We start from the raw sequence: 54,550 nt of genomic DNA, 5'->3' as shown, positions 1-54,550 counted from the left end.
AATCTGACTTTGGTAATGCATAAATTGTCCGTTTCACTTTCAATTACTGACGGAGAAGCAAAATTTAGAGTTCAGGCAGCCAGAAACCAAACTGTGTTAATGCTAAACTGTTGAGGTAACTCAGTAGCTACAGGAATGAGTGGCTGAAGAATCAAAGACACGCCTGTACATGTACATGGATATGATAAACAAAGTACCATGTAAACCTGGCAATATGAGCAAACAACCCTACAACTAGGGCAAGTTCAATCTGAAAACGGTGTGCACCGTTTTGCTACAGTTTCCGAAATGTTTCCTTGAAACGGTGTGAAACGGCATGCAACAGGTGGGTGTGTCAGATGTGTTAACCAATCAGCAGTGACGTGCTGTATTTGAAAAGTGCGCAAACACTGGCCTTCTCAGCTGCCATAGTTGCAACGCTTGCGTAATACAACAGGGCGTTCAACACGCCACCATTTCCGTTTTCTACGTTTTGTTGGGGTTGAACGGGCCCTGATTCAAGTACTGCTAAAACCTGATTGGTGTCCAGAAGTACATCACATGACCTTTTCCAACTTCAGACAAGCAAGAAGTCTATCGGTGTATTTGCAGGATCTTGTTTATGAAATATTTAATTATTATTCGACAATTCAGCCCAACTGATCAGATGATCAATATGTTCACACACAGCCACTACACTGTTCACACATCATGATAAACTTAGACAATTCCGTCCAAATTAGCCTGGTTAGGTGTTCCAGGTGGAACGAGGCATCCAAGCCCCTTGGCTATGTTGCGGATCCAGACCCAGTCACCCCCCAACTTCCTACTGACGGGGAAGTCGGGTGCATCACTGCCCCAAGTAGTGCATCTAGAATCAGAGATGCCCAGCCAACGCAGGTGGAGGCACAGTCAGCTACTCATCGACCACTTTACGCATAACATTAACATTTCATCAAGTACTAACTCCCTGGTCTACAAACGTGCCAGAAATGGACCTCAGAAACTGCAGACCTGCAAGTTGGTGTCACCGTGATGGTCGTGGACCTGCTGCTACTACGCAAACTGTGGCCAGCTGGAAAGGTCTCCCAGATCACACCTGAGCCAGACAACAGCAATGCTTATAAAGGTTAGGCTAAATTGTATCCGGTCTGATTGGTTGAATAATTTAATACTGGGAAAGGTCGAATACTAGAAGTTTTACTGATTGAACTCAACATCCTGTTTTACACTTTGACATGCAGATTCACAATTCAAGATTTCAGATGTTTCTGTGCAATAAAAGTGAGAGAATGCCGGCATTATGTTCTTCTGTGTATGTTGAATTACAGTCATTTCAGCTGTCACATAAAAATAACACATTATTCCTCAGCTTTCAAATCCCAGTACATGCTGTGATCTAAAAAGCCTTCACAGTTTGTCTTTCATGATCGTCCTCCTCTGTATTCTACTGGAGAAAATCCAAAATGATGGGTGAGGGGGGCTGAATGAAGAGAAGCACATAACTTCTCAGCTTAGACAAGATTGGCTTTTTAAATATGTAGTGTTTGTTTACAGCTGTTCCCCTGAGTGGCAAAAATGTTCTGTCTGAGTGGATTAACAGATGTTTGGGTACAAAATATTAAATCTCTGAAACACTCCATTTCCATTTTAACTTAGCACCATGACCTTGATAAAGGCACACGCTGAATTAACAGCAGAAAATAAGTAATGTAGCAGTTTACCACAGAAAAACAACATCTACATGCTTTTCAATATCAAAATATAATCTTTTGATTTCAAGTGCAATTTAAACTGATCATTTGGAACCAAGAGCTATAAGCCAGATGGTCTGCTAATGAACTCTGAAGTGATTCAAGCAATCAGACAGGTGTTTCCATTATCTTTTTTTTTTTTTCAACTGGAATTAAAGAAGCAATTTACAGAAGCAAAACGAGGCATGCTAGTTGCTTGAGTTCACAACACAAATACCTTCAGTGATAGCCTGCAAGGCCGTCCAGAAGGGATCCACCACACTGCTGATCATAGAGAAATCAGCTCCTTAAACTCTCCCATTATAACTCTTTACATTCGCCCACGAGGAGATCACCGCCATCTGCAGAGGTTGAACTTGCCGGAGTGAACCGAGTGGAGTCTGTGTACAACTTTTGCACTCACGCATGCTCACACTACCATAATGAGAATGGACTACAATTCATTGTGATTGTCACATGTGGTCTGCAAATCGATGTGGTGCACTCACGCTGTGGCCTGGTTGAGAGAATGGGAAGCGGAGGGGTTTCATCGCTCAATACTTTATTGAGTGTCCTTAAGCCGTGTGTATCACACAAGTAGCCTACTTTGGTTGCGCATGTATGTCGGTGCTCATAGATTTCTATGACATATTAGAGAAGAAATGTCTGAGCAATGTAGCGTGGCAAAAATAACAACCAGTCGATAGCCCAACATTTACATGCACACACACACACTTGCACAAACAAACACAAAGGTTATTGAGCACCGAGGGGTTTGCAGACAATGAAGTGAATAAATGACCGTTGTGAGTTAGTTGATAATCTGCTCTACACCGTCCTTGCATCCGCACAAAGAGACCAGGATGAGGGGATAGAAGAAAATAAAGAGCAATGAAAAAGAGGAGGAAATAGGCTTATAGAATGGGTGGAGAGCCGGTGGGGAAAAAAAAAGAAGATAAAAGTTAATGCTCCACAGAAGCTGAGAGGTAACCAGAGAGAGAGAAAACAGCGCAGGGGAGAGAGAAGGGAAATGTGCCAATGAATTTGAGGCTGAGATAGACTGGGAGAGAATGAAAATTGCAGACAGGGAGTTAGTTTGTAGATTCGTAAGCAGCATGAATGATTAGAAACAGCAACTCAGCGGCGGCGGCAGTGGTGGTGGTGCTACTTCTTCTGTCAGCCAAGTGAAATATAACTCAGAGCTTTGAAGTTTTGAAAGTTTGTTGTGCTCCCGTGTGATGTGATCCAGGAGGCTGCCTCTAATCTTTCCCGGAGGGGAGGGAAAGGAGAAAGGAGAAGATGCAAAGGTTGTGGCAGGGGGCCACACAGAGAGGCTTAGGCAATACCACTGAGACAGGCCAGTGGAGAATTGCAGCACAGCCACCGGCTGAGACATAAAATAACTCTATTTCCTCTACGCCTTATTTCAACAAGCAACAGAAGATGTGAACCCCCGAAACTCCACGTCCTTTTAAAGTTTGAAAAAGATGCGACAAAACCAAGATTTCCTCTGCAGCTGCAGCAGCAGGTGTCTTCGGTGGGAGAGCGAAAGGTATGTGTGCACAATACAGTCAGACACGTTTGGTACAAGCCCTTCAGGAGCTTCCTTGTTTTCAGTCTAACTGCGAGACAAATTAGCTCACACCTGGGGGCACTCGCCCATTCTCCCTGCCTCTGTATCCTTTCCCTGCAGTCTCACCTGCCTCTGTGGGTCTCTGCAGCATGCTGTGCTGATTGGGGGTCTGTCTCTCCCAGCCTAATTGCCATGTTATCAGCTCTACTCCTGCACTGCCACTTCGCCCAGGCCTTTCAGTCAGATGGACATGCCAATTACCCCTCCTCTGCACACACACATACACGCTTGTTCTCCCACATGGTTTCCTGAGGCCTCGCTGTCAGGTAACATAGCAGACAGCAGCTGGTACAAAGCAGGCAGTTTGGGGATGAAACAGGGAAGAGAATCAAAGCTCTTTGTAGCTCTTATGCACACATGCAGACAATACACACATCAATACACATAAAGTCCCAGCAGGAGCTTCTTGTCCAGGCCAAAAGACCCCAAGGGAACCTTTCCACTCCCCTTTCGCTCTTAATCCTTTACTCTCACACAATCCTAACACACTCACACTGTCTTTAATTCATTTCCTCATGGTTTTCTTTCCTTTCCTTTTCCTTTAAGCCACGGTTCAACATTTTGTGAAATACACTTATTCCCTTTCTATCTTTTCCGAGGGTTATGAGAAAATTGACACCATCACTAAATATCCAGCAGGTGATTAGCTTAGTTTATGGTTGTGTGTTAATTAGTGAGCTTTAGAGGTGCTTGTAGGTGGATTTTTCCTTTTTTACCTTTGGATAGGCGCAGGCTACCTCTTTCTCCCTGTTTCAAGTCTCAATGCTAAGCTAAGATAACCGTCCCCTGGCTGTAACTTCACAGTTTTCGTACAGACATGACAGTCTCCTGCAATCACTTCATTCACCTCACCTGCACCTCATTCCCTCATCAGTCCCTCAGTACTTATACCTTATTCCAGTTTCACTCACTCTCTAGCAGGTTGTCTAGTGTGTTTCGCCTATAGCTTTCCAGCAACTTGTTGCCTTGTATTCCTGCCCGCCTGTTTCTGATCACCCTGCCTTCCTGCCCCTTATCGGATTTGTTTGCCTTACGGTCTGACCTTCTGGTATTGACCCCTGCTTGCCATTGTTTGTACCTCGTAGTAAATGAAGTGTTGCCTGCATTCTGCGTCATGCTTCTGGGTTCTAGTCTGTCTTCAGTCAATCAATAATAGAAATAATTCATTATTCAATTCAAAACACATCAGAAGCACACAGACATAACATTCATATCGTATTTTATATAGAGTCAGCATTGAATGTTTCTGTGCCTGTTTATCTATGAATTTGATCGACTAACAAGCTGACTTATTAGTGTGACTGAACTGTCTACCATCCACAGCTACAATAGTAAATACAATTGTCAATGTAATTAGGTGATTTACAAAGCTACTTCCTTTACCCATTTGCTGAGGCAAACACATTATCATCAGGTGTTCAAGCACCTTCAGTTCTCTATTGATAACTCCCCTAATGTTGACTTCTAATGACGCCAGATGTTTCATAGACAGCACAGAGAAGTCGAGACTGCTCTGGGCTCCTCTCTTAGAGACCCACCAATTAATCAACCTTGGCGTGTGTGCGTCCATGTCAACGTGTGTGTGTGTGTGTGTGTGTGTGTGTGTGTGCACTTGCTTGTTAACGCTGCTGACTCTGCCACTTCTCATGGTGTGTGTCACAGCGATTTCAGCCACTCTGCTCCAACATAGCAGTGCCAAACCAGCTCTCATTCCTGCTCTCTCTTCAACTCCACTGAACCATTTCCTCATCACCCGGCTACTCAGACGTCACAGGCAAACGCATACACATACGGACGCACACACAAACTTTAACACACTCTAATTATCCCACAGACACATCATGTTAACAATGGGGCATTAATAGCACATGCATGAGCAACCCCGTTTACTCGCTTTTTCTCTATGTCACCCACATACACGCACACATACACACCACCATATCTGTGCCATCCTACTCATATTAATGCAGTGGCTGATTGTGGGCCATTTTCACTTTAGATGAGAGACGACTGGAGGGAAGAGCTTTATTATCCAACCCTTAATTATTTCACTTTCAGTCAAATTAGGTGCACCTCACGCCCATCCCTTCCGATATCCCTCAGCACAGTAACTGCACTTTCCCCTGCTGGCCTCTAAACCAGTTAAAAAAGTTTCCAAAGATCTCTCTGATCTCTGGTGATCCATTTTGAAAAGCTTTTATTCCATCTATTGACGACACAGAGATTCTTGCAAACTTAATACGTGACTTGTGTCAGTTTTTATTCCCAGCTGAAAGTCATTATAGGGAGCTGGAGTTATATGTGTAGAAGTGTGCGTGTGTGTGTGTGTGTGTGTGTGTGTGTGTGTGTGTGTGTGTATTCGCTGCTGCCAAGACCCAGAGCCTGCAGAGCACCAGTGACCTGATATGTAGGGCAAGACCGAAACACTGGGATGACAGCTTAGAGCCCGCCCCCACTAACTCTGACTGACAGCCCTGTAACCTCAGCTGCCTCCCGCGACAATAGTTTGGTCTTGCTTCCGCTTTAACGTCTGTCATTCCAAGCTCAATATAACAACTATTTCTGGGGCAAGGTTCTATAAAAACAACGTAACAGGACTGGAGGACAAGACAAAACCACATGAAGTGGAATGAGAAGAAATTACTGCTTTTAGGGCGATGTATTGAGACGCTGACAAACTGACGGCAGTGAATTCCTCAAAGCGACTGTCAAGACCTACAAAAGTCTTACATTGCCCAGGGTGCAAGTACAGAGTCAAAATATACATGGCTGTACATGTATCACTACAAGCTTTTTCTGTCCTTCAGTCCTACAGCCTCTGTGGCCAATGTAGCACTTAGGCAAATCACATCCCGCTGCCTTTATCATTTTACGGGACAAATCCCTCCTAATCTACAGATAAGGAACAACAGCCACATGTCTCAGTGTCTCAGACACTCAAAACAGCATTATTGTACACAAAGAGTGCACGGAGTCGCAGCCAGTTCTCCCACCACTTGATGCAAAGGAAACAAAAGACCAAAGTAAAGGATCAAAACAACCACAAATCCAAAGAAAACTGGGGTAAAAAGAAAAACAACGACATCAAGAAAGATGGAATCTAAGAAGAATTTTAGCTTTAGCTGGGATTCCAAATCAAGAAACAGATTTAAATTAAAATATTATTTCCTTTTGTATAATATGATCAGTAGATGTTGTATAAGAGACTGACTCTGGCATCGTAGCCCCAATCTCTTTCTGAGAATGAATCATTTAATAGGAAGTCAGAAGGGGGCACATGAGGTAGTGGGTTACATTTAGGCTGAAAGGGATCTCTTCTCTTCAGCCTGCAGGACATTTTCTGGGCTGTGACATTAAGGAAATCAGAGGCAGAGTCAGTTCTTATTTGCGGCGGAAAGGCAGGAAATCAGATTATATATACACGCAAACAGAAACCTGCATGTCACATTAAACCCCTCACAAAAATCCACGCAGCATGAGCATGTTATAAATCTCTGCAACATGTATTCGCTGTGGCGTGAGGCATTTCCTGATAGCACCATATGGCTTTTATATATCTCAGCCAGAGCTTCCCTGGGGCTCAGCGAGTTTGGGAGGGAAAAAGGGAAAAGTTTGTGAAGTGAAAATCTCACATTATTAATTAAAATGCAAAGGATTGAGGGATTGACATGACTGGGGAGGGGCTTTTTTTTAATGTAACTCCAGACAGATACCCTAGGGGGATGACAAGAAAGAGCAGAGATCTGAAAGAGAGGAATGTTGCAGTAAAATAAGAGGATGAGACAGATAGATAGGTGAGAAAAAAATGCAGTTGAGAGGAAACATAACAGACAGACAACAAATGCAGCAAATGTGTGAGAAAAAGCAGTAATGTAAAAGCAGTATTGTCTGGAGAATGTCAGCCTATATTCCCAGTAATACATTTTCATATTAAAGCCAGAACTTTTGCTACATTTACGCCTAAAATGGAGACTTTTGAAAAGCGCTGCTGACCCCATTTTAGTTTGACAACTCTGGGATTGCATTTCAATGTGGACGGATGGAAACAGACTTTTGAAAACGATGACGCAAACACTCGCGCTCACTTCCTGATTGGGCCTTGTCAGTCGCGACACGTCCTTCATGCCCCTATCATATGACCCTTTTCCGGAAGACAACAAATGCGCCTTGAATACCAACGGTTAATTCAACATGGATAACGAATTACAGCCATTGCTGACCTTGTTGTCTATGCAGTTGCGCAGTTAAATTCTGCATTTTATAATGCTAATACTGCCTACATGCACAGGAGGCAAGCTATTATTGGAGTGATTTGTGAAAATTCCCGTGTCCAGCGGCGTTATCAGCCCTACGTGGAGCGCCGGTTTTGGGTAAGGCCAGGAAGAACCAGTGCCTAGTGGGATCATTTTATCAATGAAGTTGTGGTTCCTGAGGCAAGACAACTTTTGAATGTCCAGATCAGCAGTGATCAACCTCAATGTGTTTTCAGGCGTGTAGTATGGAAGAAGATTATTTCTGAAACAGTGCTAAAACTCGTTTTTGTTTTAAACACTGTTTTAAAGTGAAAACGTATTAGTGTGGACGTAGCCTTATTTTCAGAGAGGTTAAAGAGAGTCACAGGGAGTTGAGCTGCATTTAAACAACTCTCTCCATCTCAGCTGTGGAACTGACACACTGACACTTGGCTGCCTATTGACATGGTAAATTGAGGGCTCATTCAAGCAGCACTGTGACAGCCAGAGAAGCCATATAGACCCTGTCAGAGCTGTATATTCACAGGACACTATTACGACACACATCAGGCGACACAGCAGGAGAGGAGAGAGAGAGAGAGAGAGGCTGTGCATTCAGAAGTATGCAACAGAAGGTGAGCAGTATGGAGGTAGGTACCATTTTTAAAAAAGTGTGAAATATAAGCTGCAGCAGCAAGAGGAGGAGCAGAGAGAAAGGGAACAGCTAAAAGGCAGATAAGATGGGAAGACAGAAAGCAAAATTGATTTCTATTTTTGGAAGAGGGATGACCGATGGGTGGAATGAGTCAAAATCATGTTCAATTTCAAAGTCACACACACATGCGCTAGGACAGTTTTGTATATGCATATAAACTATAGCCACAGATCATGCTACTAGATTGCGATTGGCAATGTAATTGCTTTTGCAGTGGATGGACGTGACTTGTGCTCCTGAGTGCGCAAGGATGTCTGCCTTGTTATGGCGTAGACGGAGCCATTAGCCATTTGGTTTAATGGGCAATCTGCACCACAGGCTCCACTGACCCCCGGCACTTGGTAGGAGGAGCAGGCCAACCTATTAACCAAGAGAGTGAAAAGCTCCGAGCTTACCCTATCACACAAGGCCACACTTAATTAGGCTGTTTGTTTAGCAGACTCTAATGGGAAGGGTATAGCGAGTGGGGGGAAAGGTTGACTGCTCTCCTTGAAACTGCGGGCTGAAAGACATCTGGCCAAGGATGAGATGGAGATTGCAAGGATGTTACTGGAACGTGGCCTCATCACGTTTGGCACCATCTCGTTCTCTCAGGACTGATGGTAATGATGAGGAGCAACAATGAACAGTCATAAATGGTAAACTGAGTCATTACAATTCCACTAACAAAATTACGGCCTAAAACAAAAGCATGCAAATGCTTTATATGAAAGGTCCAAACACATTGATGAAGTTGATTTAAGCATATTGATTGAGTTTACGTGTAGTGAGTCAGTAAGTAACAACAGTGTGGTACATGAGGGATACAACCCCTGTATGAAATTATACGTAATTAGTGCCTTCAGAAAAATTACTTCTCTCTTTTTCATCTGTCTCCTGCACCCTTACAACCCCTCTCGCTTGATCCCTCTCCCTGTGCAGAAGGCTAATTAAAGGAGAGAAATTGGATATGGGCCTGTGCGCACTCTAATTCAGGGAGAGGAAGGAGGAAGGAGGGTGGAGGAGGGCGAGGAGTCGGACCCGGGACAAGGGCACCGGATCAGAACGGTGAAGCCTTGTCATTTTTGGAAGTATTAAAGGGATGGCAGGGTTGAGCGGTGAGGGAAGACTGGATGAGACAGTCGAAGTGTGACGCCTCCAGAACAGAATCCAAAATCACGTTAATCCACTGCTGATTAATGCTGAAGCAGACTCTCCTCTTTTACCACTTCATCAATCTCTGGAGGGCCTGTCAGACCAAGAGCGTAAATGTTTATATACTGAATCACCCTCCGTCCATCACTGGGTCAGAGGTCAAAACGGTTGGCGAACGGTCTGAGAGGACCGCTTGACAAATCCATTAGATCAATAACTCATTGAAAATGTTCTCCATCAAAACCAACTTTCGAAAGGATGAGTTTAAATGGAATTGATTATAGCATTACTATTATAGTGAGCAGTCTTATGTGCCCTAATCCAGTATTACGCATGAGATAATTCCTGTTTATTGCTTATTTCCATGGTTTTGGCAACAATAATAACAACCTTGTACTCACCTGTTTAACTGATGAGACCTGGCAACATTGATATAAACAAGTCAGAAAGGGCAAGAAACTTAAAAGGGGAACTCTCATTTGAACCCGTTTTACACACCAAAGTCTGTTTACAGGTCTTGGGGAGTACTTGGGAGGCATGGTGGCGCAGTGGTTAGCACTGTCGCACGGGAGGTAGAGCCGAGTATGTCAAAGTGTCCATGAGCAAGACACTGAACCCTAAGTTGCTCCCGATGGAGACCAGGGCCTTGCGTGGCAGCTCGGTCGCTATCGGTGTGTGAATGGGTGAATGTGACTCAACTGTAAAGCGCTTTGAGATGAAGATGATGAAGCCTTTTGTGGCTTTTTGTTTTAGTGGTTTAGATAATCTGGCTGTTGGCTTGTTTCGAACCTGTCTGATCATCTGACCACTTGTGGTTCTTGTAGCACTGTTACTGTTCTCAGCAAATTACTGTGACAAGCACAATGTTATTGAAACCAGTTAAAAAACGATGTCCCAAACTGCAAAAATAAGAGCCAAGTTATAATAAAAATCGCATATCCTTTAAGATGTCACTCAACTGAGGGAACGATTTATGAGCACTTTTCCAGTCAAGGCTCTTGTCAAGACATTTAGAGAATTTCAGACACTGTCCCATTTTATACAAACACACCCCTCCCTCTCTCCACTTTGTCTTTTATTCTTCTCTCTGCGAGTCTAAAATCCATGAGCTCAGGCCAGGTGCAGCTGCAGAGCTGCGGTGGATCAAGAGAGTTGATGATGGATGACAGGAGAGTGTGTGTGTATGTGTGTGTTCAAGAGGATTGTCCATGCATTATATTTATTGAGTGACACACTCCCTGCTGTGAGGAGGTAGGGGATGATGATGGACAGGGGAAAGACACTCACACACACACACACACACACACACACACACACACACACGCATAAAATCTCTATAACCCCCTGATCCCCTGTAACCGAGAGGGTTAACACACTATTACCATATTATTTTACTACAGAGGCCAGAAACACATTTGGCTCCGACACCAATTGCGCCAAATGGACGCTGTCTCCAGCAGACGACGTAATGCATGCCAGAAAAACAACAAAGGGGGTATTTGTCTGTGTAAAACTAACAATCCACACCCCCACCTCCCCCACCGTCCCACCCACTGAGGTGTTGGCTTCCCTTCTGCTTCATCTGCATGTTCACACACACACAAACATAAACACTCACATGGACCAAAACACACACTCACATGCACACGTACAGACTGGAATCCTGTGGCATGGCAGCAGCACCCCACTGGAAACGGGAAAGGGTGTGTTTGTCTGCTCTGGGGATTTTGAGGAAAGGGTTAACAACAGTCTAGAGAGCTGACAGTTTCTAGAGTTGACAGTTCCCAAAAAAGATCAATGATAGAGACTGTCGATGTAATTATTTCTAAATAAGAAAACAATTGTACATTTTTTGTTAAAATTACAGTTTCTAAGACGACTATAAGTAAGAAATCCATCATATACTCTCCTCTAATGCCAATAATACTTTTCTTAGAAGAGGCATCAGTGTTTTTCATTTTTGTGTGATTTCAGCATCCTTTAATAAAGAAAATCCTATTAAATCTTTTTTTATTGGGAGACATCTGTGGAATACACATCTGTTAGCCCCCTTCCTACTCACACGTCCATCATGTAGGCAGCCAATAGACACCATCGACCCTCCTACAGCGGACTATCCACCCACATGCTCAGAGAAACACGAGGGGTTGAGATTAATAAATAGGTTGTTTTTGGATTTGGATCCCAGCTTGTGTGCTTGTCCACATGTGGGCCTGTCAGGTTGATGGTGAGCACATATGTCTAGCAGTATACGGATGGATGGAAGCCACCCTGGCATTCTCTGCACCGGCCAAAATCTTTGGATATCCTGCATGCTGAGCTTAGCCAGGCCTGCCTCTTGGAGTGGACACACACACACACACACACACACACACACACACACTGGGTTGCCCCCATGCCTATTTTTGATGTGAATAGGGGATGCACCATGCTGCTCTCTCTCTCTCTCTCTCTCTCTCTCTCGCTTCCTCCTGCTCCTGGATGTTGTGCACTGGACAATACAGTGGCCCAGTAGCATCATTTGTATGGCTGCCTATCTCAGATATGACAATAGAGCCAGATGTCCTGGGTGATTTTAAGCAAACGTCTGATGAATTTCATCCACTCTGAATAGCCAAACATGGAGGGGGACATAATTATATAGCATGACTCGCTGTGCAGCAGGCAGTGAGAAAGAAAGTGTAATTCTCTCAGCAATTTACATGAAGATGAGACAAAAAATGTCTATCATACCATTCAAAGCGCAGATCGCCCCTTGTAATTGATAGTGTCACAATGTAACCGCAACCTCCTAACGAATGGAAATCAATGTGAATATTATCAATCAACTCAGCTACTATACTTTACATGTACCCACCTAAAAGATTCACTGTTTAGTAGTTTGAGTTGGCCATTAACCTGTTATCCCGTTCTGTATCAAATAGCATAAAACATTTTGAAAAGTTCAAAATCTCAGAAAAAAATCTTCTCAAATATGGTCACTAACATACAAGAGGAGTGTTAGTGAACCTTAGGGGTTCCTGGTCCTGGATCAAGCCCTGTGTATGTCTTCAAACAGAGCTGCAGTCTTTATGGACCAACAGTCTTTAAAGTTTAAGTGGCACAGCACATTGTCAGGGTGGCATCAACGCCCAGGGCACGGAGTAAATTAATGATGCTTAAGTAAACTATGGATTAATTATAGATAGCCCAATGTGTCACTGTGCATATATGCATGTCTGACTGAGTGTCCTACCTGCAGCCATGCTAATGAAGAGCTGACCTGCATCAGCAGACAGAGGACAGATGGAAAACACACTTGGCACTACACTGATGCTCTCACATGCATTATTGCCCTTGAGCAGAGTGAGGCTCTGATTAGGCTTCACTTAAGTTAGTTAGCCTGGAGCAAACACCAGCCAGCCCAGCACAGGAGAGGGACAGGGGCAGGACAACAACAACATCAAGAACAATAGTACAAACTATACAAAAAACAACAACTTGCTTTTACTGGCTAATCAGCTTTGTATCTCAAAGGCCTGAAAACAGACATTTGTTTTAAGATGAGGCTGCATGAATGTGACTTATATTAGTTAAGACGTTTGATCATTTAATCAATTAATCAATCGACAGAATCAGCAACTATTTTGATCATCTAAATTCACCGAATTTGGTTCCTCACGCAAAGCTACCAAACGTTTTATCTGTCTTTAGCTTCTCAAATGTGATGATTTGCTGCTTTTTTCCTGTTTTATATTATAATGAATTCAAAAATATTGAAGAGTTTGGGACTGTTGGTCAGATTTGAAGATGTCGCGATGTAGAAATTTTGATGGGCATTTATTCACTATTAAAATACAATAATTGGCAAATTAATCTAAAATGAAAATAGTCATTAGCTGCAGCCCTAATCCAAGCACATAAAAGAGAAAAATACAGTACAGTGATGGCCCCCCCTTTTTTTATTGTGAATTTCTATTTACATAAGACTAGTTCAATGTTTTAAAGACATTGGTTTGGATGGTTAGGAGGTAAGTTTCGCTTAAAAAACTTAAAAAAGGCTCCTTGGTCAAGTCCCGGGGCTCCGCTCCTTTGAATTCATAAATATCAGAAGAACATGATATTTATTTTTGCATGAAACAGCACGTTCACAGCATCTGTTCACAGCATTTTGTCAAACAAAAGAAAGGAGAACAAAGAACGCTGCCTCATTGTTGTATTCCTGAGCTGCATACTGGCTGCAATTTATCCAGGTGAGGCAGGTGCTGGCTCACAAATATAGACTGTACAAATAGACCATGAAAAAAAATGAACTTCCAGAATAGTTCTCTTTCCAGTACACCAAAGAATATGTGGGCAACTTAACTGCACTGAATATTAAAGTATTCATAAACATTGCATTAGTGTAACTGGATGCTATTCATCCCCTCTTTGTGACAGCATTGGGTCATTCATAAGTTTCACAGTGAATTATGTCAAATTGACAGAAAATGGTCACACTTTGTCTTGACAGCATCTGAAATCCTGTCAGAAACAAACTTTGATGGTTTATTTTGGTCAGGACAATGAAGTTCCAGTAGGTTATTCCAAAAGAAATGGGAATCACAAATATAGTATATATAGCTAAATTTACTGCAGCTTACAGTAACGCTTTTCATTAACCATAACTCCCTCTTGTAATGCCTTATTTCTTTTTTCGTTTTTTTTTTTTACAGTTTTAGTGTCCCTGTGTAAATATTGTATAAATATCCTGCTGGGATCTAATGTGAGATAAAATATCTCAAAGTACTGTAAGGTCCGTGTGAACTCATTATTGAGTGCCTGTATGAAGTCCCTGTATGAACACTGGTTGGCTTGTTATAGTGAAAGGAACAGTCAGCGCTCTTACCGTCCACAGCCATAGTCGGTCTCAGCGTATATCTCTCCGTGGTGTCAACAGGACTCTCCCATCACTCTGCCAGATGGATAAAACGTACTGAGTGTGAGGATGAAGAGCGCTTCTTGCCCTCTCTAACCTACTATGTGAGCATGGAGGCAGCTCTCACTGTGGTCGCACTGAGAGAAGAAGAAGAAGAAAAAAAGAAACCGGGGATCACACTCTCCCTCTCTGTCGGTTCACGGCCATTTGTTGTCCGGGACGCCGGGACCAGTCCGATTTGTAGCGGCTCCTTCTGAATCTCCGCCCCCCTCTCCGTACCTGACCGCCGGGAGACAAAAGGTCATTACGCCCCGACACCAGCTGTTACTGGATACAGACTAGATACTGCTCTCTCTCTCTCTCTCTCTCTCTCTCTCTCTCTCTCTCTCTCTCTCCTCTCTCTCTCTCTCTCTCTCTCACGCACAAACAGGCACACACTCACACGCCCCATTTTATCATTATGGCAACCCTAAGCTGCAATAGTAGGACTACAATAGGACTATTACTTGGGATCTTTTTTGTTTTTAATAAATATAGTCCAGAAAAGTGTAATATTTTGATTAACCCCCAATATGATTCTTATTAGGTGACACAAAGCTGGCAAAACAACCATAATGTCACTGGCTGTCTACACTTTGCTCCATGAAACCAGGATGAACACTGTGGTGTGGAGTGAGCTGGTGATATTTACTGTTACGGTTACTTTCAGCTGAAACTATGGCCAGTGACAAGACTGAGCCACACAAAGAAGGTGAAGTCAGTTTCACATTGACAGTGGTGGAATGTAACTAAGTACATTTACTCAAGTACAATTTTGAGGTACTTGTACTTCCATTTTATGCTACTTTGTACTTCCACTCCACTACGTTTTGGAAGCCAATACTGTACTTTGCTCTCCACTACATTTATTTAACAACATTGGTTACTCGTTTCTTTGCAGATTCAGATTATTAATAGAAAATATAAATCACGTGATGGTTGCACATTAATATGTCACTAATTATAATCCAGTCATATTATTCTAAAATGGGCCATTCTGCATAATAAAGTAGAAGTAAGTAACTTAACACTTAAAGTATATTTTGATGCTAATATTTATGTACTGTGTAAGATTTTGAATGTAGCACTTTAACTCGTAACACAGTATTTTTACACTGTGGTATTGCTACTTTTACTTTAGTAAAAAGTATTAGTTCCACCACTGGGTATCGGTATATCAATAATTGTGTCTGCCTGGGTGTAATCCTCATGTTTTTGTGCTCTGTGTTTATTGGCTGTGATCAAATTGTACACAACACCTCGGTTGCAGAGATTTTGGGAAATGCAGGCTGTGGTAAGAACAACGTTGATCAGGGCAAGGAGCACAAGCCTCCTCCTACTTTTCCAGAAAACTTCAATTTAACAGAGATCTTCTGAAATACTTTGAGTCTCGCTGAAAGTAAACTCAGGAAGTAGTCCCCTGGGAATCTCTCCCTTTATTGTATAGTGGCAGCAATGAAAACTGCACGGTGTGTACCGGTTGTCTTTTTATTCTTTCAGGTTGCAAACGTGCAGACACGAACCATTGTCTTGCATTCACCACTACTACTCTATGCAAACAAGCTAAATCAAAAGTGAGCCCCCATCTCAGACTAACATAAACAAACCTGCACACTTTCATGAATACAGTAAGTGACAGTAAGTCAGCCGGCAAGTTGACAATGTGGATCAGCTATGCTGTGCAGCTCTTTGTGTTTACTTTCAGTCAGACGCAGAGACAAATGCTCAGAAGATTTCTGTTTATTTTATTTTATTCCATTCCATTTTTTTTTTCAAAAATATGAAAATAAGGTCCAGGTTGTCACATTACACCGCCATACATTTTTAAAATGGTCAATATCTTGTCCCTAGCAGAGTCAAGCTTCAAAAACACTGGATCCTACAATATGAAACTGTCCTCAAGAAGAACAACAGCATCAGTCATTTCAGAAAGTCGGCCAAAATGACATAGGTTTAACCTCAAGTGACAAAGCCTAGTAATTATGACGCGAGCAAAGGAAGAAGTCAGGTGGAGATCCATGATCACCAAACCATGATCTTTCCCTAAACCTAACCAAGTCATTTTTATGCCTAAACCTAACCAAACCTTAACCTGTCACGTCATAAAACTTTGTAGGCACAGACAAATGACAATGTCCTGCTCATGGGGGCTTCAGGTCAGAAAATGCTTCTATGTGTCGTTCTAGAGGGCGTAGAGGCTTTCTCCACCTTTTCGGTATGTAACGCTGAGTCTCAAGCCCAAACTGAGAAAACCCTTATGATGCCATTTTCTCAGACTTTAGAGGGCTCTCTCTAGAACAACAGAAGACATTATACAGCTGTTTTTTTATGCTGAATAGTACTATCTATGATGAATAAACGGTGTCCCTTTTTAAGGTGGTGAGATTCATTGAAACCGTAGAAAAGTCAAGAGCATGTGTGGGCTACCATCTATGCAAACACACAGTCTTTGCACAAACCAAGAAACAGACATGAGGAGGAGATCCACCGGATGCTCGCAGAAAAGCCTAAAAACAGCCGTCCCCCGGTAGACACCCACGTCAGCCGCTATTTGCCCGTCAAACAGCCGAGCTTCACTTCAAAGCAGAGAATTTGGGAACGAGTTGTGAGCACGTCTTTGTCAATGTAATCTCACAACATACCCAGCTAATTGATTCTGCCAGCATGCAGACTGCTCAGCGCTTGTGCTTGAGTGGAGAGAGATATGTCCCTGAAAGACTTCAAGACAGTCCATCAGCCTGCGTTCGAAGATGAGGGCCCTCCCCAAAGCCCAGGCGCCGGATCATCAAAGGGTGAACAACGAGGAACAAAGGACTAGCTGGTCCATCGTGGCGCTCCACCAGAACACAAGCTGACTGGGAGTGAAAACATTACACACCTGATGTTCCTGTCTTTCTCTTTCTCACACCCATGGACACACATTTGTACACGCTCACTCACACTCTCGGAGACAGAGCTTAATTTAGAAGTGTGCTACCGTGTGCCTGTAAGGACATTTTGTCCCGTAAAAAATTGAGCAGTCAAAGCTTTTATCTTTAATTCAGAGGATGGTCAGTGCGGTGAATAATGAATAGACTGGGACCTGCAGAGATCAAGGGGTAAGACTTGCTGAGCACCGGCCCGTTGGGTGTCAGGTGGCGGCAGCTAACGCATAAGCAACTCCTGTGGATAGAAATGTTTGTGCAGTGTTGTGTAGCACAGTCAGATAAACATGAACGAATAGGAGCTCAAGGGAATGGAAAAATGTTGTTGTTTATATTCAGTCTTTACTCTGTAGATATTCATTCTTTGCTCTGCAGTCAGAGTCGGTTAAAGCATCTTTTTGTGGTGATAAGCAGTTGTGAAAGGGAAGAGTGATGGGATCCCTTACATCCTGTTACTAACAGATGATGCCATTAAACTTTTATTGTCAGTGTTATACCATCGCATATGGCCTGTCCTCCTCATGCCAAGAGATCTCTGTCATTTTGCTGTGACAGTGCAACACACACATGCAAAGATAAAACGAATGCACACACATATACATACACACACACACACACACACACCACATAAACTGTTTTACATTTTGGAAAACAGCTGTAACACAAAAGCACAGTATGTTTGTGCCAGATTGTGGCTGATTACATGATGAAAAAGGAGTGTCTTGAGCTTATGCTAGAGCTCTCTCTCTCTCTCTCCCTCTTCCTCAAGACACATAGAGAGGCTATTGATGCTGGAGTGTGGCATCAGCCTTGCCAAAGCTGGTATCATGGTGAATGGCTGTCCCTGAGTTGGCAGTGAGAAATAATGGTGCCAAATAGGACAGAAAAAAAAATGGAAAGAAAAGAGCAGTTGAGGAAAGACCGGACCAACCTTGGGTGCATCTAAATGCGTAAAAAACAAAAGATTCAAAGAGGTTGGATTTCAATGGAACATAAGCGTTCTCCTCTGCCTGTGCTTAATCTGATCTGAAAGGGAGGGCTCTTTCAGGTGGAAGTGAAAGCAATCTAATGAATTCCTACAGGAAGCTATTTACTCCACAGAGATGAGTGCAGATGATAGAGTGGAATCAGCTTTATAGTGTTAAGTTGTGGCCCTGAGCTGTTTTCATAATCAGAGACCTCAGGAAGTTTTCTATAATTCTGTGCGCATATTGTAGAGAGGTCTCCTTTGAAGGAGCTGTGTTCCCTCTCTGGATACATTCAGGATGTGGAGCAAAAGATGACAGAACCTATTTGAGAGATATATTCCCTTTGCCACTGCCTGATCATCACCTCTCTCCTCCTCCTCTGCAACCTGTGTGTGTGTGTGTGTGTGTGTGTGTGTGTGTGTGTGTGTGTGTGTGTATGTATGCACATATGTGCAGGGAGGGAGGGATGGGACAGAAAGGCGATTGTCATTCCACTCACTCTCTGATGGTGACCTCACTGTTATGCAAATGACCACAGCGCAACAGACAGTGTCTGAAGCTGAGCTGCAAACAAAAACTGTGTGTGTCTCTCTCTCTCTCACACACACACACACACACACACACACACACACACACACACACACACACACACACTATGCAGGTTGGTTCAAGCACATCTATCTATCTGGTATATATATTCTTTTTTTCCTGCCCTGTAAAACAAAGTCTTAAGCGAACAAGGAAGAATGTCATCCTGAGCCTGTGGCTGAATGTCATTGATTCCTTTAATGCTGTGGCAATAAACCAAATGCTCTGTATGTGTTTATGTGTGCATGCGTGACAGAAAGACAGTAAGAGAGACGGAGACGGGGAAGATCGCAAGTTAATCCAATCGTGGTCTGTGCCATGCACAAACATGCTCAGCACGCCCAGTTGATTTTGATTTTAGATGATTTTAGTGACAAGGTGAGTGCACATTTGAGAGTTCAGTGCTGCAAAAACCGTAGGCACTGGTGTACAAATATGTGGGAGGAAAAAAGTGCATTTGTGGTGAAGAATGGTACAGGCCTGAATGTTTGACCCCACAGTGAGGGGGTCATGGGGGGTCTGTTATGCAATTGGGGGCATTTTTCTTGACATGGTTTGGGTCCACTTGGCTCCTCACAGGGAAAGGTTGCTGCAAATCAATACAAATATATTCTGAGTCTTCTGATCTTTTTTTTAAAATGATGAAACATTTCTATCCTGATGAGAGTGATCTCTTTCAGGATTACAATGCCCTCATCCACAGGGCACGAGGGGTCACCGCAATGGTTTGATGAGAATGTTAATTATGGCGAATCATGTGCTATGGGCTCAACGCACTTGAACAGCTATTGGAGATTTAGGACTATTGCTCTCCATCACCATCAACAACATGCAGCAAAGGGCCTGAGCTGGAGCCGAACCCAGGCTGATTTGTAGAATCTATGTCAAGGAGTACTGTAGATGAACAATTTATGTTGGTTGTTCCTTTAGCTTACTGTAATGTTTATCCATCTCTATCCCTGTCAGTTTGGATGTAGTTGGAAGCTGGACTGGATGAACAGTTCAGGCATTAAAATCATACAGTAACAACTTCTTCCCAGACGGACTGAGAAAAACATGATCACAGTTGCACAGCTGGTAAAGTGGTGACACTCATTTTTGTGTTTATCTGCACCTTTGGCGAAGCACTTATTGCATGCTGGGGGTAAGAGCTGGTCTGACCTGAAAAATAAAGATACCCTGTAAAAACCACACAGAGTGAAAATAGCAAACCCTGCGAGTCAAAAAGTAAAAAAGAGAGGCAAGATTTGCGCCATCACTCATCGTCCCTTCTCATCTTGAGTGTCATCTTTGAAAGTCATTGCCACTCACCCACTCGGTCACACTGGTCTTTCTCTCCAGATGGTTCTTTTTGTGCATTTTGGCGTTACTAGGAGTGATTCGTCTTTCTTTTTCCAAGTATTTTAACTTGACAAAGTTTGAGGTTCTATAGATGGCACTTTTTTCCTGGTCACTCACACTGTAGCTATAATAGTTTTTTTCTTTTAGTGTAAGAATTTCGAATTAACTGCTTTTGATGCCTTTTCAAATAGAAAACATCAAAATAATAAAAACACGTGAATAATAGATCCACTGTTTTGTTTGCCAAAGGCACCCCAAAATACACAAGCTGTATCATTTCAATACATTACAGCATGTCTTATTAGCACAACATTAATACAGTAAGTACAACAGAGATAGCCTCCATTTATGTAACACAGCTAGTTCTACTGCTTCTCAATACATACAAGAAAATATACCTGAATATACTTTATAAAACTGGAACAAAACTTTTTGTTTTAATCGTCTCTGCTGTTATCCACAGCCGCTGATGGGGGCTGATTTCAGAGCAGTACATTGAAATAATCAACTCTCAGTCTCAGCTCATTGTACTATCTTCCTCACAATGTCTGTTATTATCTTCACAAGGGAACGAGCATCTGAATTCAGAGCACCGAAAATGTGAACAAAAATATACATTGTGACTTGGTTGAATTAAGACAATACAAAGACAGGTTTTTCTGGCATGAAATGGCAGACCAGAAGGCAGTGCTACATTCATTTCATCTTTATATATATATATATATATATATATATATATATATAAAAGCCTCTTTGTGTCGGGAATGATTCTGATTGGAGAGACTCCAGGATTTAGTCAAGCTTCATACTCGTAAAGGAAGGATGCTCAGTCTCTCTCTCTCTCTCTCTCTCTCTCTGTCAGCCCCTCCTTACTTCATTTTAAATCCCACTCATCTCTTCTCTCTCTTTCTGTCTCTTTCACTCTATGAGTCTGTGTTTTGCTGTCCATACCTGTCCAATCTCAGACAGCGTAAGAGTCTGCTCACTCCGCTCCGCTCCTCTCCCCTCCTATCCTACTCAGGAAAGACAGGGTCAGAGAAAACAGGCAATGCATCATGGTCTGATCCACTGTGTCTAAATAACCCAGCAAAATACCAGTCTCATTCAAACAAGACGTCGGGAGAACACCTTCAGTCAATAATCTAATTTATCTGCTCAGCCATCAGGGAAACAAATCAGCTCTACTTTGGATCATGTTAGCTGTCAGACTTTTAATTTGAAAAATATGAAAGCCCCTCGCTAAAACCAGTGTGAGTGTCATTCACTTGCTCTCCTTTCTTCTCCCACTCTGTGTAAAACTGAATGCTTATAAGGGGAAATGTAACATGGCAGCAGGGGAGATGCTGCGACATCAAGTAAAAAGTGCAGCACATGCTGTGGAGCTAGAGAATACATCAACCATTCCCCATCGCGTTGCTGCATGTGCGTCTGTACATCTCTGCCGTACAAGTCTTCTCCCTCAGACTCAAGGTCAGCCTATTAATGCTGAAGTATGAGTGGAAGGGGTCCTTTTTACTTTACGTGGTAATTAGCCTAATGAATCCTTTCCAATACGATTGACCCACAAATGCACGTATGTCACGTTTGTCAATGCATTAGTATTCACACCACAAAATCGACCATCCTTTTCTCCTTTGTACAGTGTCTCAGATCCTGCCCCATACTAATTATCGGACTGTCCTCATTCAAAGCTTTGTTGTCGCACTAAGCTCAGCGGATCAATGAAATTCCATTTGAGCATCTGTTGCCCACAACGACCACTCCTAAAGGAAAGGCCCCAATACCAATTTACTGATGTCCTCTCACAAGGACACTACTCTTTGTTTCAGAATAATACGCAGTCAGTAATCAGCGCAAAATAAACCATTAATCCTCTCAAGACTTTCTTCTATGTACCAAGTCAGGCTGTGTGCACGTAGACTGCGTTCAACTAAGAGACGGTAATTGAGTTCAGCATGTGTGTGTAATAGTGAAAAATGATGATGTCCGTGTCCTATTTTGCGATTTTTCTTCTTCGCCCACATTGTATTGTATAATATAATTAGCTAAAATCAACTCAGAATGCAGCTCAGGCAGTATGAATGATGTGCCTGTGTTTCTTTGTGTGTGTAGGTGTGTATTTGTAGGTGATGAATAAAAGTATATCAATAAACCTGTCATCTCAACACATCTCCTCCTGTGCTTCTTTCTTGCAAACAGCAGCTTTCTCTCAATCAGCGGACCATAAATGGGACATGATGTTATTCGCTGGGATATTTCTTGTTTGAATTCTCGATACGCTGCTTCTGCTGCACCCATGCAGCTCCACCTACATTCTGCATCTATTTATTATCATACTATGGACATCTGCTGTGACAGATAGGACAGATAGTCCAGCGATCCTCCCCTCTATCTCGTGTCATATGCACTGAATAAACAGATTAAATGGAGCCATGCATCCATGCAAACTGGCACGCACATGAATGGATAAACATGCAGGAACATGCAGATTACTCTACGTTTGCAAGGAAATACACACACTATCATATACACAGTAACCCAGCTATAATTAGCCTTGTTTATAGCGCATTTCAATTCACCATTTTATCCCAATATCACAAATTAAAGTATTATTCACAAAATGAGGGATATTATTTTCTGAATCTCCTTCATCCAAAATGCAATTCTGTCCAAATGAAGTGATTAGTCTTTGTTAAAAAAGAAATAGGCTTAGCCATTAAATGATTGTCTTTCAGCTTTGCTCACATAGACAAACTACACTAATGACTTACTCTAACACGAAGAAGTTATTATTGTTCGCCTTCGCATAATAAAAATCCACAAATGGACTGTCAATCATAAACCCAATTCCTTGTCTTTATTTTGAAAAAATATATAAAAACTGCAATTTCTGTGCAAAACAAATGTAACTCATGATTATAGTACGATCTCTGGCGAGACCAGAGTTACTCAGTCAGCCTTCACGACCCCTAAGCAGATATCAGCTATCTTCTGCTGCCATTGCTTCCACAATTGTAGATTTTAATGTCTGTGTGGTGGAGTACTGCTGAATGTTTCTACGGAAACACACTTTTGCTACCGAAATACAAGTTGTCAGTTCAGGTGGTACTTCTATTTTAGCCTTTTGGGTGTGACATTGTGGTTGCTACTCATGCATCATCCACAACAGAGATAAATGAACCCATTCTTGTGCAGATTAAGCAAGGGACTACATGTGTGCTTGGACCAGGCTCTGAAGGATTTTCACATTGTTAATGTTGACCAATATTACTATGATTTATTTATCACTAATGAGACTGACCTGGATTACATATCCACAGGTTTTGTTTACTGTCTACCCCTTATTGTGAATGTGAATTGCGTAATATGAATTCAAGCTGCACATTATGCCGGTTTCTGAATGTGATTATAAAAATTCTTCAACTAAAATGAAATGAGCATTGAAATAATCAGGGGAAAGTAAAAGAGGCTGTGTGTTAGAGATGAAATCAAGGCTTGAGTTGCGCTTCATGTTGAAATTGGTCCTCGGCTGTGTGAGCTATATATCTTCTAATGTGTCTGGCAGTCCATTTTCATCATAACAGTCTTCTCCCAGGAGTGAAATAATGTCTGCCCTCCAGGCGATGTAAATGAAGAAAAATGTAAAGGCCTGGGCTCAGACTGTGGCTGAAGTTAAACCTGATTGAAACTAATTGATGTATGGCCTCACTTCATCTCAAGGGAAGAAACCCAGAAATGTCACGTCAGAATGTAATTACATTCATTGCAGGATCCTGTCTCATGTTTGAATATAGACTCTGCAGCGTGGATATTTTTCACTGATAATGCAAAATGAGTTGTAAGTAGTGTAGTTAAAATGTATGGCTCAATCAGCTCTACGCATCTGAATATCCTCTTTGAGAAAATGTCCTGAATTCTACTTCGATATTTTATGAACTACTCTTACTGAGCACCAGAGTGTGCTTCAGCTAGGGTCCAATAAAATTTTTTTTTACTGTGGAGTACATACTGATCCTTTTAAATGCAGGAGCCCTGTTAAAGCCCTGAGATCATGAAGAATTGGAATATTCATTTGAATTGGTAATATGCAACCTTCAGGGCCTGATTGTTTGTTTGTTTTAACAAATGTCAGCTGTGTCATATATGCCATGATTGGGGTCACAGGTTCATTTGTGGCACTTTGCCAAGGGTGGAAATTAAATAGTCTCATAAAATGCACAAAGACCACATTATGCTGATTACTAAAGCCAATTTGATTACCAGGCCTATTGTATATGCCTTTGAAGCATTAATGCCATTAAGAAAATGAATTATGACAATATTATAGTGAAGTAGAATAACACACAAACATCACAGGAACAAATCACAACTTTCTGGTGGTATCCTATGCAAAAACATGATGTTAGTTCAGCCAATACACTTCAGTAAAATGAAGAATGACATTAGACCCATTAGGAATCCTAATCTTTAAAGCCTACAGGCCTACTTTCAATGTGATTGATGGCAATATTTCAATAGGCCTATTATTTTTCAGGTTGTGGCGCCCTCCTGTGGCTTCTGTGGAAAACTGATATTAGTATGAAACATGATAAATATTCAAAATAAATAATTTCAATAACACAGTCATTCAGCCACATGTGGAAAAAATAGCGCGCTGCATAATTTCAAATCAATAAATTGTAACTAATTTAATATTACAAGATACGTGTAAATGAACAGAAACCTTCCTGTCCTGTTGGGGGCGCTGTTACAAACACCAACGAACATTTCGAGAAGGACAGAATGGCTGTTTGCAGGAAACGGAAGTGCGCAACTGTTGTTTATCCGGCAGTGAGCCTCCTCGTCGGTGGAGCAACGATGGCCAGCGCTGCAGCTAAACAAGGTCCTAAAATTGTCAACAAAAATTCTGCGGGAGGCACCGGGGCGGCGGGGGCTGGCGGCGGGCCCCCGATAATGCCCCTCGCCTCTCCGCTCATGGGGAAAAAGAAGAAGCCGTTTCTGGGGATGCCCGCTCCGCTGGGCTACGTCCCCGGTCTGGGCAGAGGGTAAGCTAACTTGCTAGCTACCAATAGCTCTCTAGCTAGTAAGCTAGGTTATGTCTGTTAGCTGAAGTCGGTGGTGTAGCTAACTATCGTGCGCTGGAATACACTAATGCTGACAACTAATGCTGAGTTGAAGTGGAAAGACACTGTAACAAACCATACCAACGCATTAGACATATTAAAGTACACATCCGTACAAAGATATTAGTTCGGCATTATCTTTGGTTTTAATAATGTGATATCATCCTTTTCGTAATGTCAAATTAACTAAATAAAACAAACGGCAGGCACTCCGTTTAGAACTTTACATCTAATTATTTCCGACCTCTCATACTGACTTATGATGGGGAAGTTGAGCTTGTCGAATAACTACTGGTATCTTAACTGCTGGCAATCTGTGTGCCTGTCAAGGCAGCACGAGCTAACTTTAATTAGTTAACCGTCAAAATGATCAAAACATGGCTTAAAAGCACAGATAAGCTTATCAAGTGATCATCATCAGCTGGTTATGCATTAAGTTGAACATCCCAGTACTTGCTTATCACAAGTCGACCTATGTTTGTCTGTGCAACACATAAATTAATTGCTCCTCTTTAGTGCAACTGGTTTCACCACCCGATCTGATATCGGTCCTGCTCGTGATGCCAACGATCCAGTGGATGACCGACATGCACCCCCAGGGAAGAGGACAGTTGGAGACCAAATGAAAAAGAACCAGGAGGAGGATGAAGAAGATCTGAATGACACAAACTATGACGAGGTGCCTATGATTGGACTTCCTCTGGCTATTATTTGATGTTATTTGTTGTAGGGCTGTTTTTTTTCAAGCATTTAATTCATCCACTCAAGATTTAATGTTGACCAATCTATATGATTATTACATGATCTCTTTGTTATTCTAATCACACTATGGTGCCTTTTTTTCATGTAGTTTAATGGATATGCAGGTAGTTTGTTCTCCAGTGGCCCCTATGAGAAGGATGATGAAGAAGCAGATGCTATATATGCAGCACTGGACAAGAGGATGGATGAAAGACGCAAAGAAAGAAGGTTACTAAAAACAATGTCTATTTTCCCATTTGAATTTTAATGAACAAGCATACACCTCCCAAGTTTTACACATTGTATTCATGTCTGACAGCCTGTGCACTTGATACTGCATGTGAATGTAATTTTCAATGCTGATCTGTGTATTTTCAGGGAGCTGAGGGAAAAGGAAGAAATCGAGAAATACCGTATGGAGCGCCCCAAAATCCAGCAGCAGTTCTCAGATCTAAAGGTACAAATTTGCACATGATATGCCAAACTATTGCCTTTCTTTTCCACCTGTGATCACATTGAATTTTCCTCTACTGCCCTCTTCTGGCACCTGTCTCTAAACATTTAACGAAAAAACATATCTTCTCACCCTATGAAAATCACTGTAATTCGATTTTAGAGGTCTTCAGAAGACAACAGCAGTATTCTGCCAAAAATCTGTTACAAAGAGAGCATGTATCTTCTTGCTGAAAAAAAAAGGCAGGGGAAAGCTTTCAGCACATCCAGCCGTCTTAGCACTTAAGATGAGCCTGCGCTCTTGTATGATCAGAGAGAAATTTTAACAGCTTTGCTGACATTCCAAGTTAATCAACATCTGTCTTTCATGCTTCTTCATTCTTTCCTTTCCATTTCTTCACAGAGGAAGTTGGCAGAGGTTTCAGAGGAGGAGTGGCTGAGCATCCCTGAGGTGGGAGATGCCAGGAATAAGCGCCAAAGAAATCCCCGCTATGAGAAACTCACCCCTGTCCCTGACAGCTTCTTCTCCAAACACCTGCAGACCGGAGAGAACCACACCACTGTTGACCCTCTGCAAGGGGTCAGTATACACAGAAACACACATTCACATACTGTCGACATCCACATAAAAACACACATCACTGAAAGCACATGATGTAGTTTCAGCCTGCACCAGCAGGAGTCAGGATATCTCACACAAAATTCTCACAGAGAGTATAATGCTCCTCTCAATTATCATTGTTTATTCTCTCCACTAGCTGGGAGGTCTGAACACACCATACCCAGGAAGCATGACCCCTGGCTTGATGACACCAGGGACAGGAGAGCTGGACATGAGGAAAATCGGTCAGGCCAGGAACACCCTCATGGATATGAGGCTCAGCCAGGTAACTAATGATCATCCTTTACCCTGTTCCATCATTCATACTCAGCTGTCATTATCCTGAGCCACAGAATTTATTGTTTTCTCTTGTCTGCGTCTGCCTTTTATCTATCTTCAGGTGTCTGACTCAGTGAGCGGACAGACAGTGGTGGATCCTAAGGGTTACCTGACAGATCTCAACTCCATGATCCCCACACATGGAGGAGACATCAGGTAGAGACACACTGGTGACACAATAAGGTCCTACGGTGTATTTGTGTTAAATAAGTTGTTGTGTGTTTCTGATGGCTTGTCTTTGACTCCGCATGACCAGTGACATCAAGAAGGCTCGTCTGCTTCTGAAATCAGTGAGGGAGACCAATCCTCATCACCCCCCTGCCTGGATTGCCTCCGCCAGGCTGGAGGAGGTGACTGGCAAACTGCAGGTGGCCAGGAACCTGATCATGAAAGGCACAGAGATGTGTGTTAAGGTATGATGGAAGGGCCTAAGCGTATGTATGTGTCATTAGCTCATTCAGACCACAGGCTGTCAATCAAGTTTCATGATTTGTTCGTTACTGATTGATGTTATTCATTCTATGTTTCGAGGGAGAAGCAAATTAAATGTATAACATCAATGATAAACAACAGACCTTTCAATCTGCTTTGCCTGCTGTTAAGCTAGATGACATGTTACTGTCCAGCTATCCTTGCCCTCCTGTTGATCTCCGCATTTCTCGCTGCCCATCAGAGTGAGGATGTGTGGCTGGAGGCAGCCAGGCTCCAGCCTGGTGACACAGCCAAAGCTGTGGTAGCCCAGGCTGTCCGCCACTTGCCACAGTCCGTCCGCATCTACATTAGAGCTGCAGAGCTGGAGACAGACGTCAGGGCCAAGAAACGAGTCCTCAGGAAGGGTAAGGCTCCCAGATATTATCAACTGTTACAATAAATGAAAAAATAAGTACAGCTTTGTCTCGAAGTAATGCTTTTAACTTTTCGCATTTGTGTATGTATATCGTCAGATTGTGAGAAAGTTTGATGCTTTGACAAAACATGTTGCTGCTACGTTTTTATGAGGAGAGTATTGTGTGCCTTTTCAGTGATGCATATGTGAATGAATACATCACAATTTCCCTGCCAAAAGGAAGACCCTAATTTCTTCTGGGCAAAAATTCTAAACCAGTCTCCATCTGTCCATTGTCTCATAAAAGCACACACACAGAACTACACACATAAGATTGCATAAGGGTTACATTTGGCAGCTGTGGTTCTGGCTTCTGGTCAAGGCCAGGCACCCTGTTTGAACCATCATGTCAATGCCCTAACACACACAAGCATGCACGCACACACCAGTATTTCCCAGCAGCATACCTCACTGACAGAGATGGATGGGGAGCTTCCTCTGTGTAAGAGCTCTCTTCGCCTCTACATGTTCAGTTGCCTGTGCTCTACTTTTCTCCTTTACATACACAACACTCTGCCCTCCCACTTAACACTTTTGAACTTTACAACTATTGCAGGATATGCTGTTTGGTAATTGTTTTCATTGCTTGTGTGTTCACTGAAGTCTGTAATGTCACCATTTCCTTTTTTGCCACTGTATATGATGTATTGCCAGTGTAAACATAGTCAGGTCTGTGTCATTTCAGTATTAACAATGTTGCCGTTATTGCGCCAGAATCGCCAATTGGTTTAACACAGAGCCTGTAACAGTTACTTTGTCAATGAAAAGGCTTACCGTTGTGTAATTCTTACCCATGTAGCCCTGGAGAATGTGTCCAAGTCCGTTCGACTGTGGAAGACCGCTGTTGAGCTGGAGGAGCCAGAGGACGCCAGGATCATGCTGAGCAGAGCTGTGGAGTGTTGCCCTACTAGTGTTGAGGTACGCTTAGCACATGCTGTCATTTCATTTTGTTTCCCCCACAACATGAAACATTGCATATAGGACTAACACGACACCACACACTGCAATGCAACATACCTACCTCTATATCAAACGATTTCTGTCTGCCTCTCTCCAGCTGTGGCTGGCACTGGCCAGGTTAGAGACGTATGAGAATGCCCGTCGTGTCCTGAACAAAGCTCGAGAGAACATCCCCACCGATCGCCACATCTGGATCACTGCTGCCAAGTTAGAGGAGGCCAATGGCAACACTCAGATGGTGGACAAGATCATTGACAGAGCCATCACTTCCCTACGTGCCAACGGTGTGGAGATCAACAGAGAGCAGTGGATACAGGTGTGTTCCTGTGGCTTTTGGTGGTTGTGGTTTGTAAACACAAGTTGGTCCCTCCTCCCCGGCTCAATGAGAGAGAGAGAGAGAGCGCAGCGGTGAATAAAGACAGGAACTGGTGTTAGCGAGAACAAAGCAGTGAGTCAGAGAAACAGAACGTTACTTTCTGATTGTTTCACGGCAGTTACATTCTGAAGCACAAATAAGCATGCCCACGCCTCCGCACTACCCAGCTTGAAGGTGCCACATTGCCGGATTTTGTGTAAATGCAATTGAAGTGCATGCTTTATCCTGTCCAATGTGGCCTCTCCACTCTGCGTGTGTGTATGCACTGTAGACCTGCAGCTCTTTATACATCCATGACACAGACAGAGAGCAGAGGAGAAAGACGGAGACAGCGATGTAATCTGGTCGCTACGTTTTTATAGTCCCGACTTCAGACCCTGTGTGCTGTTATTGGCTGAGAGCTACACACCACTGCCCAAAGGTTGACGCCCAGAAACGTCCCAAACACAACTAAATGATAAGAAAATACAGGCAGAGAGCAGGATCTCTGCAGATACATACACAGCCACACAGGGATTATATTTCTATACATTGTTTTTTAGGAAATTTCTGCATATGCATGCCCTTTTAAACATACAGTTCTCGATCCAAATCTTCACAGTCAAGATCTTTTGACAAGCCGGTTTATGCTGAACAATAAGTAATTAAAGGTTATTGGTATTTTTTTATGCTGAAACTAAAGCATCAGAAATGCTTTATGAACATTGGAGTAAATCCAACATATATGATCATCTGAGGAAACAACATTGGGATTTTTTATGAAGATAATTAACACTCGGAGTATATATCTGAATAATCCTGTAAATTATAAGGCCAAAAAAAAGAATGATTGTGCCTTTTAAACCTTGGTGTTGCGTGAGTAGAGACGGCGTCATCTGTTTGTCAGGTTTGATAGCATGCCAACATACTTTGGCAAAGCTGCCCTCTGCTATTTCATCTGGGTGCAACAGAATACACAGTTCACAGTTGTTTTGCAATCAGAAGCCTTTGCTGCAATCTCTTTTCACATTTTTTTTCTTTTTCTTGAATAACCTTTTCTCTCTCTGTCAAAGCATGTGGTTATTGCGGTAGGTTTGTCAAGGCCATTTGGCAATACACTCATCGTAATACCAACAACAGATAAACTTTAAAATGATGGAGGATTTGACGGCACTTAAAGTAATCTTTTTGTGTAAACTGGGACCCTGGGTTAGTCCTTTATTCTGCCCACAAATCTATAATCTTTAAGTCATCTACATAGATATCTATCAGTAATCTAGGTTCATTTAGGGATTTCTGGTACTATCTGGAGGGGTGTGTCTGTACTTCATGCCTTAACACTCTTACATTCTTCTTCTGTAGACCACCCACATTTGTTTCCTCCTAAATGTTTCATCTTGTCCTGCAGGATGCAGAGGAGTGTGACAAAGCAGGCAGTGTGGCTACCTGCCAGGCCGTGATAAGGGCCGTCATAGGGATTGGCATTGAGGAGGAGGACCGCAAACACACCTGGATGGAGGATGCAGATAGCGTGAGTATCGATAGATATATTTTATTTATTTATTTTATACTGGCCATGTTCTGACCCCGTCACCTAAAGGGGTCAGTCATTCACTAATTTGCTGTCCGGGTTTAACTTAATTGACTTGTTATGTTTCAGTGTGTGGCCCATGGAGCGCTGGAGTGTGCCAGGGCCATCTATGCCCATGCTCTGCAGGTGTTCCCCAGTAAAAAAAGTGTCTGGCTTAGAGCGGCCTACTTTGAGAAAAATAACGGCACCAGGTGACCAGATTTGGTTTCTAAACGTAGCAAACAGTAGTAATCACGTTTGTTTGTTTTAATCAATCACTGCCTTTAACATCCTGTTTTTCTCTCCTTTACCTCCCAATGCGCTTAATCAACATACACTGTGCTCCTCCCCTCTGTTACTCTAACATGTCTCATTGCATCTCTCAGGGAGTCTTTGGAGGCCCTGCTCCAGAGGGCCGTGGCTCACTGTCCCAAGGCAGAGGTCCTGTGGCTGATGGGGGCCAAATCCAAGTGGCTGGCTGAGGATGTGCCTGCAGCCAGAAGTATCCTCGCTCTGGCCTTCCAGGTGACCATGAGCTTATGGAAAAGTTGACTCATTCCTGTAGTATCCATGCGAACCTGTGTCTAACTCTGTTTTCCCCTTTCCTGTTTCTCCTTCTCTTTCACACTCTTTCTCTGTTCCTTTTCTGTATACTTTACCCTCTAGGCTAACCCAAACAGTGAAGAGATCTGGCTGGCTGCTGTCAAACTGGAGTCTGAGAATAATGAGTATGAAAGAGCTCGTAGATTGCTGGCCAAGGCCCGCAGCAGTGCCCCAACAGCCAGGGTAAGTGCGTGTGTGACTGAGAAAATGGAAAAGAGACAGAGAAATTGCCCTATTTCAAATTCTCATGAGCATCCAGTACTAAAAGAAGAGTAGAAATCAGCACAAATCTACTCATCTAAGAGATAAAAGTTGAAAAATGGTGTCCCCATTTAGGTTTTAATATAGTGTTTTGTCAATCAAAATCTTCTTCAGGGTGTCTTCATCTGGTATTTGTTGGTTTGTAATGCAGACGAGAAAAGAGTACTTTCCTTAGAGGATTGATGGAATAAACACACATTTCCCTAACCTTTTTGGCTGTACAGGGGAAGATTGCTTGTGTATTTAACCTGTCCTGTCCTTTTACAGTCCTTCTGTGACCCTGTGTACCAGAACAGACAGTTTGTTTTTCATTATGTAATGTTGGTATGAATAGAGCTCTGACCCATGTTTAGGGGTGGCTTAATTATCAGATTTTATTCCTCTCTGCTTTAAAGCCAGCGATTAAAAGTAAGTTAATAGTGCATTGTACTTGAGGTATCTTCTACCAACTTGCTGTCTTTCTCAGGTTCAGGCTTGCCAGGTTTCTACACCTCAAAACAGTCAGCACTACTCGGGTTGACAGATGCTATCAGCAGTGCTCTTAAACTATCACTCTCTCTATCAGATGACCTGGCTACACAGTTTTGTATTGTATTTGCTGACAGATAAGACTAAGAGGGCCTGCTGTAATGTTAGGTTTACTGATTGTCCTGTCAGCTAAGACAACTGCATGGTGCTAATGAAGCTGTGTAGCAGTTAGGCTATGCATTTGATACATTTGAAAGCTGGTTATGTATTTGTGTGTAAGTTTGGGCTAAAATACGACTATTTCAAATTATTTTTCATTTGGTTACATTAATATATGCTAAGTATATGACAAGCCCAGGGGGATTTGAAAGGGTCCTGTTTATACATGTGTCATGACTAAAAAGCATGTTTGTGTGATTGTGATCTCTACAGGTATTTATGAAGTCAGTGAAGTTGGAGTGGGTGTTGGGGAACATAGAAGCTGCCCAGGAGTTGTGCACAGAGGCCCTGAAACACTACGAGGACTTCCCCAAGCTCTGGATGATGAGAGGCCAGATAGAAGAGCAGTGTGAAAACATGGATAAGGCCAGGGAGGCCTACAATCAAGGGGTGAGGTGGGGGAAGTGTTTGGGAACCAAGGGAGTTGGACTTTAGAGTTTGTGTCCATATAGTGTTTTTCTCTGTCAGAAAAGCGCTGGCAAGATGCTTGGATGGTGCTTGTTTCTATGACAACAATATCTTAATGTTAGGTTAACAGAGGGTTGAATACACAGCTAACAACAAGCTTACAATGCATAGGGCAAAACTGGAAAAAGACGCTAGCGCTCAGAAAAAAATGCTATATGCACAAGCCCTTAAAGTGCATGTTTGGTCATATGTGTTTTTGATGAAAATGCGTGTTTCCTTAATAACTCTAAAAAGTGGTCAATAACTTGTTTGTTGCTGTAGTTGAAAAAGTGTCCCCACTCGGGGGCCCTGTGGTTGCTGTTGTCTCGCCTTGAAGAGAGAGTGGGACAGCTGACCAGAGCCAGAGCCATCCTGGAGAAGGCACGACTCAAGAACCCCCAGTGCCCTGAGCTATGGTGAGTAAATGCACAACAGAGAAAATGTGGTAATCCACTTGAATGCGAAAGCAGGAGGCTGCCTGAGGAAGAGCTTTAAATTATAATGTGTCACCTTTTGTAGAGATTACATTAAGCAAATGTGCTTGAAACTTTGTGCTCTATGCAAGGAGGAGAAAATACAGGCACCTTTCCAGACACTCACAGATTGTTTTCTTTATTTCTGTAGTAGTGGACAATTAAAAATGTATATGTTAGAGAACATGTACATTTGAAAATATTACACGTATTTAATTAATATGCTTTCCAAAACTAGGCAACACCACATGTATTTAAAAAAACAAACATTTTCTTTAAGTACAGCACAGAAACCAAACTGGGGTTGATGTCAATTTTAAAGCCCAAATTAGCTACCACTCGAACTTAAAAAGCGATCCATGTGTAAATCTGTGCTTGATGTGTATGTCATCATATTAACCAGGCTGGAGTCGGTCAGGCTGGAGTTCAGGGCTGGACTGAAGAACATCTCCAACACACTGATGGCCAAAGCCCTGCAGGAGTGCCCCAATTCAGGTGAGGATGTATTCCTGCTGTTGGGGAAAGTCCTTTTTCAAAGTTTTTACTTTGATGACGATGGGTTTTGAAAGGGCCTAATAGGGATTTTCTCAACCTATAGAGTAGACTTGATGTCTGCAGGTCCCTTTTTTAAAAGTCTAAAAATGTAAGAATTATGTTAATTAAGTCAATGTGTCAGGCCTTAAAGGTCATCCAATTGCTTTAACATTTTATTTATGTGGTCTTCATTTCAGTATTAATCTTGTTTTTCTCTGAATTAACTGATTTCTTTTAAAGGCAGATGTTTTTCTAGCCAAAGCCAAGTTATTGTTTCCCTCCTATGTCATGGGTCACTAACAGGCGGACCGCGGTCCGAGTCCGGACCCAGACGCCGTCCTATACGGACCCGGACCTATAATCAATAAATTATTAAGGGATTTTAAATTTTGACGGGGCGCTTCCATTTTAACTGGCGCAGCTTTTCTAGTCTTTGCGGCACTGGTTAAGCGGCTCAAGAAACTCACAAACCAATTGCATACGTGTTACGCCAGCCCACGTGACGCTACTCAGCCAATCAAATCTGTGCATTCCAGGCGATAAATATTGCGACTCTGAATACAGACAGACGAGAGAGGTGAGAGGCGAGTGACAGATGATAAGACGAGTGAACGACACAGGGAGAGAAGGCGGAGAGACAAGTGAGCGGGAGGGAGAGAAGACACATTAGTTATTGTGAAATTGGTTGAGACTCTTAAGTCAAGATGTGAAACAGTTAATAAAGAAAAAGGGAAACTCAAGCTGCTGCTACACTTTATTTTGTTTTTCTAAAATTAAGCACTTTATTTTAAGATGCACAATTTTTCAAAAGCTACTTTATTTATTTTCTCTATTCTATTTTTAAATGCAGCCCTTCTTTTACTTAATGAGAGAAGAACATTATACATATCTACAGTATTATATATCTGTATAGTTCAATGTTAAGTGACAATAAATATGGTCAAAATGTTTTTGAATTGTACTTTCTTTATCTGATTTGACAGTCAGTTGTTGATGACATGCAGACGTTGATACAACTACTAGGCTACTTCAATATATATCACACTAAATCACAACGCAAGTTAGACATTGTGATGTTCCAGACCTTTGCTTGAGGAAATTTTCTCTAACTGGACCTCTTCGAACTCTAGTTGAAAACCCCTGCTCTATGTGGACCTCAATATACTTTCCTTTTATTATACCTGCTACAACAACCTAATGGGAAAAAGCCTGACTGCCATTTATTTACCTGGCATACTCACCTGTAAAGAGAAATCAAAACAAATTGTGCGTGATCTTTCAGTTACAGTAAAAAGAGTTGCAAAGCAAGTTCACAAGACAACAGATACAGTACCAATGTATTACCAAAAAATCCCCCAAACAAAATCATGTGTTTAGATGGGAATGTTTGTATTGTCAACAGTATTCGTATTTTCCAGGTTGCAGATTGGACTTTTATACAAAATATTTTTTGTACAATTACTTCATGAATGTGTCCATAATCTCAAACTCTCTGTTTCATCCCATTCCTGTTTCCGTCCTACAAGGTATCCTGTGGGCTGAGGCTGTGTTTTTGGAGGCCCGGCCCCAGAGGAAGACTAAGAGCGTGGATGCTTTGAAGAAGTGTGAACACGATCCCCATGTCTTGCTTGCTGTAGCCAAGTATGACTTCATCTTTTCACTGTTTTCCACTCTTCTTCTCAGTAATAAGCTCTGCTCTTAATGCAAATCTTGATCATATAATATTTTCTCTTTTATTTTGGGTATTTAGCAAACCTTTAGGCATGATACGTAAATTTGTATTCATTTCCAATGCAATCTTGTGCACACATTTAGGTTGTTCTGGAGTGAGCGTAAGATCACCAAAGCCAGAGAGTGGTTCCTAAGGACAGTAAAGATTGAGCCAGACCTGGGAGATGCTTGGGCTCTCTTCTACAAGTTTGAGCTGCAGCATGGCACAGAGGTAAGGAGCTCATTACAAGGTGGCTGCGGGCCCTTAAAAAGTATAGTCAATTCTGTTTCTGAAGGTCTTAAAATTTTACAATTGAATGCTGTAAGCATGGTCTAAAATTCACAAAATGCCTGTACATTTCTTTCATGTACTTTCAGGACAGAAATTGGTATTCTACCTTTTATATAGCCTCATTTCAGACTCTGGCTGTAAGTGATTAATATCATGAATGATAAATAGATTTTTTTCACACTAATAAACATTTGGACAAATGTTCTTTATCTCAACCAGTTACTGTCATTTTGACTTACTTATAATTTTGAATTGACAATATATGTATTTACTCAGAAGAGTAAACCTATATTTACACATTTGATGTTTATTTTTATTACAAAACTGGCCTTATATGGCTGGTGTAAAACTTGTCAGTGGTCACGTTTACACTGGAATGAGTCCAATGTCAAGTTTACATGGTTCACTTTTGGTGGAGAATGTCAAGTGCATCCTGCTGTCAGATGCAAGTTCAGTTAATGTAGCTCTGGTTTATCACGGGACAGCTCATGTTCTCATTGTATCATTTACCTCTAAAAAAGGGGGCATCATGAAGAGCTGTTGTGCACAAAAGACAAAACTACTGAGAAGTATTTAGGCAGAGGAGTACATCCAGAAATAAGCCTTAAGCAACAAACTTTCTATCCAGTCTGTTTGTTGTGTTCAGTTGTAGTTTGTAAAAAGGAAGATTCATTGACGCCTCCAGTCACTAAGCAGCCATAGTATATTGAAGCATAAACATTACTATGGTTTCCTACATTCTGTATGTGGGAGTGAAGATGTACTGATTAATTCTTGGTGTTGTCACTCTAATCTTTTTTGAACCACACATAATTGCTTTTACTCATTCATAAAGTTGGTAGTCACTCCCAAAAAACTGTGTGTGGGGTGTTGTGGTTATCTGACCTCACTGTTGTGCGTCCTTCAGGAACAGCAGGAAGAGGTGCGAAAGCGCTGTGAGAATGCGGAGCCCCGTCATGGAGAGCTGTGGTGTGCCGAGTCCAAACACGTCCTGAACTGGCAGAAGAAGACAGGAGAGATATTAGCGGAGGTAGCAAGCAAGATCAAGAACACATTCTGAGACTGGAAATTTGAACTGAAAACACCTGGAGGACTCTGGCAGTCACCAGCAGGAAACAGCGTTGGATTGCTCAACTGTTCTCTACCAGGACTTGCCCATCTGCGGTAGATACAAAGTATTCACACAATACCCCCTTACCTTTTTCACGTTTTATTGTTCTACCAAATTGAAGCACAGTTTGTGTACTCATCAATAGAAAATGATGATTTAATGTCAAAGTGAAAACACATTTTAAATGAAGTACCAACATAAAACTCAAAATCACTGATTGCTTTCCTGAAGTGAATAAGTAGTTGCAACACTTGTAGGTTTTTGTGGGTCGGTCTGTGGTCTTTCCGGTTGCATGGGGACTGTCAGTGAACTGCAGTCCTCAGATGGATTGAGGTCTGGACTTTGACTTGGCCACTCCAGGACATTAATATTATTGTACAAGTCATTCCTGCGTAGCTTTGACTTTATGTTTGAGGGATTCGTCTTGCTGGGAAGAAAACCTCCCAAGTCTGCTTACAGACTGCTGCAGGTTGTCCTCTGAGATTTCATTGTATTTTGCTCCAATCATTTTACCCTCAGCCCTCTTCCAGAGCCTACTACAGAGAAGATTAGTTTGCTCACCCCAAAAATAAAGATTAGTATGATGGTCAAAAGGTTTCATTTTGGTCTCATTAGACCATAGAATCTTCTTCCACTTTGTGTTCAGTCTCCTACATGCCTTCTGGCAAGCACCAGCTCAGATGATACATAAGCTGCACCTGAATCACCCAGGCAACAGTTGTTGTTTGAAGAGAAACACACCCATTCAAGTGAAGTGCTGGCTTAATTCATGAATCTGTAAATCAGCTTTAATTTCATCTTCTGATAACAAGTGGTGGCAGAGACTGTGCTGTTCTTTTGTTATTTGGACCCAGCCATGACATGTTAAATACGTGTTTACAGTCTCTATTGTTTGGCCATGCTGTCGATCCACATGGAATTTTTTTTTAACTTCTACACAAGCCGTCGATTCAGGTAGATTTAAGCGGCGTGTGCTGAATTGAAAGAGTGACGACAATGCTGAACTGGCACTGTACTGGCCAGGTTTTGGAGAGCATCCACTTGTCACTCCTTGATTACACACAATTGATCTCCAAGCAACATAATGATATGTTATAATAATAATAATGTGAATTCTCACAATAATTGGTTGCATTAGTAACGATGTAGGTGTGTCATGGGGGGGTTAAAACTTCGAGGCAATGAGTTTTTTTGTTTCAATATTTGTACTAAATTAGTTTGTTTTTACATTGACACAAGTATATTTTTTTCTGCTGATTAGTGTCAAAATTCTGATTTCAGTCAATGTGGTTGTTGCGAAAATTGTAGAACAAATATGAAAAAGCAGAAATTAAAATGAATACTTGTGAGAGAAATACACAAAATACACTGGTTGATTCTGTCTTCACAGTATGTTTGAACTGAGCTCTTTAGGTATCAAGTCATCCGTTGTTATCGTCAAAATGTGTTTGTTAAAAGAATAAAAGAGGACATTTATTTTTCTTGTCTTGTCCACATGAACATGAAAGAGGTCTAGATTTGGCTATGTCTGTTTAGCAGTGTATATAAACTCATTGTCAGGGATTATTACATGATTTCTCATGTTGTAGTAATGGAATGCTTTTTTTTATGGAGCTTGCTGGAAATGTGTTTGAATACTTTGCAGGCATCCAATAAACAAATGACAAACGTTTGTTGCACCATTTCCTGTTTCTCACAAACAAGACTTATTATAGTGGTTTGCTGTGATTTGAATACCAGATCTCATTGTGATTACACAGTTAGTTTCTTTGTGAGATGTTCTTTCCCAGACATTTCAAGCCAAGAGTTGTACCCGCACTAACCCTCCTCCCATGCGGTTCCCATGCATGGTCAGCACTTTGGTTGTTGTGATTTCATAACTTTGTACCTTTTTGGTTTGGCCGAAATCACTGTATTGTGCGACATGATAGCCATTAAGCACCATTTCATTATTCCACTGGTTTTCTTTAGCTCACACTTTAGTTGAGGGGTTCCATCCTCATTTGAACCACCCACTGTGAAAATGTACCCACGAACTGCAGATTACAGCCGCTCTTCACACCACTCCTCCTCCTCGGTATCACGTATTTCCAACGAAACCGAAAGGATGAAGGCAAGTGATTTATTGCAGAAGTTTTCCTCGACTTGATCGGACTGGAGTTTGGTGAAATCCTAAACTCAGCGTCAGCAGTCCATGACGGGGAAAGAAATTGGAGCAGCAGTGATTTCGGTGATGTTGGAAACCACGGAGCACCACATAGGAAGTCTACCCGTCACCGCGTTAACCTTTCCACCTGAGGAAGCGTGAAACACTGGAAAACGAAAGGGGTTTGACAAAATGAACAGGTCCGGATGAGGAGTGAATCCTTGGATCTCCCTGCTACAGGTAGAGATGGCTTTGCTCGCCTGAGGATTCTGCATCAGAACATGATAAATGGTACGTGTGGCTTCAACATCTGGTGCGTATTTACTTTATTACTGAAAGCTGCTCCGCTGACGACGAAGTCTGTGTACGCCGCTGTACTTCATATAGGATTGCATTAGTAACGTGGTGGAAACGCCTGCAAAGCTCCATTTTTTTTCATTGTTAATCTAAAGCGGTTTTTTTATTTACATAATATCTGTTATAATAACGCATCTCTATTTCACAGTTTCTGACCGGAACTCTACTCCGTAGTGTCCTGGTGGTTCTCTTGTTGGCCAACTCTTGTGGTAAACGTAGATGTAACTATAAAGAAATCCTGGGCTCCTACAGACAGGTCGTCTTCGTTGAGCTGCAGAATCTGGTATTGTTGCTAACATATGTCTTTGCGATCATGTGCGCTTCTTATGTGACTTTGATAGAGACATATTTCATTTCATTTCATTAATATTCATGTTTTGGCATGGTCTAAATGTCTACTGGAGTCAGTTGCAGCTGTGATGTGTGAGTTATGCTGAAACGTCCTGTGATCTCTTTTTTTTATCTTTTGAACGACAGGCAATTTCAGTTTCTTTTAATACGTCCATATTTGGTTGTTCTTTTGCAGAATTTGACTGGCTCATTTAATACCTACAGAGAGAGAGACCCCTGTCCCTCAGGAAAGGTAAATGGCACTACAGTGTGTGCACTTCACTTTCAGCACCATGGACAGGGTAATAATGACTCACACTGGTCTAATTTGACCTGATACTGTTATGCTGCAGGTTTCACAAGAATCTGTCATATAATCTGCCTGTGTGGCTGCCTCACATTGAAGTAAAGTAAATGCATTCCCCCAGGGAAATTATGAAGTGTAATTTAAATTTGTTTAAGAGCAGCAGATGAGCTAGATGGGCTGTTTTAAACCCTGTTTAATTTTCGGCACTTTTTGGGCAACTGTCCCATGGCAGGCACGTCGCATCCTGGTTTCCATCTATGGTATGACACAGCAGATGCGGTGTCAGAGGAGTGGCAAGCAGCTGTCTGACCTGGAAAAGCCACTGGAGGGCATGGAGCAGCTCATTATTCACAACTGCAGCCCTGATTATCTGGTGAGGAGATGGGCCGTAGTGAGCTGAATTCTTCCATTTTTGTTGAATGAATATATATATATAAATTTTCAATATTTCAGCAATAATTAGAAACACAGTAACATTTTGCTGAATGACAATACTTCCTCTGGCTGTATGCTTTCAGGGAAAGAAAGCACCTTGTTCCACTGTCCAGAAAATACGAGGAAAGAAGAGAAAGAGGATCAGGTTAATCAAAGTTATCAAGGTGCTGATCACTTGTTGGCAGAAACTTCAGAGTGTCTATATGCTCTCAAAGTAGGAAAATGTTGTGCCTTCCTGTATGCTTGCGCTACTTTCTCATGAAGATATCAGGTGAATTTCCAGAAAGTTAACTGCATCAAGCAGTGAATATGACATGACCTACTGTATTTAGATAGCTGTTCTTCAAATGCAATGTCATGAATGTTTACTGTTGTCAAGTTCTCAGTGTTTTGTGTATTAAAACTATACCAGACTCGGCATGTCAGAATTGCTCCTTGTTTCATGGAATAGTTTTATAGTAACCACAGATAAGCTAAAAAAATATACCCACAATGCATTCAAATACTTTCAAAATATGCACATTTCCCAAGGTCTCTCTTGTAACAACCGTTTTTGTCTGTGTAAGCCGTATCTCATCATACCCATGAAATATTCTTCTGTCTTTTACGTTTGGAGGACATGCACTATAATAAAACAAACTTTTAAATGTCTGATTTCATCTCAACAGGTCTTGGAACTGTGATTATTATTGTGGTTGTTGATGTTGTTGTTGTTATTAATGATGTATGATGTATAAGTGAAGTACCACAATTTGTTTTTATTAACATAATCAATGTGAAAGCAATTCAGACAGCTCACAAGGTACAAAAAAGAATAAAGTTGAAGAAAAGTAATAATAATAAACAATAATGAACTGATTAAAAATAAACAGAACACGACTTTATGTCACATTTTTTATTTACATTTCAAGGAATCCTTGTAATGAGATAATAAAAAAAAGGTATTATCCAATATTATTATCAAGTTAATCATAACTTTTGGAGTGAGATGACGGCTGCACTCAGTGTAAACAACAATAGCTTTGTGCTTAAAGTGGACCTCATCGGTAAAGCCCTTGTTGTTACCAAAGATACCGGAACACATCTAATACAGCACAGTTTCCGTCCGGAGCAGAAGACGTGTTGCACAGCCTCCACTAAACGATTTCTCAACGATGCCAAACATCAACTACTAGCTACACAAGGTACCGTTGCTGTAAATACGCACCACTACTAACACCTATACACAACGTTTAAAACCGGCGTATTTAAAAGTTTTATTTCCGTTTTATTTTCCCGCTTACGTTGTTCAGAGACAAATAAACTGCATCCATCCAGTAACGTTACAAAAACAGCCGCATCACTCTGTGTTAACTGTCGGACGTACACATTTTGAGGAAATTCTACTGAATGCTCTGAACATGGAAACCTCTCACTTAACGGTTTAAAGCGGAATTTAGTTCTTGTTGCCTGATTCGTTTTAGGCAGTAAGTTAAAGTCAAGTAGCCCTCGACAGAGCAGACATGGCCGACAGCAGCAGTCAAGACATGGATCCAGATGTTGCTCGGAGGCTGTTTGAGGAGGGAGCTACCCTGGTGCTGCTGGGTGTTCCTCAGGGCACAGAGCTGGGGATTGACTGCAAGAGTTGGCAGGTCGGTCCCCGCTTCAAGGGTGTGAAGATGATCCCCCCAGGCCTGCACTTCCTCCACTACTGTTCTGTTAACCCGCCAAGCTGTGGAGGAGAGATTGGCCCAAAGACGGGCCTCTTCCTCACTCTCAAACCCAGAGAGATCCTGTTGGCCAACTGGGACCCTAAAGAAGAGGGTCTGGACTTCTCTGCCTCCCAGAACGAAGAGCAGGTGAGCCGGATCAGGGAGACCTTGCGAGACCTGGATCCTCACCTGGGACCCTATCCATACGAGGTGATGAGGAAATGGGTGTCCCTCACTGACCGTCTGAGCGAGGAGTTGGTCAGTAACTTGCAGCCTCTTTCAGGTCAAGTATGTGCTTTCAGTGACGTCATCCCCGAGGTTCAGTTCAGACACACCAAAGACCGGGCGGAGCAGCCGAGGAATGACACAGCCTGTCAGAGCATGAAAGAGGGACTCGACAGGCTCCCCAGGATGAAGCAAAGGGAAGGGACGGAGTTGCGCTTCTCTGTCATCCCCGAGAAGACCTACCCTGCTGGGGCTACACCGGCCGAGATCACCCAGTGCAGCCTGGACCTGAGCTATGCCCTGGAGACTGTGCTGGAGAAGAACTATGAGCTGCAGCCTCTCAACCTGCTAGGTATGTGTTAAATATAGCAATATTACATCAAAAATACCACACAATTACATTTTATACATTAAAAAACGAGCTAAATTTAGTCTCTCCCCTCTCCTCTCAGGTGAGCTGCAGTTTGCCTTTGTGTGTTTCCTGATCGGAAATGTGTACGAGGGCTTTGAGCACTGGAAGCGTGTCCTAGCACTGCTGTGTCGATCAGAGGAGTCGATGCGAAAACGCAAGGAGCTCTACCTGGGGCTCATCGCTGTGCTTTACCACCAGCTGGGAGAAATCCCGCCTGACTTCTTTGTGGACATCGTGTCTCAGGACAACTTCCTCACCTCCACTCTGCAGGTAGATGCACGACGGAACATAATCTCAAAGTACATGCAAACAAAAGAAACAGCTATGTAGCGTCTGTCAGTAGAAGCAGGATGCATAGACACAACATTTCTTTCTAAGTTTCTCGTGGTCTAAAGAACATATCTTAAGTGGAGGTACAGTAGTTTATAATGTCCTACTAAATATTTACTGTCACATCTCAACATGTCCTGTTGAGATGGCCGTCTCAGAACTCTAAGAAACTGTAAATAGTATGAACTTGTTTTTTTTGTGAATGTATTTCACCTATGAAATTAGTGACATGTTAGACAAGTCAAGTCCTCTCCACCCCTCTGGAGAGCTATCTTAACCTGTTACAAATTCTATGATATGGAAATGTCCACATACATTCCAGTTGGTGTGGAAATGTAGAATGCAGATTTTCTGTCCAAAAACTTTATTAATTGAAATCTCAAGCATTTCCCATGTGATGTGATCAATGTCATGAATAGCTCACATGACATCACTATTGTGGGCCTAGTAGATGAGGACATATTTCAAATACATCAGTACCTCAATACATAAAAAGTTTTTAATTGTGTATACGGAGAGAGACTCCGACATGAAAATCTCTCAAAATCTCAAAATGTGATTGTTTTGACATTAGTTCAAGGTTGTTGTGATAAAGGTGTCATTCACTGAGCATCTGCTCTTTAAAACAATAAGCTGTTAAATCCCAATGTATTCCCCTACAATATACATACATACATTCATGATCCTGGATGTTGAGACAAAAATGATCTGGGCGGTGTGACACACACAGACATGCCTGTTTCAAAGCATCACCCTAAATTATTATTGTTGTCGGGGATGTTCACATGTACAATTACAAATCATTACATTGTTTGACTTATTTTCGCACAGGACTTTTTCCAGTTTGCCAGCGGGCCCGGTGTAGATGGCACACTGCGCAAGAGAGCAGAGAAGTTCAAAGTTCACCTGACCAAGAAGTTTCGCTGGGACTTTGATGCAGACTTGGACGACTGTGCCCCTGTGGTGGTGGAGCTGCCTGAAGGTGTCACAGTGGACTGAGACTCTATAAACGGGGAACTGGGCTGAAATAGCCTGATGTTAAACACCAGATCCAAAGGTTCTCAGAAGGCTTGAGGAAACCTAAACAACCCGGTCACTGCAGTCCAAGTAGTTCTTTAACAGTGTGTGTTGAGGGTGTTACATGTGGGCTGTACAACATCTTCTTACATATGTACACAATTTGTACCCTGTTATGAAGAAAGCAAACATGTCATCTAAGTCGTAAGTCATGGCAGAGCTGCGTTATACTAAATGTCAGCGGTGCCCTCTGGTGGTGGTTTTCTCTAAACTCTGCAAGCAAGTTTTCTTGCATTGCTTGACAGTTTTAGAACCCCACCTGCAACACATTTATTGCCAAAATCCATCATACACAGAGCTGTTATCTTCATCAGTGATGGAGAACTTTAAATGTTCGACAGAACTGCCATATAATAACTGTATAAATGGAGTTCTAGTTATACAGCTCTTTGGTAGAAGAAAGAAAATGAGTGTTGTGTGGCTGTAGTGGTTATATACCTCATATATTAAAGATAAATAATTCTTTATGTTTTAATCCTTTTTGTTGCCCCACTGTTTAGAAAATGACAAAGTCACGGTTTGTAATGGTAAATTAGTAAAAAAAAATAAAGAGCTATTTTCTTCAAAACCTTTCTTAAACTAAGTTTTACTTCTGATTTTTTTGGATCCAACTTCCCTTTAAAAACAACACATTTGATACAAAACAGCCGTGTGATCCCCCCATCCCTCCTATCAGTGCCAACTACTGAATGTTAATGCATGTTTCGATACTTGCCATCTCTTTCTTTTCCACTAGATGGTGGTCTTGGGCATTTTTTGTGAAACTTTATTTATCTTTCTAGCAGATCGCACAGAATGAAGAGCTGCTGTTTTACCGTTGCTGGGAAGAACTGGTCGGAGTTGGCAGTGGGTACTGTGCACAACATGACTGTCAGGGTGGAAATCATCTCTAAGCTTTCTCTTGATCTCAACAAAGATGACTGTTGAGGAGTAACAGGTGGAGGAATAAGTGTTGGGTCCACAGACAACAACTGGATCAACTGGATAACCTAATTACATGCAATATGTCAGCTGTGTGTGTGTGTGTCCCGTCTTTGACAGTGATAGATGGGGCAGGCCTTGTGTTAGCCTGTTGGTCCATCAATCCATTCACTCGTTAATTTCTCCTCTGGCCTTCCTGAACCTTTTTTTTTTTTTTTTTTTCTCTCCAGCTGGACGTGTCTGCTTTGACATGTCCCAGCTCCATGAAACCATCTATAACCATAAAGCTGCTGTGAAAAGGACTAAAGCCATCTAATGTAATTATGTGAATCAATAGAGTCTGGGCCTGTTGATGAAGATCCAAATGCCAATGCAAGAAATCCATTCTCTTCCCAGAAGACAGATGGTATTGTGAAACGGGTGGTAATACTAGGCTTTGTGATCAAAACTCCCCCCTTTCGAAAATTTACGCACATCTTAAAAGAAGATCAGCTCTGTGTTTGTGGTCTGCTCTGAGACCGCTGGGGCCCTGCGCTGGTTGTTATTTTCCTTTTGAATGCAATTAGATGGAGAAAATGGCTTGGAACACATGCTGGAAACATATCAGCACAACATGGAAGGACATGTATGCCAATTATTTGTAGATTCATTTTCCTCTCTGGGGGTGAAATACAGTACATTGTCAATGAAGACAGTCTCAGAAATGACCCTGTTGGGACGTCCTTGGCATTCCAGCCCCTCCATTAGTGCTGGAATTACAGTGTACAGCAAGTCAGCTCATGACTCATTAAGTGTCCCCCTTCACTCTCAGCGAACGCTCTCCTGTCATGTTCCTGGTATGGCAGCGATGTTCCTTTTTGTAGAAGTTTTAATTTCAGGTTTTCCGTACAGATTTCTTGTTGCCATTTCTCTGCCTGCTGTTTGTCTTTCACCCATGGGAAGTGAAGTCTGTTTCTCGCTATGGCCACTTTGATGTATGGCAAGATGCATAATTGTAATGAATAGCTTGTCAAAAAGTGGGCTTTTTTTGTAATTGCCCGTGTCCTTTGCTCACATGTGGTGAAAGATGTTGGTACAGAAGTGGAAAGAAGAAGTGTTTACTCTCTGACCAAAAAGTATAATTACAAACATTTGGCAGTGTGGTTTAGTTGTGGTGAAGTTAACAACTCAAACCCTCACTTTTCAGGTGTAATAATGAAAACAAACCATTTCCAGTTAACAGTTAAGGACCTGCTCTCTTAAAAACCAAATATGAAAGTTTCTACTTGTGCATCTGTGTGTGGATATTTTTCCCTGTCCACACACATGCACGCGCACGTGCACACACACACGCACACACATCCGTTTCCGTTTCATCTTGGACTACTCCTTCTGTGTTTGCCTCATGAGTGTGTGTGCTGATGACCAGGCTGCGATTCCTCTGTATTTCCCTCTCTGCTGCAGAACCAGTGGGGCTTCACATGTCTGTCTTACATGACCCAAATGTGAGGCAGGCACGTGTACATTTTCCCAGGACGTGTATATGAGTGTGTGGTGTGGGGAGCTCTGGTGCTGAGACATATGGATGGGGGGGGGGGGGGGGGGGGGGGTTGGGTTGGGGTGGCGGGGCACTAAAAGCGGGGATGGACAAAGTTAAAAATCCCTCCTGGAAATTTCATGCACGCCAGGGGAGAGAAAGTGTGTGAACAATATGTTCTGTTATAGTGATCTGCTGAAGTGATTAAAGGCAGGAGCTAAAAACAAGGCGGTAGACCTTTTTTGAGGTCTGGTCAGCAGGCATGTGTGTCTGTCAGTGTCCGTGTGTCTGCCTTTCTGATCATGTTCAGCACAAGGCCACGACAGCTGGCCAATAAATCTCCTCAGGCTAACTAACTAAAGTTGTAGAGGTGAAACACGTACATGCTGTGATTAGCACACAAACACGGCAGCACAACAGAGACGGAGATAACCTCAACTGTCATGTCTCACTGGTGTCACAGAGCTCATGAAAGTGTCTGCGCCTGTGCTGTTTATCATCCTTGAGAGCTTAACTAAATATTGGCCGAGTCATTTTGGATGAAGCACGGTTTAGACAAACCACAGCAAAGCTCCCTTCCTGGTCCCTATTCTCTGTCCACAGTCCATCAGATATCTTTCACTCTCCCCCACCTGCCCATCAGATGACTGATCTCTGACTTCCATTTTTAGTGTGTGTGTGTGTGTGTGTGTGTGTGTGTTGTCTTTGGCTGTGGCACTCAGAGCATGAACTCTGGCAGACCTTGTCACAGCAGAAAGGATTTGAATACCGCTGCACCCCAAATACACACACACACACACACACACACACACACACACACACACACACACACACACACACACACACACACACACACACACACACACACACACACACACTACCTTTCTCTTTCTATCCCTATTTTTCTTGAACACTTGTGTGTGTCTGTGTGTGAGGGTTTTGAGGTGAATGCAGACCCCTCCTGAATGGTTACAGGGTGGAGAGGAAGGGCAGGAGGGAAACCCTGAGCAGACCGGGCCTTTCAGATGGCGCTCTGAGGAGGACAAACATTCATCACACACCATCTCTTTCTTTTCTTCCATCTCTTTTCTGCTTTCTATCAATTTTCTGTATTTCCTCTTTGCCTCGTCTCTTTTAACCCTCTACCGACTGCGCTAACACCCTCCACCTTATGAATAATTCAGAGATTTCTGATGTATTATTCATACTTTTCTCTCTCTCACACACACACACACCACTATTGTTTGCTTTTGTCCCTTAATGTAAATTATAGAAACCTCTTCTTTGTCTATGCCCTGTGAAATTCTCCCTCTACCTGCCTCCTCTCTCGCCCACAACCAATTAGGTATGATTTATGATGTCAGCAGGTAGCTCCAATATGGAAAGAAAGATTCAAGGATTTAGTACACTTAATAAGTAAAATATAAATTTAATAGCTTTTCCCCCAAAGTGAATGCAAGTAATGCGCACATGAGACTGAGCAGGGCAGTCTTTAATGTTAAGGTTGGAAACTCCTCGAGTCCACATGTGAAAGGGTCTTTGAGCAAGACACCAAATTGCCCCTAATGCCGATGTAACTTCTACAAAATGAAACCTTGCTTTATTAGAATAACTTTTAGAGTCCCAAAGAAGTAAAATGATTCAGTAGTTTACAAGAAAAAAAGGAAAAAGCAAAGACTGTCTCGCATAAATATGCTTTTTCTGCTTTCCTCTTCCCTCAAATTTGCTTTGCTGGTTGGGAACCACTGCTGTAAACTTTAAGAGATGGCTGCTGTGCCTTGCCTTTTTCTTGTGGAAAAAATGAAAAGAAAAAGACATTAAATTAGACAGGCAAAGCTGCCCATTTCTTTTAGAAGGAAACAGAAAATAAAAAAGTGGTTAAGAAACTAATTATTTTCAAGAGCTTAGTGAGTGAAAGACATTGACACATTTCTCCTTAAATCATGATGAAGTCTGTTTTTCTGTTGTTTAGAATTGAGCATGAAAGTTCAGCCTCATGCAGATTGTTGGTTATTTTGGGTTACGGTCATTGGATCCAAACTCTCCCTCTGTTTGATGATATTCCAGTTTTGATTCAGTTCTTCGTTGTCACTTTATTTGTTTTTTCTTGTCCCGTCTTCGCAGCTCCCCCTCTCTCTCAGAGGACAGTGCAGGTGTTTATGGTCCTCCCTCATGGATCATGCTGTAGCTCATTCTGAAAGCGCAGGATTTGTTTTGTGACACAGGTAGCTTTTAAAAAGCTGCAGAAAAATCCCCACCTCCCGTTTTATTCCCGCATCTCTTTAATACATCAATAAATCTTCCTCTTCCCGTCTCCTCTGTGTTCTCTTTTCCCATCCCACTCTTTCCTACCGTATTCCACTTCCTCCATCCCTCTGCTTTTTCCCTGTCCAGGCTCAAGTTGAGTTATGGGACAATCATCCAGAGTAGCAGTGCAGGGAGAGTCGGGTCTGATCTGTTATCAGTATTTTCAAGTTTGCTGTCCTTTTTTTATTCTGAACTCTCTGAAATCTCAGCTCCCTAAAATCCGCTCTTAATCATTAGCAGACCCAAAAGAAACATCAATTCTCATCACAGTATGTTTATTAGGGATATTAAGTAAATAACCCTTAATTACTATTTTCTTTAAAGTCTTTCCCTCCTTCTCTCCAGCTCTCACTCTCCTTCGTTTGCTGGCCAGAATCCCAGAGTCATCTCAGTTTGATCGTCCCTAATCTGAGCCCTAGATGTCTCCTGTCCTGTCCTGCTGCTGCCACCACTGCAATTAAGTCCATCTAATGGGACAGGCTTCTGTCAGCGTGTGTGCGCGCATATGAGTCTGCATGCATGTTGTGGCCAGGCTTGCTGGAGCCAGGTGGCCACGTGTTTGGCTCACAGGAGGCCATTTTTCTATCGATGTTAAACCACAGGCAATAAACACAGCCATGTGATGCACGCAGCGCAAGGTTTGATACAACGCCAAAGACTTGGCAACAGACGCATGGGAAGACATTAGATATTACCAGGAATGGGACATTTGGCCAGTGAGTTTGAAATCTGGCTAAAGCTCATATGCAGATATGACCAAAGCGGTTTGAGTTTATTCCAAGATGTTAATGGAACGGAGAGGAAGCGATAATGGCCCTGGATCTGAGATGTGTGGCTTAATGGCTAAACACAGATAAGCTGTAGTTGCGAATTCAGTGGGTCTCTGCTGAGTAGGCTGGGTCTTGAGGCTGACATGGGAGAGGTTTGAGGAGTCTGGGGTCATGGAGCACATTTTTGCAAACAAAACTGAGAGACAACTGAAAGTATTAAATCATCTAGATTAAAAAAAAACAAAAAAAAAACTTTAGCAACAATCCAGCAGCATGTTAGGTGTGGTATAACTGTGGTATGTCGGCTTAAGGAAAATTAAGGGCTGAAGTCACTCAACCCAAATCACTAACAACTTGCAGAAGCTGCTCGTCTGCCGTGATGGCACTAAAAGCTGCAACAGAGCATTTTTCTACCATAAACAGCGTCACTCAGATGTTTCCACAAACACTCTTTCTCTATGCTGCCCCCCTCCCTTCTCCCCATGTCACCATCTTTCTATTACGTGCCTTTGTCTAGTGCTGCTGGTGATGTTTACCTCTCTGACCCATGGTGTCTGGCCAGTAAACAGACAATGGCCCGCGTCCTGGTCTGGACCGGCTCCATGTTCCTGTTCTGGGCCTTCTCCACATCCGCATTACTGCTGAACCACAGCTGGCTAATGAGAGTCAGGCCCTGGCTGCCCACAGAACGCCTGCACACAAACTACTGGAGAGTCCTGAGAGGAGTCAGAGGACTACTACTTTGGACATGCCAGTGATTCTGGAGATCGCAGTCTAAACATTTAAGGCTGGATGAAATACAGGGACATCAGGACATGATTTTCCTCAGAATATCAAACTACTTTTTGTACAGTAGTCAATCCATTTGCTAACATACTGTATTTATACAGGAAGGAACAAACATTATTACATTAGTGTCCAATGATGTCTCACTCCACATCTTCAGCCTCAGTTCTGTTCTGTCTTCAGCTGATGTAGAACTGCTGTTCACTTAAAGGCAGAATGAGTAGGATTTATCGGTGGCGGTTTGTAAACTCAACATTCAAAGTTGGCCCCTCCCTCCTGTCAACGACACCAGAAGCTAACTGCCGGCACCTACCTGTCCGACAGAACAGGCCAACTCCGCGTCGCTCTTCATCCCCATCCTCTCTTTCAGTGCTCGTTTTAGAATGAGCTTTGTCCACTTGGCGTTTTGCCTTGCCACATTTGTGTCCGCCATTGATGGATGGCACCTGGTCGCCATGTTTTATATAGAGTCCCGCTCTCACACCCTGCGAGTTGTTATTGGCTGGGGGCTACACACCCATTGCCCAAAGGTTGACGCCCATAAACGTCCTGAACACAGCAAAATAAGAAAATACAGCTAGAGGACAGAGGCTCACTGCAGATACAGATTATTTTTATATGAGTTTATACACTGTTTTTTAGGAAAATCCAACTCATTCTGCCTTTAAGCAATGGAACCCACGGTAGATAATTATATTATGTATGCATGTGTGTGTGTGTGTGTGTGTGTGTATGTATATGTGTACATGTGTGCTCGGGACACACACTAAAACCATTTCCTCTGTTTTGCCAGGTGGGGTGTCAGAATCTGACAGGGGTGTCCACCTCTCTGTTCAGAACCGGGGTGTCTTGTTCTTGTAGTTTCTTACGGGAAGACGTCCAGTCCAAAGAAAACATTTGATCTGAGAGCTCACTCAGTCACATGCAGCTGGCTCTACAGTAAAGACGGCCCTGGCCATATGTTGAGTTTATATACAGGGGATGCAGAGTGAAGATCTGCTTTATGGCTAATGATATTCTACTCTCACAGCTTCCAGTCTGCATCCCTTCCTGCACCCCCAACACAAGGGCTGCCCAGATTCATGGGTAGACAAACAAAGACCCGCGCTGAGACGGAAAGACTTGCGGTGATCTGGTTGCATTTAATGGTCAGAGAGGGGAAAGGAAGGGGTGTTTTTATACAGAAGATGCTGGCTGTCACTCCCCAATCTGAGGGGTGCAGGCAGACATTCAACCTGGACTTTACTGATGTTAGTCTCATATTGGCAAGGCTACATGACTGTTACGGTCATGTTTTTATTACAGCCAAAATAACTATGTAAATGTAAATTTCAAAAGAAAAAATAATACATTCTTCCTCCTTCAAATGCAAGCTGTAGACTCAGGGCTTTTGCAGCTTGGTCTGGAATGACCAGTAGCTTATGGTAACTAATGTTAGCAAAGTTTTGCTGTGTAACTGACAATACCGAGTCAGTTCACTCACTATTACTTGTCTCTACTTGTGCTACTGTTACACTACGTTTTAGCATTTATCATTTCCCTGTAATTGTCAGTTGTGACAAAACTTACACGGACTCACTTAAAAAATCTTTGCCTCTTCAAAATGTTAGAGGCAAAAAATTAAGACAGTCCTTATATGGTAACAAATAGTTAATAAAGAGTAAATACACAGTAAAAGCACATGTATTTAAAATTATTTTACAAGGGAAAAAGACGATCCCTAACTCTCAGCATGCTGCGTGTGTGCCATTCAAAAGCTCAAAGCAGTCCTTGCAATGTCTCTGAACATGAGAAGATAACCTGTCTCTCCACAAAACAGCAAGTAAGCTGAATACCATACAAAGACAGACAAGGGAATTATCCATATGTTTAAATGTTTGCCTCTCACATCCACTGACAGCAACAGTTATGATGTACAGGCTCTTATCAAAAGATGAGGGATAACGTGTGACACAAACAATGAGCTCTGGAAATTCATCAGCTGATGTCTCTGCTCCTGTGAAACATGTTTAACTTCTCTTTTGATTGTGAATGAATGAAATGCAAAAACACACAGCTCTCTGCATCTGTTACACTTGGAGAATTATGGAGAATGTGCACAGTAATAAAGAAAGAGCCATTCACTGATTTCTTTTTTTCTTTTAATAAAGGCTTTATTTTAAAGGTTGTTTCTGCTTGGTTTTATCTTTTTATGTAGTAGTATTTGTTTCTTTTTCTGTCTTGTTTAATTTGAAGGCAGTGTTTCACTCTCCTTTTCTTTTGGCAGCCCTGTCAGTCCCATAAAAGCAATGGAATGATTGGCAAATCGGTGGCCGTCACACCCAACCAATTTGGAGTCCAGCTTTTCACACAATTATTTCACACGCCCGGGAGAGACCTCACTCTCCAGCAAGGACATGGGAGCGTATTGTAAATGTGTTTGTTTGGGTTTTAATGTTAAGAAGAAAAGATCTCAACTTTTTATGAGTCAAAGGATTGGTGACTGGGACGTGAGTACTGTGAGGCCACATATCAAACGTATACATACCATACAAAGCCATGAATCCTCCTTTCCCTTTGGGATGCACTGCTGACGCCTACGTGCTTTAGGGGGATTGGGGGCTAATCTAACAGGATTCCTGACTGGTCCAATTGGGAATTGCTTCGGTCGTAGGCATGCCTCAGTTTCAGCAGTAGTGTTGCGGTGTTATGTGGACACAGTTTGTCTGAAGTTAGATATCTGGGGGTCACCAATGCACATATTCTTACCTTAATAACCAATAGCCTGAGAAAACTCAAGGCAGTCTGTAGATCGGCACATTGGGGTTTCTTAATCCAAACCACATAAATATACTTACATGTGCATGCATGCATGCACTCTCTCTCTCTCTCTCTCTCTCTCCACACACACGTGTTTGACTGGCACATGTTCTGTGATTGCTGTGGCAGATATCCTTCATATCCTGTCCAGTAAAAAGCGGAGATTTGTTAGTCTTTGAGATTCCTGGATGAGGGGCTAAATCCATACTGTGACTGCCCTGGGAGGCTGATGATTTCTTTTTTTCATTAAACAAAATCATCTCCAGGGCAGGCAAAGTAACCCTCCTCAAAGCCATGATCAACCCTACAAGTAAAACACTTGTTCTCTTCACACACATCTGTGTGTCAGACATGAACATAACTAGAAGCAGAGGAAGATATAATTTATTTGAGAGCTTGAATTGCTGATTAATTTGCACAAATGATCAAAAGCTTTACCCTTGATACCTGCCAGGTTTTGTATTTAAAGCCTAGGATTGCTGAGGAGGAACAGTGAATTGGAATTAACTGAAAAAGAAGTTCATTAGTTCATTAGTTCATTCGTTACTGCGTGCCTCTAGTGAAAAGCTTGAGAGCCCACTTAATAGGCATGAAGGTATTTTGTATGATTAATGGCCTCTGTAGATGGGGGGCTTTGGGTCATGGGATCTGGGTTTGGGTCAAGGACAAGGTCATGGGGATCATGGAGTTGCCACATTCGCACAGCAGAAAAGTTTGCAGATGGGTGGCCACGTTGTGGTGTTAGAGATAAGTTGTGAACAGGCAAATATTTCCTGCTTCTTTGGTATTTTTCATAACTTCCATGTACTGAT

The 54,550-nt window shown here is 42.3% G+C and overlaps 2 protein-coding genes and 1 long non-coding RNA gene across 3 annotated transcripts; all 3 read left to right on the top strand.

Moving 5' to 3' along the window:
- The first annotated feature begins 25,040 nt into the window (after positions 1-25,040).
- On the top strand, positions 25,041-39,001 carry prpf6 (PRP6 pre-mRNA processing factor 6 homolog (S. cerevisiae)). Its single transcript, XM_070910525.1, has 21 exons — positions 25,041-25,228; positions 25,823-25,985; positions 26,157-26,275; positions 26,426-26,504; positions 26,904-27,080; positions 27,259-27,387; positions 27,502-27,596; positions 27,697-27,853; positions 28,114-28,276; positions 29,126-29,244; positions 29,384-29,602; positions 31,050-31,172; positions 31,302-31,423; positions 31,598-31,736; positions 31,878-31,997; positions 32,976-33,152; positions 33,492-33,625; positions 34,086-34,177; positions 35,743-35,857; positions 36,032-36,158; positions 37,126-39,001. Exons 1-21 carry the CDS (start codon positions 25,041-25,043, stop codon positions 37,276-37,278), a joined length of 2,910 nt encoding a protein of 969 aa, XP_070766626.1. The 3' UTR covers positions 37,279-39,001.
- A 563-nt stretch (positions 39,002-39,564) lies between these two features.
- On the top strand, positions 39,565-41,534 carry LOC139289551 (uncharacterized). The gene is made up of 5 exons (XR_011597459.1): positions 39,565-39,766; positions 39,981-40,115; positions 40,359-40,415; positions 40,702-40,842; positions 40,988-41,534. It is a non-coding gene; the product is annotated as an uncharacterized lncRNA (long non-coding RNA).
- An 872-nt stretch (positions 41,535-42,406) lies between these two features.
- Positions 42,407-45,162, top strand: aar2 (AAR2 splicing factor). Its single transcript, XM_070910937.1, has 3 exons — positions 42,407-43,172; positions 43,273-43,502; positions 44,394-45,162. Exons 1-3 carry the CDS (start codon positions 42,407-42,409, stop codon positions 44,559-44,561), a joined length of 1,164 nt encoding a protein of 387 aa, XP_070767038.1. The 3' UTR covers positions 44,562-45,162.
- The last annotated feature ends 9,388 nt before the right edge of the window (positions 45,163-54,550 follow it).

The sequence above is a fragment of the Enoplosus armatus genome, chromosome 8, assembly GCF_043641665.1.
Source record: "Enoplosus armatus isolate fEnoArm2 chromosome 8, fEnoArm2.hap1, whole genome shotgun sequence".
Lineage (NCBI taxonomy): Eukaryota > Metazoa > Chordata > Actinopteri > Centrarchiformes > Enoplosidae > Enoplosus > Enoplosus armatus.
This window is presented reverse-complemented; position numbering and strand designations above follow the sequence as displayed.

What these genes read in the sequence shown, in the direction of transcription:
- prpf6 (XM_070910525.1), top strand. Translation starts at nt 25,041, where the DNA reads ATGGCCAGCGCTGCAGCTAAACAAGGTCCTAAAATTGTCAACAAAAAT. An exon ending in GCAGTGCCCCAACAGCCAGG is followed by an intron (nt 31,998 to 32,975) that starts GTAAGTGCGTGT and finishes TGATCTCTACAG; the next exon opens with GTATTTATGAAGTCAGTGAA. An exon ending in GCAGGAGTGCCCCAATTCAG is followed by an intron (nt 34,178 to 35,742) that starts GTGAGGATGTAT and finishes CCGTCCTACAAG; the next exon opens with GTATCCTGTGGGCTGAGGCT.
- aar2 (XM_070910937.1), top strand. Translation starts at nt 42,407, where the DNA reads ATGGCCGACAGCAGCAGTCAAGACATGGATCCAGATGTTGCTCGGAGG. An exon ending in GCAGCCTCTCAACCTGCTAG is followed by an intron (nt 43,173 to 43,272) that starts GTATGTGTTAAA and finishes CTCTCCTCTCAG; the next exon opens with GTGAGCTGCAGTTTGCCTTT. An exon ending in TCCTCACCTCCACTCTGCAG is followed by an intron (nt 43,503 to 44,393) that starts GTAGATGCACGA and finishes ATTTTCGCACAG; the next exon opens with GACTTTTTCCAGTTTGCCAG.